A 71,123-nucleotide genomic window follows, 5' to 3' on the forward strand; every position below is an offset into this window, starting at 1 on the left:
TAGTGATCATCTTTTTATGTGCTTGTTTTCCATTAACATGTATTTTTGGCAAAGCGTGTGTATGTCATTGTGTATGACATTGAGTATGTCATACAGTTAAGATGGCCCTAATGATAATGATATTATCCATCTCTTATGTGCCTGTTTTACATTTCAGTGTTTTATTGGCGGAGTGTGGGTTCAGCTGTTTCTCCATTTAGTAATTTGGTTGTTTTTGTTGTTGATTTATACAAATAACACATCGTGGCTAACAGACTGTTAGACATGTAATGCACAAATATTTTCTTCCTTTCTGTGGGTTGTGTTCCACCTATCTCTTTTTTTATTTTATTTTTTTTTTTTTCATGAGATGGACAGAGTCTAGCTCTGTTTCCCTGGCTGGAGTGCAGTAGTGTGATCTCGGCTCATGGCAACCTCTACCTCCTGGTTTCAGATGATTCTCCTGCCTCAGCCTGCCAAGTAGCTGACATTACATACTCCCAGTACCATGCCCAGCCAATTTTCTGTATTTACTTATTAATTTTTGAGATGGTGTATTACTGTTGCTGTGTCACCCAGGCAGGAGTGCATTAGTGCAATATCGGCTCACTGCAACTTCCACCTCCAGGGTTCATGCGATTCTTCTCCCTGAGCCTTCTGACTAGCTGGGATTACAGACCTGTGCCACCACGCCTGGCAATTTTTTTGTATTTTTTATAGAGATGTTGTTTCTCAACAATGGTCAGGCTGGTCTCAAACTCTCAACCTCAGTTGATTTGCTTGCCTCAACTCCCCATAGTGCTGGGATTACAGGCGTGAGCCACTGCACTTGCCACTCCTAGGTATTTTGGTTTTCTTTCTTTTTTATTTTGAGATAGGTCTTGCTCTGTTGGCCGGGCTGGAGTGCAGTGGCCTGACAACTACTCACTGGAACCTCTGCCTCCTGGATTCAAGCAATTCTTGTGCCTCAGCCTCCCAAGTAGCTGAGATTACAGGTACCGGGGATTCACCATGTTGGGCAAGCTGGTCTCGAACTCCTGACCTCAAGCGATCTTTCTGCTTCGGCCTCCCAAAATGCTGGGATTACAGGCGTGAGCTGCCATGCCCGGCCTTTCTTTTTTGAGACAGGGTCTTGTGCCTTCTCGCAGGCTGGAGTGCAGTCGTGTGATCTCGGCTTGCTGCAACCTCCACATTCTGGGCTCAAGCAATCCTGTGTCAGCCTCTCAAGTAGCTGTGACTACAGGTGTGTGCCACCATGCCTGGCTAATTTTTGTATTTTTAGTTGAGACCGGGTTTTGCTAAGTCGTCCTGGGTGATCTTGAACTGCTGGACTCAACGTGATTTACCTGTCTCGGCCTCCCAATGTGCTGTGGCTGCAGGCATCAGCTATTGTGCCCAGACTATTTTTCACTTGTGAGTAAATACGAAACTATGTTAAAAATAGGCTGCACCATTTTATATTCACATATGGTATTTAAGGATGGTGATTTCTCTCTGACCTTGCTAACACTTGTTATTTTCTATTTATTTGGATTATAGCCTTTTGAGTGTGTGTTAAAGGAGTTTATCATTGTGGTTTCCATGTAGATTGCCATAATGAGAGTTATATTGATCATCCTGTTATGTGCTTGTTTTCCATTTGCATGTCATATTGTTGAAGTGTGTGTTCAGCTGTTTTTAGATTTTGTAATTTGGTTGCTTTTGTTGTTGAGTCAGACAAATTATACACTGTGGTTAACAGACTGTTGTTAGATATATAATGCACTGTGTGCTGTCTTTTCACTTTCTTTTTTTAATTTGGAATGGAGTCTTGCACTTTTACCCAGGCTAAAGTGCAGTGGTGCGATCTCGGCTCACTGCAACCTCCCACTCTTGGGTTCACATGACTCTTGTGTCTCACCTTTCGAGTAGCTGAGATTACAGGCTCCAGTTAACATGCCCAGCTAAGTTTTTGTATTTTTTTTTTTCTTTTGGAGATGGAGTCTCTCTCTGAAACCCAGGCCTGGAGTGTAGTAGCACAATCGGCTTACTGCAACTTCCACCTCCCAAGTTCAAGTGATTCCTCAGGTGAGCACCACTACGCCCAGTTAATTTTTGTATTTTCAGTAGAGACGAGGTTTCTCTATGTTGGTAAGGCTGGTCTCAAACTCCCAACCTGAGGTACGTGCTCGTCTCAGTCTGCCAAAGTGCTGGATTATAGGCGTGAGCCACTACACTCCTCCAGTCCCAGGCATTATGGTTTTCTTTTCTTTTCTTTTCTTTCTTTTTCTTTCTTTCTTTCATTTTTTTTTTTTTTTTTTTTTTTTTGGTGTGATCTTGCCTCTGTTGGCCAGGCTGGAGTGCAGTGGCCTGATATCAGCTCACTGGAACCTCAGTCTCTTGGGTTCAAGCAATTCTCCTGCCTCAGCCTCCAAAGTAGCTGGGATTACAGGTGCATACCACCACACCCGAATAATTTTCATATTTTTAGTAGAGACCGGGTTTTGCCATGCTGGCCAAGGTGGTTTTTAACTGCTGACTTCAAGAGATCCTTCTGCCTCCACCCCTCAAAGTGCTGGGATTACAGGTGTGAGTCACCATGTTTGGCCTTTCCATTTTGAGATGAGGTCTTGTGCTGTCTCCTAGGCCGCAGTGCAGTGATGCAATTTCAGCTTACTGCAGCCTCCACATTCTGGGCTCACGCAATCCTCCTGTCTCAGCCTCCCATGTAGCTGAGACTACAGGTGTGTGCCACCATGCCTGGCTAATTTTTGTATTTCTAGTAAAGGTTGGGTTTTGCCGTGTCATCCTGGCTAGCTTTTAACTCCCGGACTCATGTGATCCACCTGTCTCTGTCTCCCAGTGTGCTGTGATTATAGGCATTAGCTATCATGCCCGGCGTATTTTTAACTTTTTGAGGAAACAGCAAACTGTGTTAAAAATAGGCTGCAGTAGAGAAATGCAAATCAACACTACATTGAGATACCATCTCACGCCAGTTAGAATGGCCATCGTTAAAAAATCTAGAGATGACAGATGCCGGAGAGCATGTGGAGAAATAGGAACACTTTTACACTGTTGGTGAGAGTGCAAATTTTTTTTTTTTTTTTTTTTTGAGACAGTGTTTCGCTCTTGTTACCCAGGCTGGAGTGCAATGGTGTGATCTCAGCTCACCACAACCTCCGCCTCCTGGGTTCAGGCAATTCTCCTGCCTCAGCCTCCTGAGTAGCTGGAATTACAGGCACGCGCCACCATGCCCAGCTCATTTTTTGTATTTTTAGTAGAGACGGGGTTTCACCATGTTGACCAGGATGGTCTCGATCTCTTGACCTCGTGATCCACCCGCCTCGGCCTCCCAAAGTGCTGGGATTACAAGCTTGAGCCACTGCGCCCGGCCGGGAGTGCAAATTAGTTCAATCATTGTGGAAGACAGTGTGCCAATTCCTCAAGGACCTAGAAATAGAAATTCCATTTGACCTAGCAATCCCATTACTGAGTATATATCCAAAGGATTATAAATGATTCTATTATAAGGACAAGTGCACACGAATGTTCTTTGCAGCACGGTTTACAATAGCAAAGACTTGGAACCAACCCAAATGCCCAATGATGATAGACTGGACAGGGAAAATGTGGCACATATACATAGAAAATGACGAGTTCGTGTCCTTTGTAAGGACACGGATGAACCTGGAAAGCATCAATCTCGGCAAACTGACAGAAGAACAGAAAATCAAACACTGCATGTTCTCACTCATAGGCGGGTGTTAAACAGTGAGAACACATGGACAAAGGGAGGTGAGCATCACACACTGGGGTCTGTGGAGGGCATGTAGTGGGAGTTGGGGAGGGATATCATGGGGACAAATGCCAGATATAGGCGATAGGGAGAAAGGCAGCAAACCACATTGCCAAGTATGTACCTATGCGACAATCTTGAATATTCTTCAAATGTACCCCAAAACCTAAATCGCAGTAACATACATATTTCAACAAAAAAGGCTGCACTATTTTATATTCCCCATACGGTATTTAAGGATGGTCATTTCTCTCAGACCTTGCTAACACTTGTTATTTTACATTTCTTTAGATTATAGCCTTTCTAGTGTGTGTCAAAGGTATATGCCATTGTGGTTTCGGTGTAGATGGTCGTAATGGTAATGATACTGATCATTTTGTTATGTCCCTGATGTCTGTTTGCATGTCTTATCAGTGCAGTGTGTGTTTAACCGTGTCTCTATTTTCCTTTTCAGATGAAGTCTTGCACTGTTGTCCAGGTTCGAGTGTAGTGGGGCGATCTCAGTTCACTGTAACCTTCGTTACCTGGGTTCAAACAAGTCCCCTGCCTCAGCCCCCTAAAGTAGTTGAGATTAGTCTCCTACTACCATGCCTAGCTAATTTTTTGTATTTTTCCTTTTTGAGACAGAGTGTAGCTCTGTTGCCAAAGGTGGAGAGCATTAGCACAATCTGTGCTCATTGCAACCTGTACTTAACGTGGTTAGGCTCAGGGTTAGGGTTAGGGGTTAGGGATTAGGGGTGGGTTGGGGTTAGGGGCATGTGGTGCATCGTCCCAGCGCCGGCTTGCGTGGTGTGGCGTCCAGGCCCTGGCGTGCATCACGCGGCGTCCTGCCGGTCTGCGGGGTTGCAGTCTTCTCAGTATACATCTGTGGGGAACCGTGAGTGTGGAGCTGCATGCTCCATGGCACAGGCCTAGCGGGCATAGCCTCGCTACAACTCTGGGCCACGTCTACAGTGAGTAAATTCCTTCCTGTTTGCAGCCCTTCAATGCTTAGGGTCAGAGACTGGTAAGATCTCAGTATGGAAAACTGGACACCGAAAGCTCCTCTGAATCCTTCGCACCCAGGTTCTCCCCGCCCAAGGCCCGGTGGCTGCAGTGCAAGTTTTAATAATCAACACTGACATATCAGTGCAAACGTAGAAACTAACGTATCGTTAGGGTTTAGGGTGAGGATTAGGGCTAAGGGTTAGGGTTAAAAGTTAGAATTTAGGGGTTAGAAGAATTTTAGGCAAATTTGAAGGAAGGAATGATGCTTGAATCATGCCTGAAGCACCAGTGAAAAATAGGGCTTGGGTCTTCCAGCTCTCAGCGGTGGCTGCTGAGTGAGGTTTCTCATTGGCTCCAGCTGGGCAACCGCCGGTTGTGGGGATGGTTCCCTCAGCATCAATAGTCATACAGCCAGCTGGCAGCTGGGTATTTTGTCATTGACTGGTTGGTTGGTTAACGTTTTCAAGTCAGTTTTCATGCCTCGAAGTTCGGTTTCGTTTGCTTAGGGAAGACCTCAGGCTAACGGCTTTCCCCTTTTTTGCTTTAACATGTCAAAACCATAATTCATATTCATTTTACTTTCCTGCCATTAATAGAAGAAAGTTTACATTTTTGTTGTCATTCAGAAAGTTGGTTTAATTGGCAGCCTATTTGTGATGTTGCATAAAATAATGTGTGTTAATTATTAGCATCTTAGATGAGATGAAATACGTTAACTCTATTAAGCTTTGTTATTAAACCATAACACGAGTTCAGTTGCTTTTTTTTTTTTCCTCCTAGGCTTTAACCATTTAAAATACACTCAAGTATCTCCTAACGATGTGGATACTTTCTAAGAAATGTGTCCTTAGTGATTTCATCTTTGTGCACACACCATCAAGTGTCCTTGTAAAACCTGGATGGTGTAAGTGATATGGTATAGCTTCTTGCTTTCAGGCTACATACCATACCTGTATAGCTCATCTCTGTACTGAATGCTGTAGTCAAATGTCACACCATGGTGATTGTGGATTGTGATCCCTAAATATCTGAGTCAGGTCTCAGTCAAGTAGAAAGCTTATTTCGCCAAGGTTATGGACATACCCATGACACAGCCTCAGGAGGTCCTGACAACATGGGCCCAAGGTGGTCAGGGTAGAGCTTGCTTTTATATATTTTAGAGAGACACGAGACACTAATCAATATGTGCAAGATGTAAAGTCATTCGGTTCAGTGAGGTGGAACAACTGGAGGTAGGAAGGCGGGGTGGGGGGTGGTTCTAGGTCAGAGGTAGATAAAACAAAAGTTGCATTCTTTTGAATTTTTTGATCAGCCTTCCACTGAATACAATTTAGTCTGGTTCAGTGAATTTGCATTTTTACACATACAGTAGGGCAGAGGAATGGTGTGATCTTGGCCCAGCACACCCACCTCCTCCCTGGTTTAAGCGATTGTCTTGCCGCATCCTCCCCAGTAGCTGGGATTACAGGCATGCACCACCAAGCCTGGGTAATTTTTGTATTTTTAGTAGAGATGGGGTTTCTCCGTGTTTGTCAGGCGGGTCTCGAGCTCCCTACCTCAGATTATCCACCTGCTTTGGCCCCTCAAAGTGTTGGGATTATAGGCATGAGCCACCGTGCCTGGTCAGGAAGCTTATTTTGATTCTGATATTGTCAACTGTATTTCAGGTATAACTTATTTTCCTTGGAGCGTTAAATACTGCATTGGTATTGTATTACAGAAATAAAACACAGATCCCTTTTTATCACCTTCATTGCTAGTGATATTGACAACTAAATTTAGATGCATTCCAGAGTCTGGGCTTCCAGTAACTCTTAGCGATCCTCTAAAGGTAAATGACTTTTTCTCACGAGACACAGTGACATCTAAAGTCGCATTGATTGTCCTGCCACTTTTGTTTCTCTAGTTTCATCGATTTCTTCAAAGCATCTTTGGGGGGATAACTTTGAGTAACCCTTTAAACTTTTCAGTATTAGAAAGCATCGTCATGAAACATTGAATAATTGTGGTCACAAATTCCCTTTACAGTCTTTCTTTGAATATTTTTTTCCAGTGGCAAATATTTGCTTTTGTTGTATTGTAGCAAAAAGGAATGCTGGGAAACAAAACAAAGACAGGCATTCATTATAATAAGTGATTCAGTCACAATCAATTGCTATTTTAATTTTTTTTAAGTTATACTTTTGAAAACGTCCTGCTGTAAATTGAAATAGTGTCCAAAATCTGAAGTCTTTCCTTGGTTCTAAGGTGACCAGATTTCCTAGAGAGTGAACCACACCACAAGAAAATATATATGATAAATATGTTTACATGGATGTGTTATTTTAACGTAAATCTTGTAAAATAGGCATTTCATTGAAATTATATGTTTGCATAAATTACTTTGCAGCATCATGAATGCCCTTGTTTTGAAAAGTAGTAGTTAGTGTCAATTACTGCTTATTATTAGTACAAATAAGTAAGGAGATATTTTAAAAAATTACAATTTTTAAATAAAGGTTTTATTTTAAATTAGTTTTAGAATCACACCAAAATTGGGAGGAAAATGCAGATTTCCTGTGTAGACCCGAACTTGTTTCCCCTCGTATAAACATATCAACATGTATGAGATATGTTGTTAACGATATATATAAATATTTTTTGAGATGGAGTCTTTCTTGCTCTGTAACCCAGGTTGGAGTGCAATGGCACAATACTGGCTCATTGCACCCTCTACCTCCCATGTTTAAGCGATTCTCCTGCTTCACCCTTCCAAGCAGCTGGGATTGCAGGTGCCCACCAGCACGCATGGCTAATTTTTTGTATTTTTAGTAGAGACGGGTTTCGCCATGTTGGCCAGGCTGGTCTGGAACTCTGACGTCAGAATATTTACCCGTCTAAGCCTTCGAAAGATGTGGGATGACAGGCATGAGCCACCATGTCCTGCCTACTATCAGTATATTTGCTTCGGTTAGGTAACTGTTGAGATATTTACCCAGTTTTAAAATCACGTATGTGTTTTGTCATTATCTTCTCGCATCTCTCTTTTCTTTTTGTTCTCTGCATACAGTTTTGCACAGCAGAATACTTAGTTTTATGAAGTCTGTTATCAATATTTTCATGAATTGGCATTTGATGTTTTGTGTTACAAGTCAACACAAAACTCAACGTCATATAGATTTTCTTTTAGATTTTTTATAGTTTTGCATTTAAAATTACAGTCTCTGGACTATTTTGAGTAGGTTTTTGTTTTTCTTAATTTGTGTATATATTCATTTGATTCTACATGGCTTCCAAAGTCTTCCATCACCGTCTTTGGGAAGGAATGGCTACAGTGGGCTTCATTTTGGTTTGAATTTCTAAAATTATTACATTGAGTAAACTCAATGTTGAATTTTATAGGTATTTCAGGACAGCCAGGCGGGGGTGCACGTCTGCTGAGAAACTGAGCAAGAGTATCTGTGCTGAGCTCTGGTACCACCAGAGGGCACACGAACCCACCCCTGACCAACTTCCCTCTGAGGTGCCCGAAGACTTCCTCGGGGCAGCACGACGGTGGTGTCAACTAAGTCTTGTTCATTGGTGAGTAAAAAGCTTCCTTTCCACGGCCCTGAGTGCAGAGAAGAGAGTCTTTAGACTACTCAGCAAAGGAAGAAATTCATCTAGAAAAATGAAATCCCCAAATCCCATCATTACGACTACATCCTGATATCATTGTCAATATCCAGACACAGTGGCTGCTAAGATATGTTCTCACAGTGGCCTCTAATATAATAATCACACCGTGCCCTAACATTTCTATGATATCCATACCGTACCCTAACACCAACATAATATCCACACCAATATAATATTCTAACGCTATTCTGATATCCACACTGTTGCTTCTAATGCTATTGTAATACTATCCATATGGTTCACTGATGTTAATGTAATATCTGCACTGTTCTCCAACACCAATATAATATGTACACCATGCCCTAACACTAATATCCACACTGTGCAGTAAAACTAATGTGTCCACACAGCAGCCTCTAATACTAATAAGTATAATAATATCTACTAAGTGGTGTTGATTGACATTGAGGCTTTTATAAGGGTTCACAGCTTTGGATGAAGAGCAGCCTCTATAGTGGATTTTGGTGACGTCTCTGCTTTTCTGGCATAGTATTGATATGGTTGTTTTAAAAAGTAATTTACTTTTTAATAATGTCATACTTCTAGGAAACTTCCAGTAGCAGTGCAAAATATAACCTGTTTCTTTTCTTAGAGTCCCCACCAGTTATTGCTGTACCAGATTTGCAATATCCCACAAAATACTCCAGTATATTTTATCCAAAGTGTGGAAACTCTCCTAGGTTACCACCGCATAACCTCTAGATCAAGAAATCTTGCATGGTTCCTACATGATAATTCAGTTCACAAACTCATTTAACTTTTACCTCTTGCCCCGCTTGGGAGTATAATATGTTTTTTCATTGTGATCCAGTTTTCCTGACACTATTTCTAAGATGTTCCTGCATATTTATGATCTTGACACATTTAAAGAGCATACAAGTTTTTGTTTGAACACCTGTTTTCAGGTCTTGGGGCATATAGCTAGGAATGGAATCACTGAGTCATACGGTAAATCTACTCGCAACCATTTGAAGAAACTTCAAATTAGTTCCCAGGGCTCATCCCTCACTTCTGTCACATTCACAGAGAAGGCTTCCCTGATTACCTTATCCGCCACCAACACCGCACCCCTGCTCATGCTAGTGCGCATTACACCCACATCTGATTTTCCTTTCCTTTCCTTTCCTTTCCTTTCCTTTCCTTTCCTTTTCTTTCTTCTTTCCTTTCCTTTCCTTTCTCCTTTCCTTTCCTTTCCTTTCTCTGGTGTTTTATTTTATAAGAACACCTTATTTTATAAGGACACTAATCTCATCAGGCCAGGGCCCAACCCTATGACTTCATTTAACTTGACTGACTTCCTTAGAGACCCCATCTCTAAATACAGACACACTGTGGGGTTAGGACTTGGACATATGAATTTGTGGGAGATACCAACATTCTATCTGTAGCACATGAAAACTTTTCAGAAATGTTAAATCTTGGGATTTACCATGAAACTACTGTGTCAGAAACCCTAGGATTTGGGCTCAAATATCTCTTTCAATCAGGCTTTTTGTTGTGTCTGAGTTTGAGACCCAATAAGAGTCAATACAGGAAGTGGATGGAGGGGAGATGAAAGAAGAAGATTGTCAGCAGAACGTGGAGAACTTTGAGGCTCAAGAATGCAAAGGCTGCTCTTAGTCAGTGGGACGCCTAGAAGGAGAGGAGCTAAATCATTTCTTTTGCCGTCTGTTTGTGGAAGGAAGGGGAGGAAAGAAAGGAGGAGAGAAGGAAAAAAGGACGGAATTAAGAGAAAGGGAAGAAAGGAGAAAGAGAGGGAGGGAATAAGAAAGGGACAGAAGAAGGCCTTTTGGAAAACAGTTTCCCAGTTCCGGTGTTTACATTCTAAATACAGTAATGGCAGGAATGGAGAAAAGGGATGAATATGATATATAGTATGAAAATCTATAGCTCATTCCAGGGTCAAGCCAGCAAAGGAGAAAGGGGAATCAGGGTAACTTGTAGATCTGTGCAACCTCCCACTGACAAAAATGTGGACGCTCAGATAGGAAGCTGATGTGAGGCACACATTCAGTTTTATTTATTTGTGCTGATGTTAACAGGAGGACATCTAAGTGACTGTGTTTACTAAGATAGAGATATAGTTAAGAGAGCAGTCAATTCTGAAACTACCTTCAGAAGGTGATTACTGAATCTTGTGGATTCTCTGCAAGTTTGAGGAAGGGCACACAGTGAGAGAGGATAAATAAGGTCACAGAGAAAGCGACTGTTTCAAGGAAAGCAAAGACGCAGAATGAGGGTGAAGATGAGGGCAGGGTAAATCGCAACGACATTGAAATTTTTTTGCCAGTTAGCACCTCAAAAGGCATCCTGGTCTGAGCTCTGCAGAAGGGACGTGTTTGCAACTCATTGTGAGTCCTCTGGGTGAATCACTGACTGTGCCTATGAACAGGACCAACTGGCCAAAACTGTGAATTGTGATGACCACCACTGTTGTTAGGCTGAACCCTTGTTAAACAAGATAGTGGTTTTCAGTACCAGCTAAAAGAATTTTAAAATGTTGACCATTTATATTATTTAAGTAATGTGCTACCATTTATAGTCATTTATATGACATTAATATACCATTTTATCACATATGCCATTAAGTAAAATAAAGTCAACATTTATATTACTGAAGCAATGTGCTACAGAAACCCTAAAGGGGTTTCTGTAACATTAAATTGATGGTTCTCTAGTGCAGTCCAGAATCACCTGTAGGGCTTGTTGGGCCACAGGTTGCTGGTTTCCACTCAGAGTTTCTTATGCAGTAGGTCTGGGTGGGGTCTGAGAATCTGCATTTATAATAAGTTCTCAGACACAACTGATGCTGCTGGTTCGGGAACCACAATATGAGAACTATGGTTAAGCCTCACGCCACAGCATTCCTATAGCAAGAGCCACCTGTGCTAATTCAGGGTAACTTGTTGGCTGCAAACTGTAACCATAGGCAACTTCTTTAGCAATATAAACCTCTAGATAAAAGAAATACTCGACAGTCATAGTAGAAACATATATGGTCAATGAAATATCTTTTTTCCAAATGGGAACATGTGTCTTACAGCCTCAAAAGAATATTTTCACCTAGACTGCACTAAAGTAACAAGATAAATCTGAAACTAAAACTTAAAACGGCCTTTATGAACAGAAACACTTTGACACCTCAGGTAAAGGGCTACATATTTCCCTCTCTATTTTCATATCTTAGCTCTAAGATGAAATGACATTGTCATTTTTCTTATAATAGGAGAACCTACGAGTAGGAGAACTTAACATTGTCATTTGACTTAAAATAGGACAACCTAGAAACTTGATTCCCGCTTATTAGTGCAAACCAAAGGGGTTATTTCCAAATATTTTCAGTTTAGTTTTTGTTCATGTGTAATATAAATGATTTAAAAGCCAGGTTTCGGGGAAAGCTGCCATGAATGTGTTTAATTGTTGCTGCCTCAACATCCATTTTCAGACCTGACCTAAGTTGTCTGAAGCCCAGTCTCACTGTATCCCCTCCGATCTGGGTAACCCTCCCCCTCCCTGAGTGGTCGTGATGTGGCCCATTCGTTCTTCATCCCGCTGAGTCAGAACCCACCCATCACACAGCTACTGGTCATGATAAAACCTAATGGTCGACACCAGAGCCCTGTAAATAAGCCCAGCTCCACGTGTTCTCTTAAATCAGCAAAGCCACACCCTCACGTGAAAGCCCGAGAGGAAAGCTTCAGGCCCTCCCTCTGCTCTCTGGTTCCTCACGGCCTTCAGACTGCCCCTCGGGCTCCAGACGCTCCCCGACCTTCTCCAGGATGGGTAAGTTAGAGATTTCTTCTGTTCCTGTGTTTTGGTGTTGCCTCCTCCTTGTGCCTTACCTGACTGACACCCCAGAGCCTTCCTTTCCTCCTGGCCAGGGCTCTCCTGGAGATGGGCTGGCTTCTGGTCTCCTTTAAAGAGAGACCTCAACCAAATTAGAGAGAAACCTAAATAAATAAATCACAACAGAAAGCTTGGTTTTTTACTTAAAATCCATATGTATAACATAAAATGTGTTGATGCTAGATTTAGAACACACTAGGCCTGTTCTAGCTCTAAATTGCACTGCTATCTTGTAGTATGCAGTTATTCCTCATTTTATTTTCCACTTGAAGTCGTTGTATTTCCTCAGTTTATAAACACCTTGAATTCTTTAGCTGAAAAGACAGGGTAACTTGATAGGGCATCCCCCTTAGGAACCATAACCCCCAATGCAGAACAAATTAAATGTGCAAAACTGTGAGCACCATGTCCTATGTTATTAAAGATAGAATATAATGCTGAAAGGCAAGAAAGTCTTTATGAAGAAGTTTAAAGGAGTAGAAGAATGGACAGATGAACTGGAAATGGAAAGATCAGTTTTCCTTTCCTTTAGGAGTAAGCCCCTTTGGAAACTAGCTGGTAAATGTCACAGTCCCTTTAGATGGCAAGGTTAGTGAATACTAAGAAAACACTAGGGTACAAGTGTTCATCACGCAAAGCACATCTGTAATATTTCATCTGGTCTCTCAGTTACCCTAGAAGAAACAAGAGACGTTTTCAGATGAGGAGATTGGGCTTCAGGGTGAAATTAAGAGACTGGTAAGACTCACAGAGAGAGTCAGTGGTGGAACGGAGTTCAGATCCACATTCTTCCAACTGCAAGCACTGGGCATTTCCCACTAATCAGTGCACTAACCCAAGAAATTGAATTTTTCCAAACATTTAAAATGATGCTATGGCCATTTGAGTAAAACCACTTTTGGCCTCTACTTCTGATTCCTCATTACCAGCCTACCATTGTTTATCTGATATGGGCAGCAGAATTAAGATGTAATGAAGTCTAACAGAACCCCTCATTATCTGTGTAGATACAGTAGTAACAGAGATGGTGATATCGTTAGAACGTTTGGGCCCTTCAAATCTCATGTTGAAATGTGATCCCCAGTGTTGGAGGTAGGGCCTGCTGGGAGGGAGGTGTTGGCTCATCGGGAAGATTCTTCATGAATGGCTTGGTGCCCTCCTCACGGTAATGGCTGAATTCCTCCTCCCTTCACTCACTGAGATCTGGTTGTTACAGTGTGATACTGCCCCCGTCTCTCTCTTCCTTCCTCTCTCACTATGTTAGGTGCCAGCTCCCCTTTGCCTTCTGCCATGGTTGTAAGCTCCCTGAGGTCTCACAAGAAGCAGATGCTGGTGCCATGCTTCTTGGACAGTCTGCACAACCATGAGTCTAATCACCCTCATTTCCCTATAAATTACCCAGCCTCAGGTATCCCTTTATTACAGCAATGCAAATTGGACTAATACAGATGAAGAGATAAAGTATTAACTTAGAAGATGTTTATATACATATATAAATATATATATACATATACATATGCATATATATGTATATATGTTTAACATTCTCACTGAGACTGGGAGGTGTTAGAGACACATACTTGAAAACGAAATCTCCCCCCAACCAAGAAAACTTCTCCACGAAGGTAGAAGAGAAAGAAATACTATTATTACACTTTAATTTCCGGGGTACATGTGCAGAACGTGCAGGTTTGTTACATAGGTATCCACACGTCTTGGTGCTTTGCTGCATCAGATCCTCCCATCAACTACACTAGGTATTTCTCGTGTTATCCCTTCCCAATCCCCCCACCCCTGCCTGTTCCTCCCCACCCCTCCCCCACCACCCACAAGCCCCAGTGTGTGATGTTCCCCTCCCTGTGTCTATGTGGTCTCATTATTCACCATCCACTTACATTTTAGAAAAAATTATTGTAAGTTCTACAATACATGTGGAGATCATGTCGGCTTGTTCCATAGGTATACACATGCCATGGTGGTTGTTACTTCCTCCATTGCCCCGTCCTCTACATTAGGTATTTCTCCTAATGCTATCCCTCCCCAATTCGCCCACACCCTGCTATTCCTCCCCTAGCCCCTCAGCCCCTGGGCCCCAGTGTGTGATGTTACCCAACCTGTGTCTGTGTGTTCTCATTATTCAACACCCACTTATGAGTGAGAACATGCAATGCTGGGTTTTCTGTTCTTGTGTCAGTTTGCTGAGAATGATGGTTTTCAGCTTCATCCATGTTCCAGTAAAGGACATGAAGTTATTTTTTATGGCTTCACAGTATTCCATGGTGTATATATGACATATTTTTCCTTGTCCAGTCTATCTATGATGGGCATTTGGGTTAGTTCAAAGTCTTTGCTATTGTAAACAGCGCCACAGTAAACAGACGTGTACACGTGTCTTTTTAATTGAAAGTGTTATAATCCTTTGGGTACATATCTAATAATGGGATTCCTGGGTCCAACAATATTCCTATGTCTAGATCCTGAAGGAATCACCACACTGTCTTCCACAATGGTTGAACAATTTACACTCTCAACAGCAGTGTAAAAGCATTCCTGTTTCTCCACATTGTCTCCAGCATCTGTTGTCTCCAGATTTTTTAATGATTGCCATTCTAATTGGCATGGGATGGTACCTCAAAGTGGTTTTGATATGCATTTCTCTAGTTATCAGTGATGATGAGCTTTTTTTTTCATGTTTGTTGGCTGCATGAATGTCTTCTTTTGAAAAGTGTCTCTTCATCTCTGTCACAAAATTTTTTGCCCATTCTTTTGGTTGCCAGTTCACTCTAATGCTAATTTCTTTTGCTGTGCAGAAGTTCTTAAGTTTAGATCTCATTTGTCTGTTTTGGCTTCTGTTGCCATTGCTTTTGCTGTTTTAGTCATGAAGTCCTTGCCTATGCTTATGTCCAGAACGGTACTGCCTAGGTTTTCTACGGTGTTAGGTCTTATGTTTAAATCTTGAATCCATCCGGAGTTGATTTTTATATAAGGTGCAAGGAAGGGATCCAGTTTCAGCTTTCTGCATATGGCTAGCCAGTTTTTCCAACACCATTTGTTACCTAGGGTATCCTTTCCCCATGGCTTGTTTTTGTCAGGTTTGTCAAAGATCAGACAGTTGTAGCTGTGTGGTGTTACTTTCGAGGCCTCTGTTCTGTCCCGTTGGTCTATATTGGTACCAGTACCACGGTGTTTTTATTACTGTGGCCCTGTAGTACAGTTTGAAGTCAGGTAGTATGATGTCTCCATAATTGTGTGCTTAGGATTGTCTTGGCTATGTAGGTTCTCTTTTGGTTCCGTATAAAGCTTAAGGTGTTTATTTTCCAATTCTGTGAAGAAAGTCATTGGTAGCTTATGGGGATAGCATTGACTATGTAAATTATTTTGGGCAGTATGGCCATTTTCACAATATCGATTCCTCCTGACCATGAGCATGAAATGTTTTTATATCTGTTTCTGTCCTCTCTTATTTTCTTAAGTAGTTATATTTACTTTTCAGAGTAAATATAACTATTTCACCTTCTGCTTTTTTCTTTAATGTCTTACTTTGCTCCTTGCCTGGTTGCGTCAGCTCAGGCCTCCAAAATAATAGTGGTAACAGAGAGCATTCTTTCGTTCCAAAGGTTGATGGAAGCTTCTATTGCTTCCATCCCTTACAAATGATGCTGGGCTTTGCCTTGATGGGAGTGTATCTGGTTGTAATTTTTTTTATTGTGTGTAATTTAAGGAAGTATCCTTCTTTCTAATCTGATAAGTTTCTTTTATAAATTTTGTAGTCAAATGCCTTTTGAACATCTATGGTGATTATGATTTTCAACATACTCATATAAATGAAATGGGAAGATGTTTAATTTTGAGCCATCCTTTTCACACTGTACAAGTTTCTCTTGGTTTAGGTAAGTTTTTTAAAAAGCCCCAATGGGGTTTATTTGCTAATATATTATTTGGGATTTTCATACATTGATTTTTATGTAAATGTCTTATCTTGTTTTGTTTGAGAGATACGGCCTTGCTCTGATGCCCAGGCTGGTGCAGCGATGTGACCACACATTATTGTAATTTTAAACTCCTGGGCTGAAGTGATCCTCCCACCTCAGCCTCCTGGGTAGCTGACTCTACAGGCATGTGCCACCATGCCTGGCTAATTTTTAAATTTTTTGTAGAGACAGAGACTTGCTGTGTTGTCTAGGCTGCAATTCAGTGTACATTGTCGATATGAATATTTATTTGTCTTTCTGCTGGAATAATTCCCTCTCCCATCTGTTTGTCTTTTAATTCTGGACATGCACACACACTCCGCCCGTACCTCCTAAAATATTGATGTTGTCCAACCTGCCTTGTGAAGGGAAAACTGCTTTTCCCTCTTTGTATCTCTGCTGGTGTCCAGTCCACTGCTGTGTTTTTGGTAAATACTTGACCCACAGAGTGTGGGAGGCAGGAAGGGAAGGCTTCTGCATTTCCTTTGTGGACCTCACATCATGGATCCACTAAGCATATTGGGAAACCAGCAGGTCAGGTGGCTGCACACCCTAGTTGTATCTGACTCTGAATTGCTCAGGGCCCCCTGCACGCCAGTGATTTGCTTTTCTTTGTGAGTTATCACTTTACTCATATTCCTAGGCTGAGTTCCCCAAAACAGTGGCCAGCACAGCACCTGTGACAGTTGTGAGTGCATTTCTGATCTTGCATGACCTGATTTACAGGGTATTTTGAACAGGAGCTACCTATTATGGCTTGGGATATGGCTAAAGTTTACTTGACTTTCTTTCTTAAAGTAACTGGTAGAATATGTGGCGTAAGGCTATTACTACAAGAGCAGAAGTGGTGGGGGTGTGATTGAGCTTGGACAGCATTGGGAGGCAGACAGGCCTGCATCAGCACCGTCCTGGCCATTTGTAGGTTATATTAACTTTGGGGATTCCCCTCAACTCTCTGAGCCTTCGTTTCTTCCCTCATTAAGGAGATCATCCATTCCTCCTTGGACTATTGTAAGGCTTAAGATCAAACATCTTTCAAGGCACTTGGAGCAGTGCCTGGGCTCCGGGGTCTTCAGGCTGTAACCACAGCAAACACTCAGATCCCAGCCACCCTCCCTTCTCTTTCCTCCAGAATGGGAATGTGAAGGACCAACCTGCTCATTCCCATTTACCCTGGAGTTCTTTCTTCTGAACTTCATCTAGCACCTGCTGTGCACCAGGGATTCATGGGTGTGGAGGCCAGGGACAGCCACGTCTGGCATCTGGCCTTCAGCTTGCCTCAGTCCCTGTGGCTGACACCTGGCCCTTTGCTCTGGAATCTGGACCCTGCAATCTACTACCAAATGCTCAGCCTAAAGAGGGCTACCCCTATCGGTGAGAAGATTACATAAATGCCCACATCTCCCCATCTCCTGAGTTGATCAGCCCCAGCAATCCAGATACACATTCTTGGATTCTGGTAGGTTTATTCTTCAGTTGAAAACTCAAAGGAAAAGTTATGTTCCAAAAGAAAGTAGAAAACCTTTGAATGCTCTAGCCTGGGAGCCTTAGTTCACAGGTGCCCCTACCAAAACAGAGGCCCTTGAAAGCCTTCAGTCCTTGTGTGTCTACCCCAGATTGCAGTTCTCTATCAGGCTTCTGAAGAGCTATCAGTTCCCCTCATAAAAGCTCCTGCCTCAGGAGACCCCTGGGTCAGGCAGGGAAAGCCAGGACCAGGCAGCTGAGAACCTGACTTTGTGTCCCCCTGAGCACAGTCAGCGTTCTGAAGCAGTGCTTCCCACATGGCTGTTGAATAAGTTAATAAATACCTTGGGCATGAACAGGAGCCGGTAGAGCTCTCTCTGCAGCGCTGAGACTCGCTGGCCATGCTGTCTCTTGGATTACAGTGGAAAGGGGAGAATTACCCAGGCCGGTGGGAGAGTTTCATGTCCTCAGATGTATTTTGAGCACAATGGCAAACAGCCCTTCTTCCCTGCATTTGAAGAACGTGTGATTTTGAGTTTCCTGGCATTCCATGCTGGTTATTCTGTCCCAGGCAAGAATCTTGCCCTTGTCAAGGAGCTGGAATTAAGAGTAGAAGGTGAAGGAGTTTGAAGTCTTTGGCAGCCTAGTGCTGGCTTAGATGAAATCTCAATCTGAAAAGAAGTGAGAAGAGAAGTAAGGCCAGGTGATGGGCCCCAGAGGAGAGGGGCCCCTGCTGTTTCCTGAGATCAGTTATGTTGGGGCCCCTGTTACAGCTCCTGGCCCTCATTACTAAAAGCACAACTCTCCATCCACTCCCACCCATTTTTCTCTCCTCTTTCTTTAAGAGCAGCGGGCAGGGGTCGATGAGTCCCTACACCTGCCAGGCCTTTGCAGGCAGTGGTGTTAGGCCCAGCTTGCTGAGTTCCTAGGAAACTGAACAAGCGTCTATGGAGTACTCACTCCATGTCAGCCTCTGCCACCAGCACCCTGGAGAAAGAAGACCAAGACATACTTCCCAGCCCAGGGGAGGGTGGAAGCTTAGCACATGATGCATTGAGAGCTCGGGATGCATGCAACCCAAAGTGCAGGCTAAAGGGAACTCTCACTGTGTGGGTGGGATCTTCAGTACAGCTGGCAGTGGAGGCTGCTCTACTGTTTCCCCATTAGGTGTGGTGGTCAAGGGCACAGACTCGACACTCAGAGCTACCACGGTAAGGAAGCGCTCTTGTATCCCTCATCTACTAGGAGAACTGTTTAAAAGATGGGATTAATTTAATTTTTTTGAGATGGAGTCTCACCCTGTCACCCAGGCTGGAGTGCAGTGGCTCACTGCAACCTCTGTCTCTGGGATCAGGCAATTCTGCCTCAGCCTCCTGAGCAGCTGAGATTACAGATGCCTGCCACCACACCCAGCTAATTTTTCTATCTTTATTAGAGACAGGGTATGGCCAGGCTGGTTTCCAACTCTTGTCCTCAAGTGATCCACCCGCCTTGGCTTCCCAAAGTGCTGAGATTACCGGTGTGAGCCATCGCATCCTGCTATTTATTTTTTTTGAGATGGAGTCTCGCTCTGTTGCCCAGGCTGGAGTGCAGTGGCACAGTATCAGCTCCCTGCAACCTCTGCCTGCTGGGTTCAAGTGGCTCCCCTGCCTCAGCCTCCTGAGAGGCTGGGACTACAGGCATGAGCCACCACGCCTGGCCAGGAAGTGCCCTTCTATCCCTCATTTGCTAAGAGCAATGTCTAAAAGATGAGCTTTAGGTGGCCTTTTCTGCCATCTCTTTCTACTACATTCTGGTTCTTTTTCAGTATGTAATTTTCAGTAATTAGTAAATTAGCTGATTGCCTAAACTACTAAACTATAAATTTAGTGATTAGTAATTTTAATAATTTCTGGTTCCCTGCTGAAATCTATGATCTCTGTCTAATAAGTCTACTATCTGAGTCCTGTAGGTCTGTATCTATTATTGTCTGTCTGTGCTAGTGTTTACACTTAGAATTGTACCTCCCTAAGAGTGTTTTTTATAACTACAGTGTCCATAATCCTATCATCATGCCCAGCATGGAGGTGCTCAATAAATACACATTTCCAATGTCAAAAATTTTCAATGTGGTAAAACACAAAAAAATCTACCACAACCATTTAAAGTACACCGGTGTAAGTACATTCATATTTTTGTGCATCCAAACTCTGAAACTCACTAAATCCTGAACTGAACTGAAACTCTGTCCCCATTCAATAAGCCATTACTGGCTCTCCCAGCTTCTGGCTGCCACCACTCTACTTTCTGTCTCTGTGAATCTGATTACTCTAGATCCTTCCCATAAGTGGAATCATACAGTATTTCTCTTTTTGTGACTGGCTTATTTCACTTTGCATAACATCCTCAAGGTTCATCTGTGTGCTAGCATGCATCAGAATTTCCTTCCTTTTTAAGGCTGAATAATGTTTGACTGTATGGAGAGAGCACATTTGTTTATCCGTTGGTGGGCACTTGCGTTGCTGCTATCTTGCAGCTCCTATGAATAACGCTGTGCTGAGGCCAGCTCAGCCTTGGAGACCTCCAGTCATGTGGCACTGAAGGAATTAAGAAACAGACACAGAGATAGCAAAAGGTGGGTTCAGAGTGGAGCACCAGGGGTTTCACAGCATTTCCAGCTGAGAGTCCAGACCAGACTCTGACCTATGTATTTATTCTTGACTTTCCAGTGACAAGTTTTACAAGCAGATACTCTGTGTTCTTTCATTGGTTAAAGGTAAACTAACCAGGCAGCTAGTGTGTGTTTACTATAGGTTAAAGATGAACTAGAAAATGCTTTTTACGAGGGAACAAAGGAAAGGGTCACACATTCTGTGTTCAAAGAACTCATTCATCTGGCATGAGACATAATTATATTGGATGCTTTTTTTTTTTTTTTTGAGACGGAGTTTCGCTCTTGTTACCCAGGCTGGAGTGCAATGGCGTGATCTCGGCTCACCGCAACCTCCGCCTCCTGGGTTCAGGCAATTCTCCTGCCTCAGCCTCCTGAGTAGCTGGTATTATAGGCACGCACCACCATGCCCAGCTAATTTTTTGTATTTTTAGTAGAGACGGGGTTTCACCATGTTGACCATGGTTGGTCTCGATCTCTCGACCTCGTGATCCACCCGCCTCGGCCTCCCAAAGCGCTGGGATTACAGGCTTGAGCCACCGCGCCCGGCCATTGGATGCTGTTTTATCATGCTTTGAGCAGTTTTCCGCTTTGGGGGGCTGACTTGATATTTCTTGCTGCTGATCTCAATAGGATTTCTCAGCAAACAATATGATTTCTCACACATGTCAGAATTTGCTCTCAACAACGCTGCTATGAACATCAGTGTATAAATGTGTGTAGCCCTTTGAATTGCAGGGGGTACATACCTAGAAGTGGAAATGCTGGATTATATGGTAATCCTCTGTTTTGAGACAGTCTCTCACTCTGTCACCCAGGGTGGAATGCAGTGGTGCAATCTTGGCTCTCTGCAACCTCTGCCTCCTGGGTTCAAGTGATTCTTACCCCTCAGCCTCCCGAGTAGCTGGGATTACAGGCCTACACCACCACGCCTGGTGAGTTTTCGTGTTTTTAGTAGAGATGAGTTTCACCATGTTGGCCAGACTGGTCTTGAGCTCCTGGCCTCAACTCCTAGCCTCCTGCCCCGGCCTCGCAACATGCTGGGATTACAAGTGTGTGCCACCATGCCTGGCCTGTTTTTAACTTTTTGATGAAAAGTTTAAACACTGTTTTCCATAGCTACAGCTCCATTTTAAACTCCCAGTAAGAGTACGCAAGGCTGCCAACCACTCAGCATCCTCGCTAACACTTTATTTTCTGTATGGATTATGGTAATCTTAATGAGTCTGAGGTGGCCTCTCCATGTAGGTCTTCTTATGTTTCTTTTTTTGAGGTGGAGTCTCGCTCTGTCACCCAGGCTACAGTGCAGTGGTGCAATCTTGGCTCACTGCAACCTCCACCGCCCAGGTTCAAGAAATTCTCCTGCCTCAGCCTCCTAAGCATCTGGGACTTCAGGCACATGGCACCACACCCAGCTAATTTTTCTATTTTTAGTAGAGACGTGGTGTTACTATGTCTGCCAGGCTTGTCTCAAACTCCTGACCTCAAGTGATCTGCCCATGTCAGCCTTTCAGAGTGCTGGGATTACAGGCGTGAGCCACCATGCCCAGCCTCTCCCCATGGTTTTGGTTTGTTTCCCTAATAGTAATGGTGAGCATCTTTTTATGTGCCGAATGGCCATTTGCATCTCTTATTTGGTGGACTGTCTATTCACATCCTTTGCGCATCTTTGAACTGCCTTAGTTGGGTTTTGTTGTTGCATTGTGAGAGTGATTTATCTATTCTAGATGGGAACTCAGTCACACGTAATTTGCACCTCTGTCCTATCATTCTGCAGGTTGCCTTTTTACTCTGTTAATAGTATTCTTTGAAGCAATCCAATTTGTATACTTTTCCTTTTGTTGTTTGGGCCTTTGGTGTCATATGCAAGAAATCATTGCCAAAGGAAGCTCTCCTTCTATGTTTTAAGAGTTGTCAGCTGGGAACAGTGGCTCCCACCTATAATCCCAGCACATTGGGAGGCCAAAGGGGGTGAATCATGAGGTCAGGTGTTCAAGACCAGCCTGACCAAGATGCCCTGTCTCTATTAAAAATACAAAAATTATCTAGGTGTGGTGATGGGCACCTGTAATCCCAGCTACTTGGCAGGCTGAGGCAGAGAACCGCTTGAACCCGGGAGCCAGAGGTTGCAGTTAGCCAAGATCACGCCACTGCACTCCAGCCTCAGTGTCAGAGTGAGACTCTGTCTCAAAAAAGCAAGAATTGTACAGCTTCAGATCTTACACTTGGGTCTTTGATTCATTATTGAGGTTTTTTTTTTTTTTTTTTTTTTTTTTTTTTTTTTTTTTTTTTTTTTTTTAACATGATATAAGGTAAGGCTTTAATTTCATTCTTTTGCATGTGGATATCTAGTTTTCCCACACCATTTGTTGAAAGACTATTCCTTCCCTGATTGAAAAATCTTGGCATCTTTATTGAACTCATTTGACCATATGTGTAAGGGTTTTCTTTTGCACTCTGTATTCCATTCCACTGGTCTCTCTGTATGTCTTTACTGTCATACCACACTTTTGACCACTGTAACTTGCTTGCTTTCTTTTTCTTTTTCTGAGAGTGAGTCTTGCTCTGTCACCAGGCTGGAGTGCAGTGGCGCAATCTCGGCTCACTGCAACCTCTGCCTCCTGGGTTCCAGGGATTCTTCTGCCTCAGCCTCCTGAGTAGCTGGGACCACAGGCGTGTGCCACCACACCTGGCTAATTTTTGTATTTTTAGTAGAGATGAGGTTTCATCATCTTGGCCAGGATGGTCTTGATCGCTTGATCTTGTGATCTGCCCACCTTGGCCTCCCAAAGTACTGGGATTACAGGCTTGAGCCACCATGCCCAGCCCACTGTAGCTTTTAATAATACATTTTGAAATTGAGAAATAAAAGACTTCCAACTTTGTTACTTTTTCAAGATTGCTTTGGCCATTTGGGATCTCTTGAAATTGTATATAAACTTTACACAATTTATAAGGATGGATTTTTCTATAATTGAAGAAAAGAAGTCACTGAGATTTTGAGAGCAATTAAACTAAACCTGTAGATCACTTTGAGTCATATTGACATCTTAAAGAAACTAAGCCTTATAATACATAAGTATGAGATGCCTTTACATTTGTTACACAACCGGTCTCTGGAACTCAAAATCCTTCCAAAGTCTTTGCCTCCTGCTTGAGTTTATTCCTGTTTTATTCTTTTTGATGCTATTGTAAACTGACTTTTTTTTTTTTTAAGATAGTATCTCACTATGTTGCCCAGGCTAGGGTACGTTGGCTATTCACAGGCATAATCGTTATAAAAACTGACAGAATTGACCTCCCAGGCTCAAGGGATTTTCCTACCTCAGCCTCCCAAGTAGCTGGGACTAGGCTTCCACAACCAAGCCAGCAGGAACTGTTTTCTTAATTTCCTTCTTGGATCATCGACTGTTAGTGTGTAGAAATGCAACTGACTCCTGTGTGTTGATTTCATAATTCTGAATCTTGAACAAATTATTAGTTCTAACAGTTTATTTTGTGCAGCCTTCAGGATTTTCTACAAAGAAGTTCATGTCATTTGTTAACAGAGAAAATTTCACTTCTTCCTTTCCAGTTTTGATGCCTTTTCTTTTTTCTTTCTTTCTTAGTAGCTCTGGCTAGGATTTCCAGTATTATGAAAGCAGGCATCACTATTTTTATTTCTCCTCTTGGAAAACTTTGTCTCTAATCATTGAGAATGATACTAGCTGGAGGTTGTTCATATGACTTTTATTAGGTTGAGGTTGTTTTAATTTCTAGTCAGTATGTTTTTAATCATGAAAGGATATAAACTTCATTAACTGCTTTTCCTGTACTAATTGAAACAAATTATCATGTGTTTTCTTTCCTTCATTCTGTTAATGTGGTATCTTACCCTAATGTTTATATGGTAACCACCTTTCCATTCCAGGAATACATCTTATTTGATCATGTTATGTAATCTTTCTATGATGCTGTTGAATTCGCATTAGTAATTTCTTGAGCACTTTTGCATCTGTATTGATCAGGAATTGTGGTGTGTTTTCTTCTTCTGCTTTGTCTGTCTTTGGTATCAGTAATGCTGGCCTCACAGAATGAGTTTGGAGGTATTCTTTCCTCCGTAATTTGGAAGATGATGAGCAGGATTGGTATTGATTCTGTAAATGTTTGGTACAAGTCACCCATGAAGCCATCTGTTCTTGTACTTTCTTGTCAAGTTTTTGGTCACTGATTCATCTTCTATTTCATTTATTTCTGTTCTAACCTTAAGTATTTCCTTCCTTGTCCTACTTTGGGTTTAGGCTGTTCTTCTCTTCCTAAAAACTGAAGGTACAAAGTTAGGATTGCGGTTTGAGAGCTTTTTCCTTTTTCTTTTATTTGAGAGAGGGTCTTGCCACTTGCTGAGTTAGTCTCAAACTCCTGGGTTCAAGCAATCTCCTGGCCTCAGCCTTCCAAGTAGATGGGATTATAGAACAGTGTCACTATGCCTGGCTACTGCTGCTTTTGTGTGTGGGGGTGGGGGTGGGGGGAAATGGAGTCTAGCTGTCTCTCCCAAGCTGGAGTGTAGTGGTACAATCTTGGCTCACTGCAACCTCCTCCTCATGGGTTCAAATGATTTTCCTGCCTCAGCCTCCCAAGTAGCTGAGATTACCGGTGCTTGCCACCACCCCTGGCTAATTTTATGATTTTAGTAAAGATGGGGTGCCCATGTTAGCCAGGCTGGTCTTGAACTCCTGACATCAGGTTATCTGACTGTCTCGGCCTCCCAGAGTGCTGGGATTACAGATGTGAGCCACTACCTAGAGCCAGCTTTTTTTTTTTTTTTTTTTTTTTTTTTTTTTAATGTAAGCATGTACAGCTATAAATTTCCCTCATAGCACTGCTTTTGCTGCATCCCACAGATTTGATACATTGTTTTGTCTCAAAATACTTTATAATTTTCCTTTTCTTTGATTCATAGTTGTTGTCGAGTTCCCATAGATTTGTGAATATTCCAGTTTTCATTCTGCCGTTATGAATTCAGTTCTTTAAAATGTATTAAATCTTGCTTTCAGGCCTAATGTATGACCTTTCCCAGAGAACGTTCCACATGTACTTTGAAGAATGTGTATTCTGCTCTTGGGTGAACTCATCTGTGTGTGTCTGGTAGGTCCAATTTGTCTGTAGTATCATTCAAGCTCTCTGTTTCCTTCTTTATCCTCTGTCTGGGTGTTGTATCCATTATTGAAAGTCAATTATTGGGCCAGGCACAGAGGCTCATGCCTGTAATCCCAGCACTTTGGGAGGCCAAGGTGGGTGGATCGCTTGAGGTCAGGAGTTCAAGATCAGCCTGGCCAATGTGGTGAATCCCTGTCTCTACTAAAAATAGCTGGGCATGGTAGCATACACCTGTAATCCCAGCTACTCTGAGGCTGAGGCACGAGAATCACTTGAATTCAGGAGGTTGCAGCTGCACTCCAGCCTGGGAAATCAAGATTCTCTCTGGAGAAAAAAAAAAAAAAAGCGAGGTGTTGAAGTTTCCTACAAGTTTCATAGAACTGTTTCTTCTTTCATTCTGTCAGTGTTTGAGTCATATATTTAGGAGCTCTGAGGTGCGTTGCACATACCTTTATAACTGTTGCATCTTTTTGGTGAATGGACTGTTGTTATCTCTCCCAACAGCTTCTGACCTTAAGTCTACTTAGTCTGAGATTAATCTAGCTCCTCCCTCCTTTTCTCAGTTACCATTTCCATGGAGTATCTTTTTTGTCATCCTATGTGTAAGTCTCTTACTGTCTTTAGATTGTGGAAATAATTTGCACTTTTAAAGATTATCATCTGATGAAACTCAATAGCCTGGTGGGTGACTGTGCCATGAGGCCCACAGCCAGGGACTAAGGTGAGCAGTTGTTCTGGGAGGACTCCAGCACACCATTTACGGGGCTTTTAGGTGCCACTCTGTGGATTGTTTTCTGCATGGCTTATGGTTGTTTTCTTTCTCATTTCCTTCCTTCTGCCTGCCTTTGTGTTTAATTTTTTTTTTTTTTTGCGTGATACACTTAGAATCCCTTCTTACTTCCTTTTGTGTACATTCTATAGATATTTTCTTTGTAATTACCATGAGGATTACGTAATACATCCTGAAGATATGGCAATTGATTTTAAACTAGTAAGTTCAATGACATACCAAATATTCAACTCCTCGACAGCTCTACCCCGTCCTATGTTTTCATTACAAAGTATATCTATATTTTAGAGAGAGGGTCTCACTCTGTCACCCAGGCTGGAGTGCAGTGTCACTGTCATAGCTCATTGTAACCTGAAGCCCCTGGGCTGAAGTGATCCTCCATAGCCGAAACTACAGGTGCACGCCACCATGCCTAATTTTTTAAAATAAATTACATATTTAACATAGGCTTATGGTTACGCCTCTTTTAAATCCAGTAAAATAATTAAAATCAGAGATGTGAATCAAAATTTCAATAATACAGGTCTTTATATGTGGCTTCAAATGTCCACCTAGCATCTTTTTGTTTTGACTTGAAGAACTCCCTTTAGCATTTCTTGCACGACAGGTCCCAATGTAATGAACTGTCTCAGCTTTTGTTTATCTGAGAATGTCTTAATTTCTCTGGTCAGGTGACAGGTGGAAGGATCACATGAGCTCAGAAGTTTGAGACCAGCCTGGCCAACATGGTGAAACCCCGTCTCTACTAAAAAGACAAAAACATGGTGGTGGACGCCTGTAATCCCAACTACTTGGGAGGCTGCACCACTGTACTCCAGCCTGGAGGACAGAGCAAGACCGTATCCCAAAAAGATAGCAAAAAGTGTCTTAATATTCTTTTTTTCTTATGAGAGTTCATAAGACGCCTTTATTTTGTAACTTATAACCACCTTTAAATTTGTCCTTCAAATGTTAACTGTAATTGGTGAGTGCTTTTCTTAAATACTTCACTGGTGTCCAAGAGAGGGGAATAATTTAGCCCTTGATTTAAAACAAGTAAAGCTGGCCAGACATGGTGGCTCCCACCTGTAATCCCAGCACATTGGGAGGCCAAGGCAGATGGATCATGAGGTCCGACGTTTGAGACCATCCTGGCCAACATGGTGCAACCCCGTCTCCACTAAAAACACAAAAAAATTAGCGGGACGTGGTGGCACATGGCTGTAATCCCAGCTCCTCAGGAGGCTGAGGTAGGAGAATTGCTGGAACCCGGGAGGAGAAGGTTGCAGTGAGCTGAGATTGCTCCACTGCACTTCAGCCTGAGTGAGAGAGCAAGACTCTGTCTCAAAAAAATACATAAACCCTAACAGGAATACAGAGGACCTTAACTGCAGATAAGACTCCATTGTTACCCTGTGGCTGTAAATCTTCTGAGTTGCCTGTCGTCCCAGATGTTCTGTTCATCGCTGTAGTAGCTGACGGTTTTGTATTGACACGGTCAGAACAATGAGTGCTTCTGCTTGATTCCAGATTGTCCGAGCTTCCACCGGAGCGACACCATCTCCTGTCTTGGCACTTCATGAGTCGAATGCTGCTTCCCGAGAGGATCTGGTTGGTAGGCCATGACCTTGATTCCTGCCCCTGAGCCTCACTTTTTTCTTATCAGCCACCACCTTTTGGGCACTAGGACAGTGCTTTTTATAATGCACTCATCAGTGGATGCCGAAATAACAACCTGGCCATTTGAATGTTCAACTAATGCTTTATGCTGCAGAGTCCCTGCAACTCACCAACCCGTGCCGGAACTCACCGGAGCTCAGGTGTGTAGCACTACTTTGTTTCTCTATGATTGGAAGTGAAAATATTGTTCATGCATTATTTCCCATTTTTTACTTTGGAGGTTTTGTTTTGTGAGACAAGGCCTCACTCTGTCATGCAGCCAGGAGTGCAGGAGTGCAATCATGGCTCACTGTAGCCTTGACCTCCCGGGTTCAAGCCATCTCACCTCAGCCTCCAAGAGTGCTAGAAATACGAGCGTAAGCCACTGTACCTGGCCTACTTTTGAGCTTTGAGTTCTTTATGCATTCTGGAGATGAGTCTCTGGAGATAGATGAGTCCTTGGTCTGATTGGTGGTTTGTAAACCACCAATTGGTTTTTTCCCAACCTGTAGCTTGTCTTTCCATCTTCCTAATTGAGTCTTTCAGAGAGCAAAGATGTGGTCTCCCTTGCAGATACTCTGCCACTGTAGCAGGAGAGCAGACACAGACGTACGTAAATGAACATGGGCATGTGTCCCTTGAGAAAGTGTCCATTTGTGGTAAAGAGATCTCTAGACAGATCGGTGCTGAGAGGTTATTTCATTCAGTAATAGTTGAGCTGGGGATCATCTCTAACCTCATGCTTGCTTTCTCTTACTCCACTGTCTTCTGTTGCTGCGAGTGGGAAAGCAATTGTCAACATGTTCTTCCTTCTTTCCACCCTCCTCAGTAGCTTTTAGGACCTCTTCTTTGTCTTTTCTGCAATTGTGTTTGGATGGGTCTAGGTATGGATGGATTTATTGCATTGGGGATTGTGCCTCCTGACTCTAAAGGGTCCTGGGTCCTGTCTCTATTTTCATTCTGGAATTTTTATTGAGAGACTCTCATTCTGTCACCAGCCTGGAGTGCAGAGGCAAGATCTTGGCTCACTGTCACCTCCACCTTCTGGGTTCAAGCATTTCTTCTGCCTCAGCCTCCCAAGTAGCTGGAATTAAAGGCACATACCACCATTCCTGGCTAATTTTTGTATTTTTAGTAGAGATGGGTTTTCACCATGTTGGCCAGGTTGGTCTCAAACTCCTGACCTTAGGTGATCCACTCATCTTGGCCTTCCAAGTGCTAGGATTACAGGGATGAGCCACCACAGCCGGCCTGGAATTTCTTTGAGACGTGTTGGATCCTCTCATTTCATCCTCCCTTTGTCAGATTTTCCACTCCTCTTGTTGATACTGACCTCTCTCTCTCCCTTTTAGTGGGGCTTTGGCTGTAGCAATCATATGCAGCATGGGCTAGAGAATCTCAAGGTAGCTACTGTTAGAACTGAATTAGAGGTCCACCCTGGTAGTGGGGACAAACCCCCACACATTTGTCCACAGAAGTCATCTTCTGTGTTGATGATTTTTGCACTATGAGAGCAGAGGAAAAACAGGGGCTGAGCATTTTCTCTAAATGGGAGTGTACATTCAAATTCCTAGTGAGGCTGGTCATGGTGGCTCACACCTGTCATCCCAGCACTTTGGGAGGCCGAGGCAGGTGGATCACCAGAGGTCAGGAAGTCATGACCAGCCTGGCCAACACGGCAAAACACCATCTCTACAAAAATACCTGACTGTATTTTTGGGAGGCTGAGGTAGGAGTGTTGCTTGAACCTGGGAGGGGGAAGTTGACATGAGGCAAAATTGTGCCTCTACACTCCAGCCTGGACAGTTCATAAATAAAAGATATAATTAATTAACTCACAGTTCTACAGGCTGTAGAAGCACAGCTCCAGCATCTGCTTGGCTTCTGGTGAGGCCTCGGGAAGCTTATGATCATGGCAGAAACAGCAGAGGGTGCAAAGAGAGAGAAGAGGGGCCAGGCTCTTTATAAACAAACTGCTCTTATGGGAAGTAATAGAGCAAGAAGTCATGCTTCACCAAACAGAGGGTGCTAAGCCATCCATGAGGGAGGTACCCCCTCTAAGAAACATGAGATTTGGAGGGGACACACATCCAAGCTGTGTCAGGCTGCAAATGTTTTGTTTCTACTCTTAGCTCCTTGAATGCCAATTATTTGTCCTCCCTGGCAAGAGAGAGACATGGGTTTTCCCTCTGGCTGGAAGGCAGACGGTGGGGGGGGTTGCAGAGTGCCAGCCAGGCAGCTTACCGCACTGTGGAGGAGGGGTCAGGGACATGAAGCTGCAGGCATACAGGTGGATGTAGGCAGTCCCCAGAGTGCAGGCAAGCTGGAGCTCCCCCATGCCACTCCCCAGGGTAGACTGGGGAAGGGGCTTTCTGTGTCCCAGGCTCACACTCACCACCCAGAAGCAGTTCCCCAAGCTGGAGCCGGGGCCCTGGAAGAAGGCCGGGCAGGTGGACAGGTGGAGCTCTGTCCTGGGCAGGTTGGCTGAGTCATCTCGGCGGCCCTACAGTCACCATCCACCTGGCGGGACAGACACAAGATGTAGGCCTCCCGCTGGACCATGTGGCTCCCCCACCTACATCGGCCTCAGCAGGAGACTCCCCCAACCCTGGGTCTGCAAAGACCTCTGCAGAGCAAGCAGGGCACCTGCCTCTCCTGGGACTCTGCAGCCAGCAGCCCTCAAGAGCCTCACCCAGAGGGAGGAAGGGCAGGTGCACCTGCTCACCTGCCAGGCCAGGCTGAGCTCCTCCACACTGCAGGCCACAGAGCTGTCCGGCAACATCAACTCATTGCCTGCTTTATTGTCATTGGTGCCCAGAAGGCCAGCGGATATGCCTGTGGGGAGGAGGGAAGCTGAGGAGGTCCTGAGAGCCCATGATCCTCCCCCTGGGGACCTGTATGAGAAACAAACCTGAGGCACACTGAGAAGTGGTAGAATCCTGCCACCTCCACCCCAGTCTCCCAGAGCAGGGCTCTGGCTCCATACCCTCATCAAAGGCAGGAGAGAAAGCACAGGGTCTAAGGACAGCATGTGTCTCCCCCCGCCCCCGTCCCCTCCCCATGGTCTCAGCTCGAGTGGCCAGAATCCAGGTCCACCCTTTATGTTCCTTGGCAGAGGGACCCCAGAAAGGCCAATCCACCTTGGAGCCACATATCCCAGGGGTGGGGACAGAAAGTCCTGGACTTCAGTGCCATCATCTCAACCACAGTAGCTGCCTACAGCCCGGGGACCTGTCACACTGGAAGCTGAGAATGGTGCATCCCGAAAAGAATCTCGGTGGTGGGGCCGACCCCGCCAGGGCCCAGACTCACCGTGGTGCCACAGGCCCAGAGTCAGGCTGCAGAGGCCGGTGGGCACGTCACAGGAGATGGAGACCCCATCCTCACTGGCCAGCTCCATCCTGGGGACGTCCCTCCTTTTCATGGCAAGAAGTGGCTGGAGGTCTGGACAGCTCTCCCCTGGCAGCGAGGAGTTGTACAGCCTGTAGGCCTGTGGACCAGAGAGGGTAGGCAGGAGGGCTGACCCACAGCCAGGGGACAAGTTTGAAAGGGCCATCTCCCCAGGCAACCTGCCACAGGCACAGGTCTCCGGGGGAAGCTCGGGCCTCTCCTCCTCACCTGCAGGCTGGGGTAGAAGATGAGGGTCACGTGGTTCACCTCCACAATCAGGGCGGTAAGCCCCGAGCCTGTCCGACTCAGCATCAGGGAGAATGTGTTGTGAGCAAAGTCTTGGGCCAGCAGGATGCTGCCACACTGGGTGCTGAGGTCCCACACCCGGCTGTCGAAAGTCACCACATGCTGGGCTCGGGCAACCAGGGCATGGTCTGGGGAGAAGCAGCCCCAAAGGCAGGGTGAGTGGAGCCAGCTCCACCCACCACAGTGGGAACCCAATGCCTGCTGGGCACCCCACTGCCTAGAGCCCCAGCTTAGCCTGCCCTGAGGCCCAGAGTCCCCCTCTCCTTGTGCAGCAGCCAGCGGCCCAGCGATCCCTCACCTGCTTCAGGATGACATGAGCTGAAGGGCTATGGACCAATTCAGCCCTAATAATGAATGGAGTCCCCAGAACCGCTACAAAACTGCTGTGCTAAGTAACAAAGCCTGGCTCAGAGGCCACAGTCATACCTCTGTTTACATCAGATGTCCACGGCAGGCTGGCAGCTGCGGATGATAAAAACGTTATAAAATCGATTGTGGTGAGGCATGCACCGCTCTGAATAAACTAGAAGCCACTGAATGGTGCACTTAAATTTCACACATCGGCCAGGCATGGTGGCGCTAAGCCATCCCAGCACTTGGCGGGGCTGACGCAGGAGGATCACTTGAACCCAGGAGGTCAAGGGTGTAGGGAGCCGAGATCGCACCACTGCACTCCAACCATGACAACAGAGTGAGATCTAGTCTCAAAAAAAATCATACCAGTCATCCATTTAATCTCAAGGAAGCTACTGGTGGGGGTGGGGGTGGGGGAGGCCACGGAGAGAAAAGCATGGACTGTTTAAGTGGATGGCCAATGGCTCCCTCAAACATGACAGCAGTGTCCTGCTGACCTGGCCTGTGAAGGAGCAAGTGTGACCAGTCCAGCCAGCATGGCCCCTGAGCCATGCCTTGGGGGTGCTCGTGCCCATGGTGGGAAAGCACCATCCATGGTGCACAGCCAGACACCTGTTGGCCAGGGTCAGCATCCCAAGGGGGAGGCACTACCAGCGCCGTGGTCAGCTGTCAGAACTGAGGGCACAGAGCAGCCCATGGTGACACACACACAACTTCAGGACCAGGCTGTTTTCTAAAAAATCAGTGTGCTGCTTAGACCTGACTACACCCATGCTTCTAGGGAGCCGTAGGCCTCCCTGTGAGTCCCACACAAGATAAACCACTCCTTGTCAAGCCTGGGTACCTTGGCTGCCCATGGACATGAGGGGCTCCCTCGTGCGTTAAGAACTGTACATGCCCGTTACCCATGTGAGTGAGCCACGTGATTACCTGCATTTCACAGCGGAGGAAGCTGAGTCCACAGAGGTTAGCAGACTCACCTGAGCCACATGCAAGCTCCCCAGCAGCCCAGAGCTCGTCATCCCAGCACCACCCTTGGCTGCACTGCTGGGCCAGGCCTTCTAATCTGGAGAAAAGCAGGATGTGAAGCCTCAGCTCTAGTCCCATAAGACCTTGGGAAGTCCAATAAGATCTGGGCCCGGCACTGTGATGCCACAAGCCTCTGTAGGCTTCCATGTGCTCCCACAGTACCTGCCCCTGCATGGTCTGCTACTGTGCCCATGGGGCAGGGGGCTCCCAGGGAGGAAGGTGGCACAGCTCGGGGCAGGACTCAAACTCTCAGAGATCATGCAGCAGGCGGCATCTGAGCTGGTAGAACACGAGAGCATGTTGGCCTTGGACACCTCTCAGAGTGGCCGCAGCAGCTTCTACACCACCAGGTAGCTGGTCACCCAGGCCATGTCCAGGGGCTCATCCCCGCCCCCCCCCCCCGAGGCAGCAGTGGCAGTGTCACCACCACTAAGTAGTTCCTAGAGGGAACACACAGGACAAGTCACTATGCCTAGCCGAGCCTTGCTCCTTTTGGCTGCAGAGGGGGAGCTCACAGGTCCACAGGAAGAGCCCTGCCATGGAGAGCATTGGGTTGCCTCTCGGGGCTGTCCTTGTTCTAGGAAATCCCATAATGAGGTGGAGGAGGACAGACACTGGCCTGACAGTAGAGGTGATGGCTGAGGCTTGGACAGAAACAAGCTGCCCTATTTTGAGGACACAGATGTCTGATGTCATGTCTGATCTGCCCCCGGGTCTTGGGCAGCATAGGGCCTGTGTGTGGGGATGCCAAGGACAGGAGCTGGAAGGTGTAGGAAATTGTTTTGGTTTTTGAGACAGAATCTCATTCTGTTTCCCAAACTCGGGTATAGTGGTACGATCTCGACTACCTGTGACCTCTGCCACCTGGGTTTAAGTGATTCCCCTGTCTCAGCCTCCAGAGTAGCTGGAACTACATGCACTCACTGCCATGCCTGGCTAATTTTTGAATTTTTAGTAGAGTCAGGGTTTCACCATGTTGGCCAGGCTGGCTGGAACTCCAGACCTCAAGTGATCTGCCCAAAGTGCTGAGATTACAGGCATGAACCAGTGTGCCCGACCAACAGGTCTAGGAAGTTTCTACAGCTGAGCGGAGGACTGGAACTTGCTTAATATGTAGAGCAGGCTCAAGCCTGTGAGATCTGAATGATTAGGAAGATCTTGGCTCAGGTGGGGGCGGAGTGGGAAGAGGAACATTGCACATTCTGTTGTTGATGGGCCAGTGAGGGGGAGGGACAGGTAGCCTCACTTACCTTTTAGGGAGCTCAGAGGCCCTGCAGCTGGGGGCAGGAAGCAGCTTCAACACCCTCACTGCCAGTTGAATCCATTTGTTTGGCATTCCCACCAGATCCCACTCACCAGGTAGGCGAATAACCAGACAGGCGATTCTTCAACCAAGCCAACGCCCCGCCCTGGAAGCTCTTCCCTTCCTCAGCCTACATTCTGACTGCAAGATGGCAGGAGCAGACATTTGTGTTACATCCTTCCTAGGTCAGAGCAGAAGCCAGAGTCCTCCCCTCACCACCCCAGCCTTGGGACCTCCCAGTCACATCAGCCCCACCACCTTGCTATTCATGCAGGCCAGGCAAGGTGGCTCATGCCTGTAATCCCAGCACCGAGTCTCTGGAGCCCAGGATTCTGAGACCAGCCTGGCAAATATAGTGAAACCCCGTCTCTACTAAAAACACAAAAATTAGCCAGGTATGGTGATGAATGCTTGTAATCCCAGCTACTTGAGAGGCTAAGGCAGGAGAATCACTTGAATTTGACAGAGGTTGCAGTGAGCTGAGATCACTCCACAGCACTCCAGCCAGGGTGACAGAGTACGAGACTCCATCTCAAAAACAGGCCAGGCACATCTCTCTCCCAGGCCTCTGTTCAGTGGTGCCCCCACCTGCAGCTCTGTTCCCACACTGACCCCATGGCTCTTGCTCAAACTGTACCTTCTCAACGCTGGCCATAGCCACACCATAGGTTCTTCTGCCCACCATCTCAACAATGTCCCTTCTCTAGCATTTGCCACCTAATGTATGGCTCAGTAGTGGTAAATGATGGGCAGTGGGCCACACCCAGCCTGTGGTCATCTTCTGCACAGCCTGCAAGAAAGAAGGGCTTTTATGTGTTTGTAAAAGATTACAAAACAGGCCAGGAGTGGTGGCTCATGCCTGTAGTCCCAACACTTTGGAAGACCAAAGGAGTTGCATCACTGAAGGTCAGGGGTTTGACACCAGCCTGGAGTGGCAAAACCCTGTCTCTACTAAAAATGCTAAAAATTAGCCAGGTATAGTAGTGCACACACCTGTAATCCCAGCAACTCAGAGGGCTGAGGCAGGAGAATCACTTGAACATAGGTGGCAGAGGCTGCGATGAGCTGAGATCACACCACTGAGACAGAGTGAGACTCCATCTAAAAAAAAAAATTACAAAACAAAACAAGGAAATGTGACAGAGAAGAACGGCCTGCTTAAGAGGTGACTCTCAGGCTCTCTGCAGGGAGCGGTGCACACCCTGCTGTAGATTTCTCATGCTTCGTGTCTGTCTCTGAGTAAAACTGAGCTTCCTGAAGGCAGGGGTCCGCCTGGCCCACTGTGGCCCTCTGCAGCAGCTCCTAAAATCCTGCCTGCACTGGGACCATGCTCGTGAGGTCTCCGTGGAGTAAGGAAGAAACCCCAGCTTTCTCTCCTGTGAAATGGGGCAGTCAGAGGAGTCAGTGAGTCAGAGCGTGTCGACGCATTCAGCATTGCGCCTGATACGTGGCAGGAAGGCCGGATGCGCCACTCCCAACCCTGCATTACCTGGTTATGAGGTCATACAGGTCCAGCAGGGGCTTGCAGAGCCTCTTCAGTGCCCATGAGAATGTGGCCTCAGCCCCGGACAGCATCGAATGGGCCACCTGGAGAGGGAGGGGACAGAGAGCTGTCTCTGTTGTCCTCAACTGCCAGCCATCCTTGCCCTCAGTCTCCAGCTCCAGGGTGCCTTTCACGGCCCCTCGGGCCACCCTAATGGGCCTGGGACCCCGGTTGACTGGCATCCCAGAAACCCAGGCCTGTAGCCACCACATGGCCTCCTCTGCCTACTCCCGCCACACCTCCTCCAGGGGCTGCAGCATCACTTCCAGGAAGGCGTTCTTCAGTGTGGCCAGGGGCCCTGCAAAAGGCAGCCACCACCCACCATGAGGCCTCTGGGGAGCTCAGAGGCCCAGCCCAGGTCTGGAGGAGATAGGGCCTGTTCCTGGGATTAAAATGGTGGGGGAAAAGAAATAGAGTAGAAGGCACTGAAGATTGCAGGTGAGTTGTTACAGTAAACCCGAGCTGCCTCTGCATGGCCTGCTTACAAGTTGTCTGGGAACTTGGATTGGGGGAGGGTTCCCCCCACTTCTAGAAGTGATACGAGGCTCTCTGCACCTGAACTGTTTGCACAAACGGGGTTTATGCTGAACTCCTGCTTGCCTCCTAGGAGTCTGACAGTGTGCTCTGAGCCAAGCAGCACCTGCCAATTAGGCAGCCCCACTAAATACCCTGGGTGACATAGTGCTGGGACAGCCAAGTGCCTCCCATGTGAAGGCACTGGACTGGGAGAGGACACTGGGTGCTGGCCCTGGTTCCCCCTGGACTCCGCCCTGGCCCCTTTCCCTGTGCCGACATTCCTGCTTTCTCTCACTGTAGTCAATGACAGCTGTGAACAGCACAGTGGGCCGAGTCATGGAGCACTCTTTCAAATTCACTGCCCTGTGGGTGGCCATGGGAATCTGGCACAGCAGAGAGGATATAGAGGGGGCATTTAATAGCCAGTCAGAGGGACACCTACCCTGGCATGGGGCGCGGTCTTAGCCCCAGATGGTGGAGAGGCCAGAAGTTCCTAGTCCTGCCAGGAGGACAGTCAAGGCAGCCGCTGTGAGCATTTAATGACCATGCGGCCACAAAGAGCTCATCGTGGAACCAGAAAGAGACCCTGTGGCAGTAAGCATCACAGAAACAAGGCTGTACACTCAAAAGAAAGCAGGCAGAAGACTGAAGAAACTGAGGCAGCAGGCATAAGGAATATTAGCTTGGAGACCTTGTAAGAATAAGACAGAAGCCCATGAAAAAAAAGAAGGTTGGGTCAGGCACTGTGGCTCACACTTATAATCCCAGCACTTTCGGAGGCTGAGGCCAGTGGATCACAAGGGCAAGAGATCAAGATCATCCTGGCCAAAATGGTGAAGCCCTATCTCTTCTAAAATACAAAAACGAGCCAAGCATTGTGGTGCATGCCTGTGGTCCCAGCTACTTGGGAGGCTGAGGCAGGAGAATCACTTGAATACGGGAGGCAGAGGTTGCAGTGAGCTGAGATTATGCCACTGCACTCCAGCCTGGTGACACAGCGCGAAAAAAAAAATAAATATGCCACCACCATTTGCAGGACTGGATGTGAAAAGAAAAAAATGTGTATAAGGTTAAATGCGTGCTATAGAAGAACTACCACCTGTTCAGCAGCTGAGCACACCGTGATTCCTAACTCAGCAAAAGAACCCCTGCTCTGGGAAAAACTAAGTGAACTGCTGTTTCCAAAATGCATTTTTATGATTGAAAATCTGTTTCCCAAGCCCTCCTTCCAGTCCTTGGCACTGTGACAAGCGTTTCTTACTTCTGAGGACGTGGGGTTGGAGATGCAAAAGGGAAAGTCACAAAGGCTGAGTTCCAGCTGTCCTATGTGGCTATGCTATTGGGAGCGAGTTCATCTCTTTAGGAAATGAGCTCAGGGTACTCAGATCACCTTGCCAGACTCTGGTGCTCTCTCTGGATGTCCCACCTGGCCTGAGCACCCTACCTTGTGGCTGAGGCCAGGATCTGTGTGCTGTGGAGCTCATGGCCCAGCTCCAGCTGGTAAGCGCCATCTAAGCCACTCTCTGTCGGCAGCCTCCGGCCGGTGCTGCACTGGTGCGCTGGCTGCTTTGCCTGAGCTGTGAAGATTGATCAACGGACCCCTGCCCTCCTATGCCAGGCAGCCCTCCACCAGGGCTCCAAGAGGAGGAGGGCCCAGCCCAGCCTGGCCTCAGCCGTGTCCTCCCAGCCCTGTGGTCTGCTTCACCTGTCACTCCATTAGAACCTGTTCTTCGGGAGGTCTTAAGAGAGGGATGAATGTCCCCTCAGCAGACACACCTTTTTTTTTTTTTTTTTTAAATGAGCAGGTACTAAGTCCTACTCAGAGCCCACAGAATGACTAATGGAAAATCCTGTGGTGACAGCATATCTTAGCCTGCAGAGCCACAGCCTCAAGAAACAGGGCAGACCATGCCACCTCCAACTGCCCCACAGCCAGACATGCAGTGCCTTACCCAGCAGGCTGCACTGGATCCTCAGGGAATTGGTCCAGAGCCGGCCTCGCTGCTGCAGCAGGCTAAGGGCACACAGCCCCGCCAGTCCTGACACGACGAGCTCTGCACCCAGTGTGGCCGCCCAGTGTCCATCCTCCTCCTTCCTTTCCAGCAGTGCTGCCGGGACAGAGAGCAGGCAGGAGAAAGGGTCAGACCCCAAGGACCAACACCCTGAGCCCCAGGCAAAGAGGGGACTCAGGATATGCCAGGGGCCTTGGGGTTGGGGGTCTCATTGAAGAGTCAACACCTGTGCCCTGCACAACAGCCCACAGACAGGCCTGATCACGGCTCACTGCAGCCTTGACCTCTCAGGCTCATTTGATCCTCCCACCTCAGCCTCCCAAGTAGTAGCTGGAACTACAGACTTGTGCCGCCACCTTGGCTAATGTGTGTGTGTGTGTGTGTGTGTGTATACATGTATTTTAGAAACAGGGGTCTATGTTGTCCAGGCTGATCTTGAGCTCCTGGACTCGAGCAATCCTCCTGCCTTGGCTTCCCAAAGTTCTGGGATTATAGGCATGGGACACTGTGCTTGGCCCAAGAATAAAGTAGAATGAGGCTGGGCACAGTGGCTCATGCCTGTAATCCCAGCACTTTGGGATGCCAAGGCAGGCAGATTTCCTGAGGTCAGAAGTTTGAAACCAGCCTGGCCAACACAGTGAAAACCTGTCTCTACAAAAATACAAAATAAATAAATAACCAGGTGTGGTGGTGGGCACCTGTAATCTCAGCTACTCAGGAGGCTGATGCAGGAGAATCGCTTGAACCCAGGAGACAGAGGCTGTGGTGAGCCAAGATTGCACCATTGCATCCAGTCCCAGCAACACTGTGAGACTGTCTCAAAAAAAAAAAGGAATGAAACAAAATCAAATAGGACATATGACAAAAGAATTAACCACACCTCATAGGTTGTTGGATAAATTTCACCTTCTGAAGCTTCTGCTTCTGCAACACTGAAGGTCATCCAGAACACACAGGTGGAACTGGGCCAGCTGTTATGACTCCCAAACACCCACATGAGGTGGTCAACAGCCACTGCTCCAAGTGCCCCCAGCTTCAGCCCCTGTCCTTACTTTGGAATCATTCAGAACACATAAGCGGCACACCCAGGTGCCACCGCCCTGGCTCTGGCACCGGGCCCACACCTGCTCAGCCTGGGTGTGTGTTTTAAATGCCCTGTGTATTTTAGGTCAAAATGTTACATGTTTCTGACCATGGGTGAGAATAAAAACTGCCCCAAAGCTGCTATTTTAAGGTTTGTGGGGGCAGTTGGAGGTTGGGGAGGTTCTGGGGGCTCACTGAGCCTACGTCTGTCCTTAGATGGGTTGTTGATATTGAGAGGCTGGGCTGATGAGGACCATCAGTAGGCATTTGGCCCACACCCTAGCCTGGCCACAGGGGAGATGGGGCACAAGGGGTTTCATAGCCTACCTGTCAGGTGGGCTTGGTCACTCAGCAGATGGCTCAGTGATGCAGAGAGGCCAGCTTGCAGCCTGCCTGCTGCGTGAGGTTCCCTGTAAAGATGACAGGGCTGCCCCCATGACCAGTTTCATCTCCAGCTGCTCCTGGAACCACTCAGCCTTGCCGACCATGGGTGGCTGCATGTCTCCAGTCCTGAAAAGGCCTTGGTGTCACCCGAATGACAGGCTTGGCCAGCAAGCCCAGCCATGATCACACAAGCTGAGATTGGAGAGAGGGCAGGAGACAGCCCAGCTAATGGCTTTGTATGCTGATCCTTCCCCAGTTTTGATTTTCCTTGAGATTGAGTCTCACTCTGTCACCCAGGCTGGAGGGCAGTGGCAGGATCCTGGTTCAATGCAAACTCCACCTCTGGGTTCAAGTGATTCTCCTGCCTCAGCCTCCCAAGTAGCTGGGATGACAAATGCACACCACAGTGCCCAGCTAATTTTTGTATTTTTAGTAGAGACCGGGTTTCACCATGTTGGCGAGGCTGGTCTCAAACTCCTGAGCCCAAGTGATCCGCCTGCCTTGGCCTCCCAAAGTGCTGAGATTACAGGTGGGAACCACTATGCCCAGCCCTTCCCCAATTTTTTTAAACTCTGGATTTCTCAAAATTAGAAACCTGTGTTATAAATTCAGACATAAACACAAAGGACTCCTCTTCTCTCACTGACAACCCCCTCGTTGGATCTATCAGAAACTCTGTCGGCCATCACTATGGAACGTGACTAGAGTCCACCCCATCTGCCATCTCTGCTGCCCACCAGCTCCAGCCCTGGTCATCGAGCCTGTCTGACTGAAACATCCTCCCGGCTCTCCCGGCTCCCAACCTGCCGCTGGCAACGGATCTCCACGTGGTGACCAGACACTTCCAATGATGGCACACTAGCGTTTCTTACAGTGCAATCCAAAGTCCTTGAGGCCTGTGAAGCCAGAACTTTGTTGGTCACTGGTGCAGACACTGGCAGGTGGGCCACAGGGACAGCTCATTACACTCCAGGGCCCCACATGGGAGATCCTCTAGAAAAGACATGTGCAACAATAAATACCATGTTTGATGACCCCACCAAGCTGCAGACACACCCCACACACCCCTCTGATAGCCACTAGCTGGTCAGTTCACCCAAAAGATGTCAAAACAATACTTGCTATTGCCAGACCATCACTACTTAATGCTATGTTTCCCTGATCCCCACCGACATGTGTGCAGATGTGTATGTATGTGCATGCATCTGTATACAGACGTATCTGTACATGGATGTGTGTAGATGTGTATGTATACAGATACGTGGAAATACAGATATGTGTGTATGAATGTGTGGATATGGATGTGTGTACATGTAGACATGTGTATGACTGTGTGTATACGGACGAGTGTGCAGATGTGTGTAAAGACGTATATATATATGGATGTTTGTATCTGAATGTATGTGTACAAATATGTCTACATGTGGATGTAGATGCTCGCAGCTCCTCCTGCTGGCAGGCACATCCTAGAGCCGGCTTTCTTCAGTGTGTATCGGAGGCTGCGTGGTGTTCTCAGAGCTTCCTCAGGGTGCAGGTGAACAGGGTGAGCACAGAACTTCTCTCCTAAACCACACTTTGCAGTTAAAGAGAACACTAGCCACAAATGCGTCAGGTCAGCGGGCGAAAACTGGGGCTCTCCAGGCAACACCGGACCAACCCCCACACACCGAGGTAGTGGGTGTCAAACAGAACACTTCCCACATCAACCTTAAATCCCTCAAACTTTAAGGTTGAACCCAAGCCTCGAACCCCTGGGCCCAGGGATTCAAGGTTGAACCTGAGCTCTGGCACTTTGTATTCATGAGCTCATCTGTCGCCGTTTCCCCATCTTGTACGGGGTTAGAAAAAAGACTTGAAGAAGGGACTTGCTGGAACAGGCTCCGGAAAGTTATAGAGCGCAGGCTGTTACTGTAATTTTGATGAGTCTGGGGCAGATAGAACTAGAATTTCTCCAAAGGCAAATAAACATTTCCAGGCTTCAGACAGCTCTATAGGGAGTGGCAGGAAGGTCCGAGGGGAGGTACAGGCAATCTGTGCTTCCATATTTAGCAAATAACAAGACGTTCAAGGCCCCCTGGGAGTTCTGGAAATGAAGCAGATGTCTCAGCCATCAGACAGGTGGGGCTTTAGGAAGAAGACGGCTTTCCCCTGACACGCGTCTTCTCCCCACCCAGGCTGACGGCACAGGTGGAAATGGAGAGAGTATTTATGCAGCAAGACATCCAGCCCCAGCTTCAGATGCGCCACTCCAGCCATCTGAGAAGACACTGCAAATTGAGGCAGAATTGGGTGATCCACTGCTGAACGTGCCCAGTGGTCATGCCTGGTGGGATCAAGGCTAAAGGTGCTATTTGTACCCTGGCTGGAGTGCAGTGGTGCAATCTCGACTCACTGCAACCTGCACCTTCCAGATTCAAGCAATCCGCCTGCCTCAGCCTCCTGAGAAGCTGGGCCCACAGATGTGCACAACCACGCCCAGGTAAGTTTTGTATTTTTGGTAGAGACAGGGTTTCACCTTCTTGGCCAGCCTGGTCCCAAGTTCCTGACTTCATGTGATCCTCCCACCTCACCTCCCAACATTTGTACACTTTCTGAAGTCACTGTTCTGCTTGAAAAGGGGATAGAAGATTTAAATCTTCTCCCCGGGATGGAGGAAACAGACACGAAACTTCAACACAACGACAAGGGCTTCAAGTGACTAAGTTCTATCCAGGTACCCTTGGGTAAGAACCCTTGAAAAGGACCTACTAAGATGAAAATGAGCCGGCACAACACAGTAAGCCGCATCTCCACAAAAAGAAAAGAAAAGAAAAAAATGGAAGGGCATGATGGCACAGGCCTTAGATCCAGCTACTTGGGAGGCTGAAGCAAGAGGATCGCTTGGGCTCAGTGGTTCAAGGCTGCAGTCATCTGGGATCATGCCATTGCATAGAAGACCTTGTGAAAGAAAGAGGAAAGTGGGTGAGAAAAAAAGTGGGGGAAGAGAGAGGGGAAAGGAAAGAAAAGAGGTAGGAAAAGGAAGAAAGAGGGAATAGAGGGAGGGAGAGAAAGGAAAGAAAAGAAAAGAGAAAGACATATAAACCTTGTGGCCGGGGAATTCCACTGTTAAGAATGTGCTCTGCAGAGAGAATGGTGTTCACCACAGAATGATTGTAAGAGAGGAAACCTGGGAAAAACTCAAGAGCACTTCATTATGAAACTAGCTGAATACATTCCATTAAATGGACTTTTACATGGTCATTCGCACTACACGGGACACACAGATTTTGTTTGTTTTTCTTTTTTAGGTAGATATATTAACTCCACGTGCTGATCGTGTGTATAGATCATCTCGGAAAGGAATCACCAAAAAAACCCTAACAGTGGTTGGCTTTCAGGAGAGGAGGGAGAGCGGCTTTAAGGCGGCACCAGCACCAAACAATAGAACTTTGTGCAATGAGGACCATGTTTGAGGACCATCTGCAGCTGCGGATCACCTGAAATGTGGCCGATGCAGCCAAAGAACCAAATCCTTCATCTTCTTTAATGTTAATTCATTTAGATTTTTTTTTCTATTTTGAGATGAAGTCTAGCTCTGTTGCCCAGGCTGAAGTGAGGCTGCATGATCTTGGCTAACCGCAACCTCTGTCCCCAGGTTCAAGCAGGTCTCCTGCCTCAGCTTCCCAAGTAGATAGGGTTACAGGGCCTCACCACCACATCTGGCTTCTTTCTGTGTTTTTAGTAGAGATGGGGTTTCACCATGTTGGTAAGGCTGCTCTCAAACTCCTGACCTCAGAAGAGCCACCTGACTCTGCCTCCCAAAGTGCTGGGATTACAGGCAGGAGCCACCATATCCGGCCTCACTTCGATTTCAAGAAACACAGAAGCCACTGGCTGCGATATGGGAGACTCAGTTCTATACTCTTTCATAGGTTTTGAACTTTGAATCATTTAAATGCATTGCCTATTTTCTTTAGTTGTAGAACCTACTAGGATAGTATTTAGACTATTAATCTAAATGAAGTCTACCATAGATTTTAAATTGTAATAGCAAATGCTGATATATAAAAAGATTGCCAAGGTGTGTGTGTGTGTATTAAGTGTGCATGTGTATATATATGTGTATGTGTATTTCCTTTTTTTGTGTGAGTCAGAGTCTCGCTCCGCCACCCAGTCTGGAGTGCAGTATTATGAACTTGGCTCACTGCAACCTCTGCCTCCAGGGTTCAAGTGGTTCTCCTGCCTAAGCTTCCCGAGTCACTGGGATTACAGGCATGCACCACCACGTCCAGCTCATTTTTGTATTTTTAGTAGAGAAGGCATTACACCATGTTGGCCAGGCTGGTCTTGAACTCCTGACCTCAAGTGATCCACCTGCCTCGGCCTCCCAAAGTGCTGAGGATTACAGAAATGAACCAGCATGCCCAGCTGCAAAGGTGTATTTTTGAGTAAAAAGAACAACGTACAAACAAAAAGTAGAGAACAGCTGGGGGTGGTGGCTCATTCCGATCATCCTAACACTTTGGGAGGCTGAGGTGGGAAGATCGCTGGAGCCCAGGAGGTTGAGGCTGCAGTGAGCCATGTTTGCACCACTGCCCTCCAGCCGGAGTAATGGAGCAAGACCCTGCCTCAAGAAAAATTAAAAGTAAAATTAAGAAATCAAAACCTAAGCATGACGATTGGGTTTTCATGCTATTTTATGATATGCACCCTCCTCAAAACTTGTTATGGTATCATCACATCACCCACCTGATGCGAAAAATAAAAAATAAAACCCAGAAACTCAAACTAAAAATATTTGCAAATCTATAGCGTTATGCGTTGTCCCGTGTCTCCCCGAAAGACGCTGAAGCCCTATGCCGCAGGGTCTGTGGATGCGACCTTATTTGGAAATAGACTCTTCACATGTGATCAGGCTAAGCTGAGGTAATGAGGGTAAATTTTAATCCCGTGTGCCTGGTGTCCTTATAAAAAGGAAATGTGTGGACAAAGACACCTACCAAGGGAAGACAATGTCAAGACAGAGACAGAAGACCACCTACAAGCCAAGGAACTCTGGAAGCTCTGAGAATCCAGGAGCGAGACCTGGGACAGACCCTCCCTCACAGCCTTCACAGGAAAAACAAACAAACAATAAAAAATCTCTTGATTTCAGACTCCTGGCCTCCAGAACTGTGAGAATAAACCTCTGTGGTTGAAGCTACACAGTTTAGGGTACTTTGTTAAGGCAGCACTGGGAAATGAATACAGATTTCTTGGGGCGTGCATCAACACTCGTGAAGGAAATTTGGGACATGGCATGCTTGAACTTACGATTCATACTTTTCTCTACTTTGAATTCTTTTTTTTGAGAGGCAGGGTCTCACTCTGTCACCCAGGCTGGAGTGCAGTGGCACAAGCACGGCTCACTGCAGGCTCCACCTTCTGGGCTCCAGCAATCCTCTTGCCTCAGGCTCCTGAGTAGCTGAGACTACAGGCACATGCCACTGTGCCTAATTTTTAAAAAATGTTTTGTAGAGATGGGGTCTTGCTATGTTGCCCAGGTTTACACCTGGAACTCCTAGCCTCAAGTAATCTTTCCACCTTGGCCTCCCAAAGTTCTGGGATTATAGGTATAAGCCATTGTGACTGGCTTGCCTTTTTTTTTTTTTTTTTTAAAGACAGAATCTTGCTCTATTGCCCAGGCTGGAGTGCAGGGACATGATCTCAGCTCACTGCAACCTCCACCTCCTGGGTTCAAGCAATTATTTTGCCTCAACCTACCGAGTAGCTCAGCTTATAGGCTCCTACCACCACACCCAGCTAATGTTTGTATTTATATTACAGGCGGGGCTTCACCAGTGGGCCAGGCTGGTTTCAAACTGCTGACTTCAGGTGATTCGCCCACTTCAGCCTCCCAAAATGCTACGATCGTGGCTCACTGCAACCTCTGGCTCCTGGGTTCAAGCAATTCTCCTGCCTCAGCCTCCCAAGTAGCTGGGATTACATGTCCTGCCACCATGTCCGGCCAGTTTTTGTACCTTTAGTAGAGACGGATGTTTCACCATGTTGGCCAGGCTGGTCTTGAACTCCCGACCACAGGTGATCCACCTGCCTCAGCCTCTCAAAGTGCTAGGATAACAGGCATGAGCCACTGTGCCCGGCCTACTTCCATTATTATTACATTGTAATATATAATGAAATACTTACACAACTCACCGTAACGTAGAATCAGTGGGAGCCCCGAACTTGTTTTCTGAAACTAGATGGTCCCTTCTGGGGGTGATGGGAGACAGTGACAGATCAACAGGCATTGGATTCTCATAAGGAGCACGCAGTCCAGCTCCTTCTAATGTGCTGTTTACAGTAGGGTTCATGCTCTTATGAGACTCTAACAACGCCACCGATCTGACTGGAGGTGGAGCTCAGGTGGTGATGCCAGCAATAAGGAGTGGCTGTGAACACAGATGGAACCTCCCTCACGCACCCACTGCTCACCTGCTGTGCTGCCTGCCCAGTTCCTAACAGGTGAGCCGGGCACAATGGCTCATGCCTGTAATCCCAGAACTTTGGGAGACTGAGGCAGGTGGATCACCTGAGGTCGGAAGTTCAAGACCAACCTGACCAACATAGAGATACCCTGTCCCTACTAGAAATACAAAAATTAGCCTGGCATGGTGGCTCATACCTGTAATCCTAGCTACTTGGAAGTCTGAGGAAGGAAAGTCGCTTGAATCTGGGAGACAGAGGTTGCAGAGAGCCAAGATCACGCCATTGCATTCCAGCCTGGGCAACAAGAGCAAAACTCCATATCAAAAAAAAAAAAAAAAAAAAAAAAAAAAAGTCCAGCTACAGTGGCTCAGACTTGTAATCCCAGCACTTTGGGAGAATCAGGAGGGCGAATCACCTGAAATAAGGAGTTTGGGACCAGCCTGGTCAACATGGTGAAACCCTGTCTCTACTACAAATACAAAAATTAGCCAGGTGTGGTGGTACACGCCTGTAATCGCAGCTACTCAGGAGGCTGAGGCAGGAGAATTGCTTGAACCTCGGAGGTGTAGGCCAGATTTACCTGAGATTGCACTGCTGCACGCACTGAGACTCTGTCTCAAAAAAAAAAAAAAAAAAAAAAAAAAAAAAAAAAAAAAAGAAAGGAAGAAAAAGAAAAAAAAGAAAAACAAAAACAAAACAGGCTACAGACTGGTACTGATCCGTGGCCAGTAGGGTTGGGGACTCCAGCTGTAGACAATATATAATGATCAAATCAGGGTAACTGAGACAATCATCACCTCAAATATTTTTCTGGTGTTTTGGGAACATGAAAATCTATCTATCTTGAAATATTCAAATAAATTCTCATTCACTCTAATTTCCCTTGTGCACTATTGATTACTGTAACTTATTCCTTCTATCTAGACCTTCTTATCTTTCATTCATTCTTTTTGTAAATTATTTTTATTAATTCTGAGACAGTCTCTCTCTTTCTGCCAGGCTGCAGTGCAGTGACATGATCTCGACTCACTGCAACCTCCACCTCCCGGGTGCAGGCAATTCTCCTGCCTCAGCCTCCCGAGTAGCTGGGATTACAGGCATGCATCACCATTCCTAGTCTACTTTTTTATTTTTATTAGAGATGGGGTTTCACCATGTTGTCCAGGCAGGTCTCGAACTCTCGACCTCAAGCAATCCGCCCACCTCGGCCTCCCAAAGTGCTGAGATGAGCCACAGCACCCGGCCATTTATTTCAACATTCATTTATTTTATAAATAACTACTGCATGGTTGTCATATACCCGGCAGGGTTCGAGGCTCTGGGGAAACAGCAATGAGCAAAACAAAGTTCCCGATCTCTTACTGCAGGTGTCCCCAAACTATGGCCCGAACTGCGGGCAGCATGTGGCCCCCTGAGGCCATTTATCCGGCCCCCCGCCGCATTTCAGGAAGGGGCACCTCTTTCATTGGTGGTTAGTGAGAGGAGCACAGTATGTGGCAGCCCTCCAACGGTCTGAGGGACAGTGAACTGGCACCCTGTGTAAAAAGTTTGGGGACGCCTGTCTTAATGGATCCATCATTCTAATGAGGGGGAAAGAGACAGGCAATCCATAAACAAACCATTAGCTCCGACAGCACATCAAGTGGAGAGTGCTATGAAAAATAAACACTAAAGCAGGTGCAGCCAGGTGCCGTGGCTCACACCTGTAATCCCAGTACTGTGGGAGGCTGAGGTGGATGGATCCCTTGAGGTTAGGAGTTCAAGACCAGCCTGGCCAACATGGTGAAATGCCATCTGTACTAAAAGTACAAAAAAAAAAAAAAAAATGACCCAGGAGTGGTGGTGCCTGCCTGTAATCCTAGCTACTCAGGAGGCTAAGGTGGGAGGATTGTTTGAACTTGGGAGGCGGAGGTTGCAGTGAGCTGACATTGCGTCACTGCACTCCAGCCTGGGGAACAGAGCAAGACTCTCTTCCAAAACAAAAAAGTAAAGAGAAATCAGGTGCAGGTGTAGAGTGCACTAGCACGAGCAGGGGCACTGTGATGGTGGAGAAGGTGGTCAGGAAAGGCCTCTCTGTGAAGGTGATAGGCATGAGGGCTGAGCCTGGGGAGAGCAGCATGGGAGGGCTCTATGTGTTGGTCCCATTTATGGTCCTTTTGTTTAGTTTTGTTTTGTTTTTGAGACAAAGTCTTGCTGTGTCACCCAGGCTGGAGTGAAGTGGCACAATCTCAGCTCACTGCAATCTCCACCACCAGGGTTCAAGCCACCTCAGCCTCCCAAAGAGCTGGGATGGCAGGCATGAGTCACTGCATCTGGCCTATGCATCGACATGTTCAAATTCTTCTGAAAGCTGTGCTTCAGGAAGAGTGTTCTGACAGCCATCGGAAATAAATGACAGAATGGCAGCACAAGGATCATGTCAGTGACAGAGTGGCTGTGGACAACTGCTGGCCAGCAGCAGGAAAGCCACTCAGACCCTGAATTCTACCTCTGCAGCCCACCTGCACCTGAACCCTCCTCCCCACATCGGTAAAAGCCTGGAACTCTCAGAACAGCAGACCTCACCAGCCATGGAACTTGATAGTCCTCAAGTTCCTGAGGATGGAGCTGGTGAGCCGGGCCCTCAAGTCCTTCTGCCTCATTTGCTCTCCTGGGATTGGAGGGGAGAGAGAGATGAAGACACGGCTGGTCCAGAATTATCCCCTGCACCCTGACAGTCACCCTGCAGCAAATCCCACTGATCTCACCAAGTGAGTCCCAAAGCTGCCTGCCTCTCCGCATCTCTGACCCTCAGTCCTGATCCATCCACCGTTATCCTGTGTCTGGACTCCTGCAGGAGCTGACCCAGGAGCGTTTCCCTGGGGAGGCAGCTTCTGATGCCCAGAGAACAGAGGCTGCCCCTGAGCCCACCTGTGGATGGCACTATCAGAAAGGCTACGCGGAGGTGAGTAATGCCTCAGCTACATCTTTTTTTCTTCCTTTCACATTTTTGGTGGGGTTTGGGGGGCGTCTCACTATGTTGCTCTGGCTGGCCTCAAGCTCTTGAGCTCAAGTGATCCTCTGCCCTAGGCCTCCTAACGTGCTGGGATTACAGCCTGAGCTACACATTAAATGACCAGGAGGTGGACGCCAGGAAGGCAGAGAATGGGGCTGGGAAAAGGGAGGGGAGGCTTTGAGACAGGGAACAGCATGACTCAGAGGACACAGTGCGGCCAGAGGAGTGCGTGGGCAGGGTCACTTGGCACTTTCGGGTCAGGCAGGAATTTGGGGTCTCCCGTGCTTCACTGGGTGAGGGGGGCATCATCAGAAGGCAGCTGCCTGGAGAAGGTTTTTTTATTTTTTGAGAAGGAGTCTTGCTCTTACCAGGCTGGAGTGTAGTGATGCAATCTCAGCTCACTGCAACCTCCGCCTCCTGTGTTCAAGCGGTTCTCCTGCCTGAGATTCTGGAGTAGCTGAGATGATAGGTGCCTGCCACCATGTTTAGCTAATCTTTGTAGTTTTTAATAGAAATAGCATTTTGCCATGTTGGCCAGGCTGCTTTTGAACTCCTGATCTCAGGTGATCCACCTGCCTCCACCTCCCAAAGTGCTGGGATTACAGGTGTGAGCCACCATGCCTGAAGGAGGCCACGCAGGAGGCTGGAGAAACAGTCCAAGTGACAGATGGACATTGGGACAGCTGGGCCTAGAGAGGAAATAAACTCCTTCCCTTCATGCCCCTTGCCTCCCTCCCTCTCTCCCGCCTTTCTTTCCTTTCTTCCCTACTCCTTTCTTCTGCTCTCCCGCCCTTTCTTTCTTCCCTTTTTTCCTTTCCTCCCTCCCCCCTCTCTTCCTTCTCTCCCTCCTTCCTTCTCTTCCTCCTTCAACTCTTTCCTTCCCTCCATCTGTCCTCCCCTTTCCTATGTGTCCTTGCCTCCCTCCTCTTCACTCCTCCCCTCCTCTCCTTTCTCCCCTCCCTCCTTTCTTCCCTTCATCTCTCCCTCCCTTCTCTCCACCCTCCTATCTTCTGTAGTTCTCAAACACTGATCCAGCACCTTCTGCATGCGGAGCACTAACTAGATACTGAGTCTGCCACAGGGAGTGGCCCGTGCTGCTGTGGAGCTTCCAGTCTAAGGAGAGCGAGGCCATCGCCATCGGCCCCTGCCAGGAGCCTCCTGCAGGGCCCTTTAGGAAGTGCGAAGTGCTGGGGAAAAGCAAAAACAAACCCAGGACAGGCCAAGGAAGGGAGCTGCTGGGAGGAGAGGGATGGGCGGGCCATGTCCTTGCTGGATGGTGGTGAGGGAGGCAGCCCTGACTGCAGGGGGTGCTGGAGGGGACAATGGTCTTCTGGAAGGAGGGTGGTCCAGGTGGAGGGAACAGCTAAAGCAGATGCCTGGAGGGATGTGTGAACATCAGGCAGGTGTGAGGATGGGGAAGAATGGTAGGTGGAAAATGGAGGGAGACTGGTGGAAGGTGAGGCTGGAGGCAATGAGGCAGCCCAGGGTGAACCTGGTGGGCCACTCTGGGGCCTTTGGCTCAGATCGAGAAAAATGGGGCCGCTGTGGGTCTGAGCAGAGGAGGGTGCAATGGATTCAGCTCACACAGGTCTCCTGTGGCTGGAAGGGCAGAGAGGCTGGGACAGAAGTAGGGAGTGAGCCAGGGCCTTGCTTCTGGATGCATTTTCAAGGTGATGCCAAGCAAATCTTCTGACTAATGGAGTGCAGGAGAAAAAGGCATTGATCTGATCCAGGGCCTGGGTCCTGAACACTAGAGAGAGGAGTCCCCATCCATTGAGATGGGGAAGGAGCGGGGCAGATCTGCACAATGGGCAACTCACAGAGACAAGAACAAAGACAGACCCACCGGCTCCCACTCAGCTCTTCCCTCCCCATCGCCCATGCCAGGGCCTGTGTCTCCCTCCCTACTGCCTGCCTGGTCCATCCCTTTCCCAAAAGCCAAACCTAACAGCGATTCCTCTTCTTGGTGATGAAGAAATTCAGAAGGAGGAGGCTCAGGAAGACAGCGATGGCAGTGAGGGAGGAGGGCACAGAGGGCACAGAATGTCAGGAGATCCCAAGGAGCCCAGCTGCCAGAGGTGAGTGAACCACAGCAACTGCATCTTGAATAGGAGATGGGTAAAAGGAGGCTGAGACCTACTGGGCTGCGTTCCCAGGCAGTGAAGGCATTCTAAGTCACAGGATGACATAGGAGGTCAGCACGAGATACAGGTCACAGAGACCTTGTCGATAAAACAGGCTGCAGTAAAGAAGCCAATCCAAAACCCATCAAAACCAAGATGGCCAGGAGAGTGACCTCTGGGCGTCCTCACTGCCACATTGCCACCAGTGCCTTGACAGTTTACAAATGCCATGGCAACATCAGAAAGTTGCCCTGTATGATCTAAAAAAGGGGAGTCATGAATAATCTACCCCCCCCATTCAGCATGTCATTAAGAAATAACCCTAAAGATGGGCACCAGTGCCCTCTGGGCTGCTCTATGGAGTAACCATTCTATCTTTACTTTCCTAAAATACTTGCTTGTCTAGGAAAGCATAAACTTGCTCTGTGGCTCACACCTGTAACCCCAGCACTTTGGGAGGCTGAGGGAGGCGGATCACCTGAGGTCAAGAGTTTGAGAGCAGCCTGGCCAACATGGTGAAACCCCATCTCTACTAAAAATATAAACATTAGCCAGGTGTGGTGGCAAGCACCTGTGATCCCAGCTACTTAGGAGGCTGAAGCAGAAAAATCACTTGAACCCCAGAGGTGTAGGTTGTAGTGAGCCAAGATCACACCACTGCCCTCTGTCTAGCCTGGGCAACAGAGTGAGACTCCATCTGAAAAACAAACAAAAAAAAACCACCAACCAACCAAACAAACAAAAAAAATGTGCTTTCACTTCATGTACTCACCCCGAGTTGTTTCTTGCACGAGATTCAAGAACCCTCCCTTGGGGTCTGGATCGGGTCCCCTTTCCTGTAACACAGCTGCAGATCCTGCAGGGGGTCAGACTTGGGTCCTAAGATGCAGTCGGGGAATGTCATAATGGCAGCCACCAGGTCTCAGGGATCTGGGCTCATGGGGGTCTGCTGGGTCAGGAGGCACCTGCTGAATATGGGATCCTTCAATGTCAGGGAGGGGAATGGTCCACTTACACGATGGGGAGAGGGTTATATTCAAGACAGAACATGCACGCACATGGCGGACTATGAGATGTTCCTGGCCACAACAGTGAAATTGGGACCTCTGGAATCAGGACCAGGTTCAAATCCTGACTCTGACGCTTGTGAGTGTGGCCTTGGGGCAAGCCACCTCCCTAATGTGCAATTCTCTTGTCTGCACAATGGGAACAGAGTTGTCTTTATTTTGCATGTTTGCTTATTACATTTAATTATTTCCCTAATCTTCATTTTACCCTCATGAGGGTTGTCAGACTTAGCAAAGCATCATACAGATGCACAGTTACCTTCGAAGACAAAGAGTGAATAAGGTTTTAGTTTAAGTCTCGTGCATTATTTGAGACATACACGAAGAGTCCAAAACTCACACTTCACTGGATGTCCTGTGTGTTCTCTGGCAACCCGGCTCCCCACCGACGTGGTGCTTTTGGGATAGTTATCTCCCGCTCTCAGCTTTGGTTTCTATATCTGGAAAATGTGGAAGTGGGAGGTAGAATAAATGATTTTTAAGTTGCTGTGACTTTCTGAGAGTCCTTCACAGTTACTTGAACCTATTCTCTTGCCAAGCCCAAGCCCCACCCCAACTCCAGTCTGCATGCCTCAGTTTCCCCTCTCAGTCCTTAGGAATACTGTTTTTTTTTTTTTTTTTTTTTTTTAAACTGGAGTCTTGCTTTGTTACCCAGGCTAAAGGGCAGTGTCACGATCTTGGCTCACTGCAACCTCTGCTTCCCAACCAATGCTGTCTCAGCCTCCCGAGTAGCTGGGATTATAGGCGTGAATCATTATGCCTGGCTAATTTTTATATTTTTAGTATAAAAATTAGGGTTTCACCATATAGGGTTTCACCATGTTGCCAGGCTGGTCTCGAACTACTGGCCTCAAGTGAACTACCCGTCTCAGCCTCCCTAAGTACTGGGATTACAGGTTTGACCCACCCCACCCAGCTCAAAGACAATGGAACACTACTTTCTAATCTTGGGTCAGTTTCACTTATGCAGCAATGGCGCCAGCTGCTGGCTCCATGGAGAAGTGCGCTGAGGGTAAACTGCCCACAGCAGGGATCGGAAAAACACTCAAAGGAATCTGACAGAAGATTAGCATCTCTGGGAGAAAAAATGGTTCAATAAACTGTAGCAACCCCAGTAACCACACCTCCTTCACCAGGATCTCATGGTGATGTTAGGAGCTGTCTACCAAGAGGCAGGAAAAATGCACAGGGAATGTGACACAATGCATTATCTGCAGGTATCTTGGTCTTCTCTGATTTTTTTTTTTTTTTTTTTTTTTTTTTTTTTGAGGTGGAGTCTTGCAATGTCCCTCAGGCTGGAGTGCAGTGGTGTAATCTCATCTAACTGCAACTTACACCTCCCGGGTTAAACTGATTCTCCTGCCTCAGCCTCCTTAGTAGCTGGGATTACAGGGGCCTGCGACACCATGCCTGGCTAATTTTTGTATTTTCAGTAGAGATGAGGTTTTGCCATGTTGTCCAGGCTGGTCTTGAACTCCTGACATCAAGTGATCCACCTGCCTCAGACTCCTAAAGTGCTGAAATTACAGGCATGAGCCACCACACACAGCCTGGTCTCCTCTGATTTTAGCAATGATGGTGTCGACCTGATCAATTGCCCTGAATTTTCCCTTGTTCTTCCTGTCTCTTTCTTCCTAATGAAGACAAGTATGCACTACACATCAAGCACTGTCTGAGTGCCTTCTATTGCATTTGCTAAGCACCTAATGTTTGCAAGGCCCTAGAATACAAGGTGAAGGAATTAGAAAAAAGTCCTGGCCCCTAGTCCTGCCAAAAACAATCATATGTATGCGCATTTGATTTTTTAAAAAGTATTCAATTATAATCAAAATGCCACTAACATTTTCACAAGGTCAGGCGCAGTGGCTCACACCTGTAATCTCAGCACTTTGAGAGGCCAAGATGGGTGTATCATTTGAGGTCAGGAGTTGGAGGCCAGCCTGGCTGACGTGGTGAAACCTGGTGTCGACTAAAAATACAAAAATGAGCCAAACCCAGTGGCACACGCCTATAATCCCAGCTCCTCAGGGGGCCGAGACTGGAGAACTGTTTGAACCCAAGAGGCGGAGGTTGCAGTGAACTGAGATTGTACCACTGCACTCCAGCCTGGGTGATGTAGCCAGACTCTGTCTCAAGAAAATAAAACATTTTTTACTATTTTTAGAAAGAGTGTCTTGCTCTGTCTCAGAGCTGGAATTCAGTGGCGTGATCACAGCTCACTGAAACTGCTGGGCTCAAGGGATCCTCCTGTCTCAGCCGCCCAAGTAGTTAGTACTATAGGTGCACACTATAACCAACATGCCCAGTTAATATAAAAAATTTTTTTGTAAAGATAGGATCTCTCTGGTTGGTATGTTACTCAGACTAGCCTTGATCTCCTGGCATCCAGTGATCCTCCCACCTCAGCCTCCATATGCCATTATACCTTAAAGGTACCTAGCCAGGGCTTAGTACTTAAATGTACTTAGTATTTAAATGTACTTAGCCAGAATCACCTATACCTGTGATCCCAGTACTTTGGGAAGCCGAGGTAGGATGATCACCTGAGGCCAGGAGCTTGAGAGCACCTGCCCAACGTACTGAAACCACATCTCTACTAAAAATACAAAAAAATTATCTGGGTGTGGTAGTGCCTGTAATCCCAGGTACTAGGGAGGCTGAGGCACATGAATTGCTTGAACGTTGGAGGTGGAGGTTGCAGTGAGCTGAGATCACACCATTGCATCAGCCTGGCCAACAGAGGGAGACTCTGTCTCAAACAAACAAACATCTAGCCAGGGCTCTGGAAACCATGGCATAGAGTATCTACACAGGAGACATAGAGATCCCACCATCTGTTTTTATACAGCTCATGAGCTGCCCAAGAATGTTTATTGGTTTTATATTTTTAAATACTTGAAAAAAATCAGACTGGGCACAGTGGCTCACACCTGCAATCCCAGCACTTTGGGAGGCTGAAGTGGGAGGATCACCTGAGATCAGGAGTTGGAGACCAGCCTGGCTAACATGGTGAAACCCCATCTCTACTAAAATACAAAAATTAGCCAGGCCTGGTGGCACACACCTGCAATCCCAGACTATAGTGCAGTGGTTCAGTCTTGGCTCACTGTAATCTCTGCCTCCTGGGTGCAAGTAGTTCTCCTGCCTCAGCCTCCCAAGTAGCTGGGACTACAGGTGTGTACCACCATGCCCACCTTTTTTTTTTTTTTGTATTATTAGTAGAGATGGAGTTTCACCATATTGGGGAGGATGGTCTCGATCTCCTGACCTCATGATCCGCCCACCACAGCCTCCCAAAGTGATGGGATTACAGGCATGAGCCCCAGCCTTTTTTTTTTTTTTTTTTTTTTTGAGAGAGGGTCTCGCTCTGTGGAGGTGCAGGCTGTGCTGAGTTCTGACTGTACTACTGCACCCAGGCTGGAGTGCAGAAGTGACATAATGGCTCACTGCAGCCTCCACCTTCCCTGGATTCAAACAATCCTCCCCCTTCAGCCTCGTGAGTAGCTGGCTACAAGAACATGCCAACATGCCTGGCTAATTTTTTTGTGTTTTTTGTAGAGACTGGGTCCCTCTATGTTATGCACGCTTGTCTCAAACACCTGGCTTCAAGCAGTCCCCCTGCCTTAGCCTCCCAAAGTCTGGAAGTCTGGATATTACAGCGGTGAGCCACTGTACTCAGTACGTATTATCCTTACAAATGAATTTTTTTTTCTTTTTTGAAGACAGGGTCTCAGTCTGTCATCCAGGCTCACTGCATCCAGGTGCAATTGTGGCTCACTGCAGCCTCCACCTCTCAGGCTCAAGCAGTCCTCCTGCTTCAGCCTCCCAGAAGCGGGGACCACAGGTGCACCACCATGTAAGACTAACTTATTTTTTGTAGAGATGGGCTTTCACCCTCCTGCCTGGGCTGATCTCAAACAGCTGGACTCAAATGATCCTCCAGCCTCAGCCTCCCAAAGTGCTGGGATTACAGATGAGAGCTGCCAAACCCAACCGGTTTTATTGCTTATAGTAGTTACCTGTATTAGAAGACATTCCATTGTGTTCAAGCCCCTGGCTGACCAAAAACTCCACGGCCATCACTCTGAGCCTGCTTATAGAGAAGACTAGTAGGGGTTGCATTGCCTTTTCGTTTTTCTTTTGAGATGGAGTCTTCTCTGGCCCCAGGCTTAAGTGCAGTGGCGTGATCTAAGCTCACTGCTACCTCCACCTTCGGGGTTCAAGTGATTCTCCTGCCTCGGTCTCCCAATTAGCTGGGATTACAGGCACGTGCAACCATGCCCGGTTCATTTTTGTATTTTTAGTAGAGCCAAGGTTTTGCCATGTTAGCCAGGCTGATCTTGAACTCCTGACTTCAAGTAATGTGCCCACCTCAGCCTCCCAAAGTGCTGGGATTACAGGCATGCACCCCCATGCGTGGTAGAAGGATCGGATTTTCTCATTTTATTTTTTAGATGGAGTCTCACTCTGTCACCCAGGCTGGAGTACAATGGTGTGGTCTCGGCTCACTGCAACCTTCACCTCCCGGGATTCTCAGGCCTCAGCCTCTTGAGTAGCTGGGACTACAGGCATGTGCCACCACACCTGGATAATTTCTGTATTTTTAGTAGAGATGGGGTTTCTATGTTGGCCGTGATGGCCTCGAACTCCTGACCTCTGGTGATCTTCTCACCTCCACCTTCTAAAGTGCTGAGATTACAGGCGTAAACCACCGTGCTGAGCCATGGGTTTTCTTGAACCAAGGCATATTCCTTGTCATGTTTAACAAAATTGTGCCCCAGCCCTGTACTTTCCTTGATTCATCCTCCTTTAAATAGTGAACCTCTCAAAAGCTGTAAGGAACATGGAAGAGCCACTGGCCAGGTGGGCTGGGCGGTGGCAGGTTTGAGGGCTGGGGTCCCAGCAGTTGCCACCCCCTTTCCCAGGATGTACACGGGGTCTCATGTACCTGTCCTGTTATCTCCTAGGTCAGCTCATCAACACCGTCTGGGTGAAAAAAGGAGAGACCAGACCTTGTTTTCTTCCATGTTCAAAGCCAGTATCACCATCCACAACATTGCTGTCAGTGCGTGCCTGACCCACCAGTAGCCTGGAAATATTTAGACCTGGTTTATTAACCACACACCTGCCAGACCCAACCCAGCCAAAACACAAAATCGACAGAACACAGTGACCCACACCTGTAATCCCATCACTTTGGGAGGCCGAGGCCGGTGGATCTCCTGAGGTCAGGAGTTTGAGACCAGCCTGGCCAACATGGTGAAATCCCATCTCTATTGAAAATATAAAGGTGAGCCGGGTGTGGTGGTGCACACCTGTAATCCCAGCTACTTGGGAGGCTGAGGTGGGAGAATCACTTGAACACAGGAGGTGGAGTTGCAGTGAGCTGAGATTGAAACACCGCACTCCAGCCCGGGCAGAGCATGACACTCCATCTCAAAAAACAACAGTAACGAGGCTGGGCCCGGTGGCTCACGCCTGTAACCCCAGCACTTTGGGAAGCCAAGGCGGGTGGATCACGAGGTCAAGAGATTGAGACCATCCTGGTCAACATGGTGAAACCCCGTCTCTACTAAAAAATATAAAAAATTAGCTGGGCATGGTGGCACATGCCTGTAATCCCAGCTACTCAGGAGGCTGAGGCAGGACAATTGCCTGAACCCAGGAGGCGGACGTTGCGGTGAGCCGAGATCGCGCCATTGCACTACAGCCTGGGTAACAAGAGCGAAACTCCGTCTAAAAAAAAAGACAACAACAACAACAACAACAGTAACAACAACAAAAACACAAACTCAAACTCCAGCCCTTTTTTTGTTTTTTTGTTTTTTTAAGAGATAGATAGGGACTTCTTGTGTTGTTCAGGCTACAGTGCAGTGGTATAATCATAGCCCACTGCAGCTTCTTGCTCCCAGGATCAAGCAGTCCTCCCACCTTAGCCTCCTGAGTAGCTGGGATTACAGGTGAATGCTACCATGCCCAACTAATATTTGTGTGTGTGTGGAGATGGGGTCTCACCATGTTGGCCAGGCTGGCCTTGAACTCTGAGCTTCAAGTGGTCCTCCCATCTCAGCCTTCCAAAGTCCTGGGATTACAGGTATGAGCCTCTGCTCCTGGCCAAAACCTAATTACACATTCGTGAATGACAGAGAGCATGAGCTTCTGTGTCCTTTAACAATGAAATGCAAAACCCATCGGTATGCTGCATCCAGACCCATCTCACATGCAGGGATACACAAAGACTCAACATAAATGGATGGAGAAAGATTTACCAACCAACTTGAGAGCAAAAATAAGTTAATTAATAAAAAGCAGGAGTTGCAATTCTCGCCTCTGATAAAATAAACTTTAAAGCAACAAAGATCAAAAGAGGCAAAGAAGGACATTACATAATGGTCAAAGGATCAACATGGTGAAACCCCATCTCTACTAAAAATATAAAAATTAGCTGGCTGTGGTGGTGTACGCATGCCATCCTAGCTACTCAGGAGGCTGAGGCAGGAGAACTGCTTGAACCCAGAGGTGGAGGTTGCAGTGAGCTGAGATTGCACCACTGCACTCCAGACTGGAGGAAAGAGCAAGAATCCATCTCAGAAAAAAAAAAAAAAGCCAGGTATGGTTGCATGTACCTGTGTTCCCAAGCTACTCAGGAAGCTGAGGTTGGAGGATTGCTTGAGTCAGGGAGGATGAGGCTGCAGTGAGCTGAGATCACACCACTTCACTCCAGCCTGGGTGACAGAACAAGACCCTGTCTCAAGGAAAAAATATTTTATTCTTTCTTTTTCTTTCACAGGCAACAAATTTTTCTTTTAGTAAGGACAACAGTTATATAGCATTAGGGCCCCACCTTCATGACCCATTTTAACTTGATGACCTCTGTAATGACCCAGTCTCCAAATAAGGTCATGCTTGTAATCCCAGCACTTTGGAAGGCTGAAGCGGGAGGATTACTTGAGGCCAGAGTTCAAGACCAGCCTGGGCAACATAGTGAGACTTCACCTCTACAAAACCAATTAAAAAAAAATTGGCCGGGCGCGGTGGCTCAAGCCTGTAATCCCAGCACTTTGGGAGGCCGAGGAGGGTGGATCATGAGGTCAAGAGATCGAGATCATCCTGGTCAACATGGTGAAACCCCGTCTCTACTAAAAATACAAAAAATTAGCTGGGCATGGTGGTGCATGCCTGTAATCCCAGCTACTCAGGAGGCTGAGGCAGGAGAATTGCCTGAACCCAGGAGGCGGAGGTTGCGGTGAGCTGAGATTGTGCCATTGCACTCCAGCCTGGGTAACAAGAGCGAAACTCCGTCTCAAAAAAAGAAAAATTAGCTGGCTATAGGAATATGCACCTTTAGTCCCAGGTCCTTGGAAGGCAGGAGCACAGAGCCAGTCCAGGAGGTCGAGGCTGCAGTCATCTGTGATTGTGTCACTGTACACCAGCTTGGGCAGCAGCAAGACCTAGTCTGTCTCAAGAGGGAAAAAAAAAAAAAGTTTGCTGATCCAATTTGGGGTAATTTTTAAAAACTTTAACTCTGTATTTTTTCATATTGCTTAGCTTTTCTACATGAACTCTGTGATTATAACCAGAAAATAGCAGTCGCATTACTTTTTTTTTTGTTTTTTGAGATGGAGTTCTGATCTTGTTGCCCAAGCTGGACTGCAGTGGCATGATCTCTGCTCACTGTAACCTCTGCCTCCTGGGTTAAGTGATTCTCCTGCCTCAGCCTCCTGAGTAGCTGGGACTGCAGGCACACACCAGCCCGCCTGGCTCATTTTTGTAGTTTTAGTAGAGAGGGGGATTCACCGTGTTGGTCAGGCTGGTCTCGAACTTCTGGCTTCAAGTGATCTTCCCGCCTCAGCCTCTCAAAGTGCTGGAATTACAGGCATGAGCCACTAACCCTGGCCATACTTATCTTTTTGTCCACAAAAATGACCAGCATTTCAATTTTTGTTTTGTTTTTCTTAGATGAAAAAAACTGGTAGTTATAATTGGGGAGGACAAGTTGCATTATGGGAATCTGGGCATCATGCCAAGTTCCATAATCTAAGTTGGTAAAAAGAAACTGGGGTTATGGGCTGGTGGGGTGGCACACGCCTATAATCCCAGCACTTTGGGAGGCCGAGGTGGATGGATTATGTGAGGTCAGGAGTTTGAGATCAGCCTGGCCAACATGGTGAAACCCCATCTCTACTAAAAATACAAAAATTAGCTGGGCCTAGTTGTGGGTACCTTTAATCCCAGTTACTCATGAGACTGAGCAGGAAAATCACTTGAGCCTGGGAGTGGGAGTGAGACTCTGTTTCCAAAAATACAAACAAACAAACAAAAAAAAAGCAAAAGAAAAATTGGGGATATGAATCATTTGGTAAGGAATAATGGTCTTGTTCACAAACTTGTGATCCTTTTTTTGCAGGCTAGAAATCAACCCAGTTAGTAAAATAGTAGCAACAGCAGCCAAAAGGGAAGAGTATTTAAAATGCAGGAGGTGCTGGTCTAAACACGTTCATGGATTACATTATTTAGCCTTGAGCATCATCTTACGAGTACATCCTCATATGGTTCCTATTTGACAGGTGGAAAAACTGAGGCACGGAGACCTATGTCATCTGTCCGGACTCACAGTGGTACTAAGTGGTAGTGCACGTGTCACCTGACATTATCTTGTACACTATGCCTATCTAATTATTGTTTTTGAGACACAGTTTCCTTCTTCTCGTCCATGCAGGAGTGCAATCTTGGCTCACTGCAACCTCCGCTTCCCAGGTTCAAGCGATTGTCCTGCCTCAGCTTCCCAAGTAGTTGGGATTACAGGCATGTGCCACCATGCTTGGCTAATTTTATATTTTTATTAGAGATGGGGTTTCTGCATGTTGGTCAGGCTGGTCTTGAACTCCTGACCTCAGGTGATCCACCTTCCTCCGCCTCCCAAAGTGCTGGGTTTACAGGCATGAGCCACCACATCTGGGATTTTTTTCTTGAGATGGAGTCTCACTCTGTCGTCCAGACTGGAGTGCCGTGGGGTGATCTCTGCTCACTACACCCTCCACCTCCCAGGTTCAAGCAATTCTCCTGCCTCAGCTTCCTGAGTAGCTGTGATTGTAGGCACGTGCCACCACGCTAGGCTAATTTTTGTAATTTCAGTGGAGTCAGGGTTTCACCATGGTGGCCAGGATGGTCTTGAACTCCTGACATCAGGTGATCCACCTGCTTCAGGCTCCCAAAGTGCTGGGATTACAGGCATGAGCCACCTCACCTGGCCACTATGCCTATCTCATTGTATTTCTAAAAGGAAAGGGGAAAAAATTTGTACTTCCATCCTCACAGTAACTCCATGAAGGAGATATCATCCACCTTTAACAAATGAGAAAACAAAAGCTCCAGTTTTTTTGTTTTGTTTTGTTTTGTTTTTTTCCTCCTGAGACAGTGTCTCACTTTGAAGCCCAAGCTTGAGGGCAGTGGCATGATCTTGGCTCACTGCAGTCTTGACCTCTGGGACTCAAGTGATCCTCCCACTTTAGCCTCCTGAATAGCTGGGACTACAGGGTGATACCACCACACCTGGATAATTTTTTGATTTTTTTTTTTGTAGAGATGGGGTCTTGCTATGTTGCCCAGGCTGCTCTCAAACTCCTGGGCTCAAGCAATCCTCCCACCTCAACCACCCAAAGTGCTGGGATTGCAGGCATGGTTGCTCCAGCTTCTTTGTTTCTCATGGCCACACTAAGTTGTTAGTGGCTGAGTCAATAGAGTCCCGGGGGTCTACTTCAGCGTTTTTCCAGCTAGACTACAGCCACTGTAATACCTGGAAGTTGTCTGACAGTGAACTAAGATGGATTATTTGGGTGTGGAGCACAAACAGAGGAACCATCTCTTAGAAACCTTAACTCTCACATTCTGATGCGGCCAGGATGTTTTGTAGGAAGAGATTCCATAGCTCCCATCCACGACCAGTGAATAGGAATTAGGTACAAGGCGTGGTGGCTCATGCCTGCAATCCCAGCACTATCAGAGGCCAAGGTGGGCGGATCACTAGGTCAGTTCAAGACCAGCCTGGCCAATATGGTGAAACCCCATCTCTGGGCCGGGCACGGTGGCTCAAGCCTGTAATCCCAGCACTTTGGGAGGCCGAGGCGGGCGGATCACAAAGTCAAGAGATCGAGGCCATCCTGGTCAACATGGTGAAACCCCGTCTCTACCAAAAATACAAAAAATTAGCTAAGCATGGTGGCGCATGCCTGTAATCCCAGCTACTCGGGAGGCTGAGGCAGGACAATTGCCTGAACCCAGGAGGCGGAGGTTGTGGTGAGCTGAGATCATGCCATTGCACTCCAGCCTGGGTAACAAGAGAGAAACTCCGTCCCAAAGAAAAAGAAAAAAGAAAAAAAGAAACCCCATCTCTACTAAAAATACAAAAATTAGCTGGGTGTGGTGGCAGGTGCCTGTAATCCCAGATACTTGGGAGGCTGAGGCAAGAGAATCCCTTGAACCCATGAGGCAGAGGTTGCAGTGAGCTATCATGCCACTGCACTCTAGCCTAGGTGACAGAGCAAGATTCAGTCTCAAAAAAAGAAAAAAAAATTAGGCTGCATGTAGTGGCTCCTGCCTGTGATTGCAGAGCTTTGGGAGGCCAAGGCAGGAGGACTATCTGAGGCCAGGAGTTCAAGACCAGACTGGGTAAGACAGGGAAACAGAGTCTCTAGAAAAATAATTTAAAATTTTGACTGGGCACAGTGGCTCATGCCTATAATCCCAGCACTTTGGGAGGCCAAGGCGGGCAGATCACCTGAGGTCAGGATTTTAAGACTAGCCTGACCAACATGGTGAAACCGCATCTTTACGAAAATATAAAAATTAGCCAGACATGGTGGTGGGATTCTGTAATCCTATCTACTTGGGAGGCTGAGGCAGAAGAATTGCTTGAGCCCAGGAGGCGGAGGTTGCAATGAGCCCAGATTGAGCCACTGCACTCCAGCCTGGACATCAGAGAAAGACTCTGTCTAAAGAGTCTTTAGACAACAACAACAACAACAACAACAACAAAAAACCCATTAGCTGGCTGTGGTGGTGTATACCTGTAGTTCCACCTACTTGAGAGGCTGAGGCAGGAGGATCACTTGAGCCCCAGAGGTTGAGGTTTCAATGAGCTATGGTTGCAGCACTGTGCTCCAGCCTGGGTGACAGCATGAAACTCTGTCTCTTAAAATAATCATAATTTTTAAAACTAACAAAAATGTTAATAAAAGAATTATTTTGGCCAGGCACAGTGGCTCCTTCCTGCAAATCCCAGCACTTTGGTTCCAGGAGATTATCACCAGCCTGGGCAACACACTAAGACCCCATCTCTACTAAAATTGTGAAAATTACCTGGGCATGGTGGTGTGCACCTGTAATCCCAGCTACTTGTGAGGCAGGAGAATGGCTTGAACTTGGGAGGCAGAGGTTGCAGTGTGCCGATTGTATCACTACACTCCAGCCTGGGCCACAGAGACTCCATCTCAAAAACAGAAAATAATAATAATTACCAAAGGATGAATGAAGCTGAAGAGTAGTTAGATCACAAGTTGTTGTCCTTATGACTGTGTTTCCTCCTTCCCCCAGCCCTCTCTCCTTCCCTTAATCTCTTCCTGCCCGCCTCCACCCCCAAGTTGAAGTCTTGCTCTGTCACCCAGGCTGGAGTGCAGTGGCGCAATCTTGGCTCACTGCAACCTTCACCTACCAGGTTTTCCTGCCTCAGCCTTCTGAGTAGCTGGGATTACAGGCGCCCACCACTACATGCAGCTAACTTTTCTATTTTTTTTTTTTCTTTTTTATTGCATTTTAGGTTTTAGGGTGCATGTGAAGAACATGCAAGATTGTTGCATAGGTACACACATGGCAGTGTGGTTTTCTGCCTTCTGTCCCCTCGCCTGTATCCGTCATTTCACCCCATGCTATCTCTTCCCACCTCCCCACCCCCGGTCCCTCCCCCATTTCCCCCCAACAGACCCCAGTGTGTAGTGCTCCCAACTTTTCTATTTTTAATAGAGCTGGGGTTTTACCATGTTGACCGGGCTGCTCTCAAACTCCTGACCTCATGATTTCACCCGCCTTGGCCTCCCAAAGTGTTGAGATTACAGGTGTGAGGCAGGCACCTGGCCCTTTCTCTTTCTTTCTTTCTTCTCTCTACCTTCTTTAAGTCTGCATCATGAAATAAAATTTAAATCTCCCAAAAAAAAAAAAAAACAATTAGAAATTGTTAGTTTCTAACAATTTCTGAAATTCTCAAAAATCAGTTAGTTTGCAGACCAACCCATGTGGTGGGAGGTGGCCCTGATTCTCAGGAGCCCAGAGATTGTGGAAATACCCATTGCAGGGGGCAGCCTTTCAGCTTTTGATTCCAGAAGTGCCTTGTGAATATCCAGGCACTTCTCATGCATCCTGAATTCCACATTGGGAGGTGCAATGTATGTGATCCTAACTGTTTACACCAATGTTCAATGCACTCTTTTTTAAAAAGGCAAATTCAAGCTGGGCATGGTACCACCCTCAGGAGGCTAAGGCTTCTCTCTCAAGAGGCTAAGGCTGGAGGGTTGCTTGAGGCCAAGAGTTCAAGACCAGCCTGGAAACATAGACCCATTTCTAAAATTAAAAAAAAAAAAAAAAAAAAAAAGCTGAGTGGCTGGCTGCGGTGGCTCATGCCTGCAATCCCAGTACTTCGTGAGGCTGAGGTGGGCAAATCACCTGAGGCGAGGAATTCAAGTCTAGCCTGGTCAACATGGTGAAACCCTGTCTCTACTAAAAAAAATACAAGAATTAGCCAGGCATGTTGACGGGTGCCTGTAATTCCAGCTACTCAAGAGGCTGGGGCAGCAGAATCACTTGAACTCAGGAGGTAGAGGTTGCAGCGAGCTGAGACCACACCACTGCACTCTAGCCTGGGTGACAACACAACAGTTAGTCTAAAAAAAAAAAAAAAAAAGCTAGCATTGGCCAGGTGTGGTGCCGTGGCTCACACCTGTAATCCCAGCACTTGGGGAGGCTGTGGCAGGCAGATTACTAGAGGTCAGGAGTTTCAGACCAGCCTAACCAACATGGTGAAAGCCCATTTCTACTAAAAATATGAAAATTAGCTGGGTGCCGTGGCAGGTGCCTATAATTTCACCTACTTGGAGTGCTGAGGCAAGAGAATTGCATAAACCTGGGAGGCGGAGATTGCAACTAGCTGAGATCACGCCAAGGCACTCCAGCCTGAGTGACAGAATGAGACTTCATCTCAAAAAAGAAAAAAAAAAAAGTTGGGTGTGGTGGTGTGTGGTCTCAGCTACTCAGGAGGCTGAAGTGCGCAGATCGCTTGAGCCCAGGAGTTTGAGGCTTTAGGGAGTTATGGTGGAGTCACTGCACTCCAGCCTGGGTGACAAAATGAGACCCCTATTTCTAAAAAATGAATTTAAAAAATTAACAAAATAAGAGAGACAATAGGATAATATCCATCACCAATAAGAGATCAATCACATCACCCACTGAATCTTGCCAACACGATCAAACTCTAATCTGATGGGGTGATCATTAATCCAGCTGCAAATATGCTACAAATACAAAAGACAGAGAATGGGTTCACATGCACCAGGGAAATCCAGACTTTAAGAAATGCTACAGACCCAACAGTGTGGAGTCTTCCAAAATCCATAGAAAGGAAAAGGGATAGGCCAGGCAAGGAGGCTCACGCCTGTAATCCCAACACATTGGGAGGCTAAGGTGGGTGGATCCCGAGGTCAGAAGTTTGAGATCAGCCTGACCAACATGGAGAAATCCTATCTCTACCAAAAATACAAAAATCAGCCAGGTGTGGTAGCACATACCTGTAATTCCAGCTACTCAGGAGGCTGAAACAAGAGAATCATTTGAACCTTGGGAGACGGAGGTTGCAGTGGGCTGAGATTGTGACATTGCACTCCAGCCTGGGTGACAGAGCAAGACTGTCTGTAAATAAATAAAATAAAATACATACATACATACATACATACATACATACATACATACATACATAAAAAAGGAAAAGGGATAGAGGAGAAACTTGTAGATTGTGTCTTTTTTAACATTTTAGTTTTTGGCTGGGCACGGTTGTTCACACCTGTGATCCCAATCTTTGCACTTTGGGAGACTGACATGGGCAGATCACCTGAAGTCAGGAGTTTGAGAACAGCCAGACCAACATGGCAAAACCCCGGCTCTACTAAAATTACAAAAATTAGCTGCGCATGGTCCCATGTGCCTGTAATCCCAGCTACTTGGGAGGATGAGGCAGAAGAATGGCTTGAACCCAGGAGGCAAAGGTTGCAGTGAGCCGAGATTGCACCACTGCATTGCAGCCTGAGTGGAGTGAAAAAGAAAAAATTAGTTTTTGTAGAGACAAGAGTCTCCTGTGTTGTCTCAAACCTCTGAACTTAAATGATCCTCTCACATCAGGATTACAGGAGTGAGCACTCACGCAGCCAACAAACTTGGAGATTGAAAGAGGCTTAAAAGACAAAACAATGTTGGGTAAGAGTTATACGTTAGAGATGCATACTAGGGCAGCTCTACTCTAAAGAAACAGAAAGAGGCCAGGTGTGGTGGCTCACACCTGTAACACCCAACACTTTGGGAGGCTGAGAAGGGAGATCGCTTGTGCCCAGGAGTTTGGGACCAGCCTGGCAACATAGTAAGACCCTGTCTCTGGGGGGGGAAAAAAAAAGTTGTTTTTTTTTTTGTGTGTGTGTTTTTTTAATTAGCTGGGAAGGGTGGTGCACGACTATTGTCCTGCCTACTCAGCAGGCTGAGGGGAGAAGATCACTTGAGCTCAAGAAATCAAGGCTGCAGTGAGCCGTGATTGCACCACTGCTCTCCAGCCTGGGTGACAGAGCAAGAACCTGCCTCAAAAAAGGAGAAAGGAACAGAAAGAAGCAATTACTGTGAATGTCAGGATTGGGAATTCTTCTGGAGAGAAGAGAGGGGCTGGCATTGTGCCCGTCTCCAGCCCTTTCTGGAAGTACAGAGTCTAGTGGGGAAGACAGCAGCACGAGTGGAGATTCAGGCCGCAGCACGAGGAAGTTCCCTTCCACCTTCCCGCCTCCCTGCCCTTTCCTTTGGGGAATGGGAGCATGATTTTCTTTCTTATTTGCATTTCTAACTAGACTGAGTTTCTGATGGGAGAATTCATATACAGGATGTATAGCATCAACATCCACAGCCAGCTGGAATTGATGGCTTTGTTGATACCCCAGCCAGGCACATCCCTGATTCCTCTGCTAAGTACATCTGGATGTTGCTGCTGCCCAGGATTCTCAGCCACATGCTGAGTGCCCACTCGCAGATCCTGGAAATCTCCTGATATTGCCCCCAAAAGGAGAGACACTCACTCACAGTTCTGCATAGAAATTGTCTCTATGTGTCATTTTTTTTTTTTTTTTGAGACAGAGTCACTCTGTTGATCAGACTGTAGTCCAATGGTGTGATCTCAGCTCACTGCAACCTCCACCTCCCAGACTCAAGCAGTTCTCCTGCCTCAACCCCCCAAGTAGCTGAAGTTACAGGCACCTGCAACCATGCCTGGCTAATTTTGTGTGTTTTTTGTTTGTTTGTTTGTTTGAGACGGAGTTTCGCTCTTGTTACCCAGGCAATGGCACGATCTCGGCTCACAGCAACCTCCGCCTCCTGGGCTCAGGCAATTCTCCTGCCTCAGCCTCCTGAGTAGCTGGGATTGCAGGCACGCACAACCATGCCCAGCTAATTTTGTGTTTTTAGTGGAAATGGTTTCACCATATTGGTCAGGCTGGTCTTGAACTCCTGGTCTCAAGTGATCCACTCACCTAGGCCTCCTAAAATGCAGAAATTATAGGCATGAGCCACCACGTCTGGCCATTTCTCTGTCACCCCCCCAGGCCAGCCTCTGCATGTTTGGGCTTGATGAGGCTGTGGCTGTCCAGCTGGCTGCCTGTCATCTTTAGTCTCTGTGTCTCCTCGATCCTTCTCAGCTGCCCCATAAATTCATTTCCTTTTCTTTCTTTTATTTTTTTCTTGAGATGGAGTTTTGCTCTGTCACCCAGGCTGGAGTGCAATGGCATGATCTCGGCTCATTGCAACCTCTGCCTCTCATGTACAAGCAATTTTCCTGCCTCAGCCCCCCCAAGTAGCTGAGACTACAGACACGTGCCACCATGCCAGGCTAATTTTTTTATTTTTAGTAAGGTAGGGTTTCATCATGTTGGTCAGGCTGGTCTCAAACTCCTGACCTCAGGTGATCCACCCACCTCGACCTCCCAAAGTGCTGGGATTACAGGCATAAGCCACAGTGCCCAGCCTCAGTTTTTAAACTCGGCCTGAGTGGGCTTCTCTCGCTAGCAGCTAAGAGCTCTGACTCCTACGACATCATAATAAATAAATATGTAAATAAAATATTTATGAAATAAAATAAAATATTATGAGACAGAGAAAGACTTGGTCTCATAATAAATAAATATGTAAATAAAAACCCCTTCTCCCACCCAGCAGGAGGTGTTTGGATGTTTCTGGATCTAAAATCCAAGTGTCTAAGCCTACCAGTAGTTCCAAGTGCAGATGGTCACACAACTTTTTGACTTTACAGTGGCACAAAAATGATCACATTCAGTAGAAACTCTGCTTCCAGTACCGATACAATCTGTCTGTTTTTCACTGTTAGCATAGTATTCAATACATTGCATGAGGGCCAGGCACAGTGGCTCATGCCGTTAATCCCAGTACTTCAGAAGCCTGAGGTGGGAGGATCGCTGGAACCCAGGAGTTTGAGACCAGCCTAGGAACACAGTAACATCCTGTCTCTATAAAATACAAAGATAAAAATTAGCCACGTGCAGTTGTGTGCACTGTAGTCCCATCTACTTGGGAGGCTGAGGCAGAAGGGATCACTTGAGCCCAGGAGATTGAGGCTGCAGTGAGCTATAGTTATGCCACTGCACTCCAGCCTGGGTAATAGAGCAGGACCTCATCTCCTAAAAAATAAAAAATTTTGGCTTATGCCTGTAATCCCAGCACTTTGGGAGACTGAGGTGGCTGGATTGCGACGAGGTCAGGAGTTCAAGACCAGCATGACCAACATGGTGAAACCCCATCTCTTCAAAAAATACAAAAATTAGCTGGGTGTGGTGGCATGGGTAATCCCAACTCCGGAGGCTGAGGCAGGAGAACTGCTTAGAACGTGGGAGGTGGAAATAGCAGTGAGCCGAGATTGCACCATTGTACTCTAGCCTGGGAAACAGAGAAAGACTCGGTCTCATAATAAATAAATAAGTAAATTAAAATTTAAAAGCAGGTAAACTATTGCTTCACGAGGACAGCATTTCTGTTTGGGATGATGAGAAAGTATAGAAACAGATGGTAGTGATTGTTGCACAATATTGTGAAGCTACCAAACGCCACTGAATTGTACACTTAAAGGTGGTACATTTATCCAAGTTTATTATCTATTTCTACAAACATTCACGAAGGCTGGACCCCTGAAATGTCAAAGTCATGATCCAAGGTGGGGAAGGGTGAGTGGGTTTTGTTCTCCTTTTAGTACTGCTCGGTTTGTTCTCAACCTGAAGTCGGCTGGACTAACATCCAATGCTTGGTAGGGTATGTGTATTACATGCATTTGTGGGCCGGGTAGGCTGGCTCACACATGTAATCCCTGAACTTTGGGAGGCTGAGGTGGGCAGATTGCCTAAGCTCAGGAGCTCAAGACCAGCCTGGGCAACATGGTGAAACCCTGTCTTTACTAAAAATACAAAAATTAGCTAGGTGTGCTAGGGTGCCTGTAGTCCCAGCTACCCGGTAAGCAGAGGCAGGAGAATCACTTGAACCCGGGAGGCAGAGGTTGCAGGCAGTGAGCCAAGATGGGATCACTGCACTGCAGCCCGGGCAACAGAGCCAGACTCCACCTCCAAAAATAAAAATAAAAATAAATAGGACAGGTACAGTGGCTCACGCCTGTAATCGCAGCACTTTAGGAGACTGATACAGGCAGACTACCTGAGGTCAAAAGGTTGTGACCAGCTTGGCCAACATGGTGAAACCCAATCTCTACTAAAAATACAAAATTTACGCAGTGCTCATGCCTGTAATGCCAGCCACTCGGGAGGCTGAGGCAGGAAAATCACTGGAACCTGATAGGCAGAGGTTGCAGTGAGCCAAGACTGTACCACTGCACTCCAGGCTGGATGACAGTGTGAGACTCTGTCTCAACAAATAAATAAATGCATTTTCAACTTAGTATGTTTTCACTTTTTTTTTTTTCTTCAGATACAGGATCTCTCTGTGTTGCCCAGGCTGGTCTTGAACTCCTGGGATCAAGCAATCTTCCCACGTTGACCTCCCAAAGTGCTGGGATTACAGACGTGAGCTACTGCACTTGGCTGCTATTACCAATTTATGATAGATTTATGGGGACATGACCCCGTCATGAGTTAAGTAGCATCTGTAATCATGCTGAAAATGAGGATGGCTTCTGTGAGGATATGGGGGAGTGTCACAAAACACAAGGGGACCAGGGCCTGCATGGGGACACCACAGGCTGCCTCTGGCTCAAACCCAAGGCTCCCTCCTCTGTGTCTCCTGCTGCAAGACAGACCCCAGGCCCGCAGCTCTGCAAATTCAGGCTGTCTGCACTGCAGGACTTCAAATCCACAGCTGGGGGTTGTG

At 46.8% G+C, this 71,123-nt stretch overlaps 4 long non-coding RNA genes and 1 pseudogene across 9 annotated transcripts; 2 read left to right on the forward strand and 3 right to left on the reverse strand.

Moving 5' to 3' along the window:
• Positions 1-12,081: 12,081 nt before the first annotated feature.
• LOC141585471 (uncharacterized) lies at positions 12,082-44,990 on the forward strand. 4 transcript variants are annotated; one of them, XR_012519017.1, is made up of 6 exons: positions 12,082-12,184; positions 25,366-25,456; positions 27,768-28,057; positions 40,487-40,757; positions 41,991-42,295; positions 43,104-44,990. It is a non-coding gene; the product is annotated as an uncharacterized LOC141585471 (long non-coding RNA). The 4 variants fall into 4 exon arrangements; XR_012519019.1 differs by lacking the exon at positions 25,366-25,456; XR_012519016.1 differs by lacking the exon at positions 12,082-12,184 and having other exon boundaries at positions 24,883-25,456.
• LOC141585473 (uncharacterized) lies at positions 17,665-31,300 on the reverse strand. 3 transcript variants are annotated; one of them, XR_012519023.1, is made up of 4 exons: positions 31,209-31,300; positions 30,292-30,416; positions 29,736-29,799; positions 28,051-28,670 (listed from the first exon to the last, which is right to left on the reverse strand). It is a non-coding gene; the product is annotated as an uncharacterized LOC141585473 (long non-coding RNA). The 3 variants fall into 3 exon arrangements; XR_012519022.1 differs by lacking the exons at positions 28,051-28,670; positions 29,736-29,799 and adding an exon at positions 17,665-18,353; XR_012519021.1 differs by lacking the exons at positions 28,051-28,670; positions 29,736-29,799; positions 30,292-30,416; positions 31,209-31,300 and adding exons at positions 17,665-18,353; positions 27,650-27,845.
• LOC141585470 (uncharacterized) lies at positions 33,152-35,853 on the reverse strand. The gene is made up of 4 exons (XR_012519015.1): positions 35,768-35,853; positions 35,272-35,379; positions 34,916-35,068; positions 33,152-34,419 (listed from the first exon to the last, which is right to left on the reverse strand). It is a non-coding gene; the product is annotated as an uncharacterized LOC141585470 (long non-coding RNA).
• LOC141585472 (uncharacterized) lies at positions 38,294-40,690 on the reverse strand. Its single transcript, XR_012519020.1, has 3 exons — positions 40,620-40,690; positions 39,760-39,942; positions 38,294-38,445 (listed from the first exon to the last, which is right to left on the reverse strand). It is a non-coding gene; the product is annotated as an uncharacterized LOC141585472 (long non-coding RNA).
• On the forward strand, positions 44,454-44,550 carry LOC141585511 (small nucleolar RNA U13; annotated as a pseudogene).
• Positions 44,991-71,123: the final 26,133 nt, after the last annotated feature.

This window comes from Saimiri boliviensis, chromosome 8 (assembly GCF_048565385.1).
Source record: "Saimiri boliviensis isolate mSaiBol1 chromosome 8, mSaiBol1.pri, whole genome shotgun sequence".
NCBI classification, from domain to species: Eukaryota; Metazoa; Chordata; class Mammalia; order Primates; family Cebidae; genus Saimiri; species Saimiri boliviensis.